This window comes from Oncorhynchus clarkii, chromosome 9 (genome assembly GCF_045791955.1).
Source record: "Oncorhynchus clarkii lewisi isolate Uvic-CL-2024 chromosome 9, UVic_Ocla_1.0, whole genome shotgun sequence".
In the NCBI taxonomy this organism is placed as follows: domain Eukaryota; kingdom Metazoa; phylum Chordata; class Actinopteri; order Salmoniformes; family Salmonidae; genus Oncorhynchus; species Oncorhynchus clarkii.
In genome coordinates, this window is record NC_092155.1 from 47,052,116 (window position 1) to 47,107,106 (window position 54,991).

General features: G+C 41.5%; 1 protein-coding gene across 1 annotated transcript; it reads left to right on the forward strand.

The window, feature by feature from the left end:
• The first annotated feature begins 16,780 nt into the window (after positions 1 to 16,780).
• Positions 16,781 to 31,087, forward strand: LOC139417259 (cholinergic receptor, nicotinic, alpha 4b). Its single transcript, XM_071166517.1, has 6 exons — positions 16,781 to 16,841; positions 20,205 to 20,377; positions 24,831 to 24,875; positions 25,196 to 25,305; positions 26,717 to 28,214; positions 30,962 to 31,087. Exons 1-6 carry the CDS (start codon positions 16,781 to 16,783, stop codon positions 31,085 to 31,087), a joined length of 2,013 nt encoding a protein of 670 aa, XP_071022618.1.
• Positions 31,088 to 54,991: the final 23,904 nt, after the last annotated feature.

Sequence of the window (54,991 nt, forward strand, 5' to 3'; positions counted from 1 at the left end):
CTAGGATTTTGCCTGTGCTTAGCTCCATTCTCTATCTTTTTTTTTTATCCTGAAAAACTCCTGTCCTTTTTGTTAAGGGGTAGATCAGCTTAATATTGTGGAAAGATTGTTGCTTCCATCAATGTAATTGTCTGCATCATTTCCAATCCCCCATATATTTTTGGGGTAAATATATATGCCTACATATACACATATATACATACACATACCTATATAGACATACATACCTTTTTTTAAGTTTAAAGGATACTTTTTGGATACAAAAAGATTTCCCAAGCTTTAAACATCCCAAGGAGTACTGTGCAAGCGATAATATTGAAATGGAAGGAGTATCAGACCACTGCAAATCTACCAAGACCTGGCCGTCCCTCTAAACTTTCAGCTCATACAAGGAGAAGACTGATCAGAGATGCAGCCAAGAGGCCCATGATCACTCTGGATGAACTGCAGAGATCTACAGCTGAGGTGGGAGACTCTGTCCATAGGACAACAATCAGTCGAATATTGCACAAATCTGGCCTTTATGGAAGAGTGGCAAGAAGAAAGCCATTTCTTAAAGATATCCATAAAAAGGTTCGTTTAAAGTTTGCCACAAGCCACCTGGGAGACACACCAAACATGTGGAAGAAGGTGCTCTGGTCAGATGAAACCAAAATTGAACTTTTTGGCAACAATGCAAAACGTTATGTTTGGCGTAAAAGCAACACAGCTCATCACCCTGAACACACCATCCCCACTGTCAAACTTGGTGGTGGCAGCATCATGGTTTGGGCCTGTTTTTCTTCAGCAGGGACAGGGAAGATGGTTAAAATTGATGGGAAGATGGATGGAGCCAAATACAGGACCATTCTGGAAGAAAACCTGATGGAGTCTGCAAAAGACCTGAGACTGGGACGGAGATTTGTCTTCCAACAAGACAATGATCCAAAACATAAAGCAAAATCTACAATGGAATGGTTCCACATATCCAGGTGTTAGAATGGCCAAGTCAAAGTCCAGACCTGAATCCAATCGAGAATCTGTGGAAAGAACTGAAAACTGCTGTTCACAAATGCTCTCCATCCAACCTCACTGAGCTCGAGCTGTTTTGCAAGGAGGAATGGGAAAAAATGTCAGTCTCTCGATGTGCAAAACTGATAGAGACATACCCCAAGCGACTTACAGCTGTAATCGCAGCAGAAGGTGGCGCTACAAAGTATTAACTTAAGGGGGCTGAATAATTTTGCACGCCCAATTTTTCAGTTTTTGATTTGTTAAAAAAGTTTGAAATATCCAATAAATGTTGTTCCACTTCATGATTGTGTCCCACTTGTTGTTGATTCTTCACAAAAAAATACAGTTTTATATCTTTATGTTTGAAGCCTGAAATGTGGCAAAAGGTCTCAAAGTTCAAGGGGGCCGAATACTTTCGCAAGGCATATGGACAATAGCAATACAAATAATCTAATGACTCTGCTTCCTCACAGCAAAATCTGCAGACCTGGGAAGATTGTATCCTTCATATATACAAAATTATATTGGTTGCAATAATTTTGTATAGTAATTTAAATTGAAAAATTCTAAGTTTTGAATCTGCCGTTGTTTTGCGTATCAATTCATAAACCATGTGCCATGGAATGGGTACATCGAAAATCTCTTCCCAACTATTTTGCTATTTATATGGCACAGCTGTCAGTTTTTTGGTCCTTAAATTAAATTGGTATATGTTTTTATTTATCACACTTTTCTTTAACCATTTATGTTCTTTAATACAGGGCCGACATACAAGTTCCTTACTTTTTTCCCCTTCTACTTGCCTCTTCCATTTTTGTGGTAATGCTGCAATTAATTGGTTGTAATTTTGGGTAGAGCAGACATTTCCATGTCTGTGTTAGCTGCATGTGTGACATAACTCCACCAGTCCTATTTATAATATCATTCACTAAAATGATACATTTTTTTTAAATCTATTTGATTTTTTTTTTTTTAATTTATCAATTAGTATATTTGAGTTTAACTACAATATTTGTTGTATTATTTGTTCTGTCTTTTCAGGTGGATTAAACTGAAATTGCAACCAACTTTCTAAGGCTTGTTCAAAAAATAACTATATTTTTGAGATTATTTCCTTTTCAAACAACCGAAAGTGAGCAGGTGTAATCTGAATAAAGGGAAAAAGGCCATTCTTGAACATAGGATGAGACATTCCTACCAATTTACTAGATAACCCTTTTGGATTTAAGTATAACTTTTGTATGACTGATGCCTTTAGTCTAATGCTTTAATATTTAATCATTTCTGCCCTCAGAATTCATATTCGTTATAGAAATGGGCCCTTTTCATTTTGTCTGGCTTGCCATTCCAAATAAAATTGAATATTTTTGTTCACATAATTTAAAAAGCATAAGTAAATAGGTAAACTGTGATATGACTAAAGAGTTAATCAGGGTGATTTTTCCACAAATAGACAGGTATTTTCCTTTCCATGGTAGCAAGATCATATCTATTTTTGCTAACTTTCTATAAAAATGTATTGGAGTGAGATAATTTCTTTCTTTTGGGATTTGTATACCGAGTATTTCCACATCTCCGTCAGACCATTTAACTGGTAAACTACACAGTAATGTAAAATTTTCATTTTTTAGTGATCCAATACGTAATACACTTATCATAATTTGGTTTTAGTCCAGAGAGGATAGCAAAAGTATCTAGATCTATGAGGCCGTGGAGTGATTCTAATTGTGGTTTTAAAAGAAAACATGAATCATCAGCGTACAATGACACCTTAGTTTTTAAACCACGGATTTCTAATCCCTTAATATTATTGTTTGATCTCATTTTAACAGCTAACACAGATACGCCGATAGTGGACAACCTTGTTTTACTCCTCTAGATAGTTTAAAACTTTCTGAGATATAGCCATTATTTACTATTTTACAGCTAGGATTACAATACATATCTTTAACCCATTTTAAAAGATTCCCCAAAATTGAAATATTCTAGGCATTTATATATAAACTCCAGTCGTACTTTATCAAAAGCCTTTTCAAAATCAGCTATGAAAATCAGGCCTGCTGTCCCCGATATTTCATAGTATTCTATTGTTTCCCGTATTTGTCTTATATTATCTCCAATGTATAGTCCATGTAAAAACCTGTCTGATTAGGATGAATAATTATCAGACAATACTTTTTAAAATCTATGCGCCAAGCATTTTGCTTGGATTTTTGCATCACAACACTGAAGTGTAAGAGGTCTCCAATTTTTTTTATGGACTGGATCTTTATATATACCACATGGGTCCTGTTTCAGTAATCCTGATATCAGACCTTCTTGTTGCGTGTCTGATAATCTACCATTTAAATAGGAGTGGTTAAAACATGCTAATAATGGTCCTCTGAGTATATAAAAAAAAGTTTGGTATACTTCCACTGGAATGCCATCCATCCCTGGAGTTATCCCATCCTTAAAGGCCCCAATTGCATCAAGAAGTTCCTCCTCTGTAATTTGGCCTTCACATGAGTCTTTCTGTACAGATGTTTATTTGACATTATTATTAGGAAAAAATCCATACAATTAGTTTCAGTTAGGGGAGATGGAGGAGACTGAAACGGAAACATATTCTTAAAGTACTTTACTTCCTCTTTCAAAATATAATTTGGTGAATCATGCGTGACTCCATCATTAGTAACAAGTTTCAATACATTTTTTTGGTAGCATTTCTATATTGAAGATTGAGAAAGAATTTGGTGCATTTTCCCCCATATTCCATCCAGTTTGCTTTATTTTTATAATATATTACACTGGATCCTTCTTGAATTAAGTTCCTCCATTTCTTTTTGTTTTTCCTCTAACTTATTCTGTGCCTCTATGGTACAGTTTTTATTGCTATCTAACTGTACTGTTAGTTCTTCAATTTCCTTTGTTAATATGGACTCTTGATCTAAATTGCTTTTGTTTTATTGATGAGTACTGAATTGCATGGCCTCTAAAGGCACATTTAAAAGTGTCCCATATAATAAGGGGATCTGCTGTACCTATGTTATGTTGGAAAAAGTCAGTTATAAATTATTCTGTCCTCGTTATAAACAATTTATCATCTAGTAGGCTTTGATTACATTTCCAATATCCTCGCCCACGTGGAAATTCTGTAAGAGTAATGTATATGCCAATTATGTGATGATCCGACCACATTCTGTCCCCTATCAACACTTTTTAAACTTTTGGTGCCAGAGAGAATGACATAAGAAAGTAGTCAAGACGACTAGCTTGATTAAGTCTCCGCCATGTATATCTCACTAGGTCAGGGTCTCCATATATCCACTAATTCCAATATATCCATGACATTCATGATTTCCTTAAGTGCCTGATGGTGATAGTTTGTAGTGCGATTTCCTTTCCAGTTCATAGAGGTATTTAAGACCATATTAAAATCTCCCACCATAATAATAGTGTTATTAATAGTTAAGAGTTGCTTGTAGATTTGATAAATTCTTATATATATTTTCAAAGAAAATCCTCAGTCCTTAATGATTACAAGCATACTCATAACATGAAGCAGCCACCTTGACAATATGGAGAGTGGTACTCAGTAATGTGTTGTATTGAATTTGCCGCAAACATAACACTTTGTATTAAGGACAAAAAGTGAATTGCTTTGCCACCTTTTTTTTGCAGTATTACTTTAGTCCCTTGTTGGAAACAGGATGAATGTTTTGGAATTTTTCACTCTTTCAATTAGGTTAGTATTGTGGAGAAACTACAATGTTGTTGATCCATCCTCAGTTTGTTGAAATCCCTAAGTGGTTTCCATCCTCTCCAGCATCTGAGTTAGGAAGGACGCATGTACAGTATCTTTGTTGTGACTGGGTGTATTGATACAGTACACCATCCAAAGTGTAATGAATAACTTTACCATGCTCAAAGGGATATTCAATATCTGCTTTTTTATTTTTAACCATCTACCAATAGGTGCCCTTCTTTGCGAGACATTGGAATAACTTCCTGGTCTTTGTGGTTATATCTGTGTTTGTAATTCACTGTTTGACTGAGGGACCTTACAGATAATTGTATGTGTGGGGTACAGAGATGAGGTAGTCACTATTATTGTCTCAGGATGGTAAGTTGGTGGTTGAAGATATCCCTCTAGTGGTGTGGGGGCTGTGCTTTGGCAAAGTGGGTGGGGTTATATCCTTCCTGTTTGGCCCTGTCCGGGGTGTCCTCGGATGGGGCCACAGTGTCTCCTGACCCCTCCTGTCTCAGCCTCCAGTATTTATGCTGCAGTAGTTTATGTGTCGAGGGGCTAGGGTGGGTTTGTTATATCTGGAGTACTTCTCCTGTCCTATTCGGTGTCCTGTGTGAATTTAAGTGTGCTCTCTCTAATTCTCTCTTTCTCTCTTTCTTTCTCTTTCTCGGAGGACCTGAGCCCTAGGACCATGCCTCAGGACTACCTGACATGATGACTCCTTGCTGTCCCCTGTCCACCTGGCCGTGCTGCTGCTCCAGTTTCAACTGTTCTGCCTTATTATTATTGGACCATGCTGGTAATTTATGAACATTTGAACATCTTGGCCATGTTCTGTTACTATCTCCACCCGGCACAGCCAGAAGAGGACTGGCCACCCCACATAGCCTGGTTCCTCTTTAGGTTTCTTCCTAGGTTTTGGCCTTTCTAGAGAGTTTTTCCTAGCCACCGTGCTTCTACACCTGCATTGCTTGCTGTTTGGGGTTTTAGGCTGGGTTTCTGTACAGCACTTTGAGATTTCAGCTGATGTACTATATAAATAAATTTGATTTGATGATATTATGAGGTAGTGACTATTATTGCAAACAGAGTGAGTTTATGCAACTTATTGTGACTTGTTAAGCACATTTTTACTCCTGAACTTATTTAGGCTTGCCGTAACAAAGGGGTTGAAAACTTCAGCTTTAAAAAAAACGTATTTGTAAGAATTGAACAAAAACATTTCCACTTTGACATTATGGGGTATTGTGTGTAGGCCAGTGACTATTTTTCCCCCAATTTAATCAATTTTAAATTCAGGCTGTAACACAATTTTGGGGAAAAAGTCAAGGGGTGTGAATACTTTCTGAAGGCACTGTACCTTGTAAAGTACACAGATATATTTGAAAACACCATCTGCTTTCAATTTCTTAGGCTGTGTTTACACATTCTGATATTTTGCCCAATTAATGGCAAAAGAGCTAATCTGATTGGTCAAAAGACCAATTAGTGGAAAAATAAGAAAGTGAATTAATTATTAACTGTTGAGCTATTGATTTTTAAGTTAATTTCTGTTCAGTAACTATTGATTAACGTTCATGAAGAAACCATACCAATACCTATAACCATTGCTGTTTTCTTAATCAGTAGTTCCACTTGAGAGATGATATCTATTAAGGATACGCCCCTTTTTTTAAATTTCGCCTGAAATGACATAGCCAAATCTAACTCCCTGAACATCAGGCCCTGAAGCAAGGGAATGCATATTCTTGTTATCATTTGAAAGGAAACACTTTGAACTTGTTGTGGAAATTTGAAAGGAATGTAGGAGAATATAACAGAATATATCTGGTAAAAGATAATACAAAGAAAAAAACTACCGTTCTTTTGTATTTTTTTTGTACCATCTTTGAAATGCAAGAGAAAGGCCATAATGTATTATTCCAGCCAAGTGGCAATTTAGATAGATTTTGTCCACTAGATGGCAGCAGTGTATGTGCAATGTTTTAGACTGATCCAATGAACCATTGCATTTCTTTAAAAAATGTTGAATCAAGACTTCCCAAATGTGCCTAATATGTATATTAATAGCTTTTCATGTTCAAAACAACATCTCCACCCCGCTGATCCTCAACACTGGGGCCCCACAAGGATGCGTTCTGAGCCCTCTCCTGTACTCCCTGTTCACCCACGACTGCGTGGCCATGCACGCCTCCAACTCAATCATCAAGTTTGCGGACGACACTACAGTGGTAGGCTTGATTACCAACAACGACGAGACGGCCTACAGGGAGGAGGTGAGGGCCCTCGGAGTGTGGTGTCAGGAAAATAACCTCACACTCAACGTCAACAAAACTAAGGAGATGATTGTGGACTTCAGGAAACAGCAGAGGGAGCACCCCCCTATCCACATCGATGGGACAGTAATGGAGAGGGTAGTAAGTTTTAAGTTCCTTGGCGTACACAGACAAACTGAATTGTTCCACCCACACAGACAGCATCGTGAAGAAGGCGCAGCAGCGCCTCTTCAACCTCAGGAGGCTGAAGAAATTTGGCTTGTCACCAAAAGCACTCACAAACTTCTACAGATGCACAATCGAGAGCATCCTGCCGGGCTGTATCACCGCCTGGTACGGCAACTGCTCCGCCCACAACCGTAGTGAGGTCTGCACAACGCATCACCGGGGGGAAACTACCTGCCCTCCAGGACACCAACACCACCCGATGTCACAGGAAGGCCATAAAGATCATCAAGGACAACAACCACCGGAGCCACTGCCTGTTCACCCCGCTATCATCCAGAAGGCGAGGTCAGTACAGGTGCATCAAAGCAGGGACCGAGAGACTGAAAAACAGCTTCTATCTCAAGGCAATCAGACTGTTAAACAGCCACCACTAACATTGAGTGGCTGCTGCCAACACACTGACTCAACTCCAGCCACTTTAAAAATGGGAATTGATGGAAATTGATGTAAAATATATCACTAGCCACTTTAAACAATGCTACTTAATATAATGTTTACATACCCTACATTGTTCATCTCATATGTATATGTATATACTGTACTCTATATCATCTACTGCATCTTTATGTAATACATGTATCACTAGCCATTTTAAACTATGCCACTTTGTTTACATACCCTACATTACTTATCTCATATGTATATACTGTACTCGATACCATCTACTGCATCTTGCCTATGCCGTTCTGTAACATCACTCATTCATATATCTTTATGTACAGTATATATTCTTTATCCATTTACACTTGTGTGTATAAGGTAGTAGTTTTGGAATTGTTAGGTTAGATTACTCGTTGGTTATTACTGCATTGTCGGAACTAGAAGCGCAAGCATTTCGCTACACTTGCATTAACATCTGCTAACCATGTGTATGTGACAAATAAATTTGATTTGATTTGAAATTGTGCACTCTCCTCAAACAATGGCATGGTATTCTTTCACTGTAATAGCTACTGTAAATTGGACAGTGCAATTAGATTAACAAGAATGTAAGCTTTCTGCCAATATCAGATAGGTCTATGTCCTGGGAAATGTTCTTGTTACTTACAACCTCATGCTAATTGCATTAGCCTACGTTAGCTCAACCGTCCCGTGGAAGGGACACCAATCCTGAAGAAGTTTTAATGGTCCTGGTAAAGTTATTTTTTTCTGTTGATCAGTGACACTGACTGATCAACACACTAAGCTGGATTCAAAAGGTATCGCGGAAGTATCGCTGAAGATCCGTTCAAAAATGTACAGACTTATTTAAAAGTGGTCTCCAAGAAACTTCCACATGCAAATAGCCTCTGTACTGTGTATGTGTGTCAAGCATTTCAGGATAGTGGTGATTTAGGAGCAGTTTTGCCTTTCATATCACAGTGAGATCAGCATTCCTACTCTGAATTGCTTGATAGGCCTACATGTAATATATAGTGTTGTGAAACTATTATGTATTTTGTGGACAATGCATTATTTAATGGAATTACATCTCTTCATATTGATATTCTCTGTCATCAGTGGTATAGATCTCGCACATCAGTTGTAATATGTTGTCAGTGAAACTTATTGGACGGGCAGTAGGCCTATAGCATCTTGTTTTCAAACTTTCGTAGTCAATGTCTCAATGTGGTCTCAATTCAATGTTTAATCCATTTATCTCGCAGATTGTCATCTAGTGATTTACAAAATGACATTTCTGGTGCATAGACAATGTATGAATTCTCATCACTCCATGACAATGGATATTGGATTACATTCTCTACTGCTTGTGTGGAAAATAATCACATTTAAATGTATTTCTTTTAACATCAACACATACAGAACGTTTACATTTTCCTGGTTCAGTCATTGACTTTTGTTCCGTGTAGTCAACAGATCGCACACACCATGCAGATGCCCTGACCTGGCACCTTTTTACCACCCGTCTTCAACCACCTCTTGGGCTGGTACAGGTGTGTTTGGGGTTGGCATCGAAGCATGTCAATATTTCCCTTTGCCCAAGAGTTTCAAATTTGGCTTCAACCTCGGTAGACTGAGGGAGCTAGTTCAACTTAGTGTGACCATGGTCAGCTATGCTAATCTTGTAATAAATGTGATATACGGTTGCAGAACCAATGGCATGTTGTTTAAATCGTAAAGGGATGGAGTGTAATCTAATTACACCTGAATACCTATGCATAGTCTAGTCTAAAGCAAGATAACAAATGATCTTTTAAAGGGGCAATCCACTTCCCAGGAATCAAAGCGTATCTTTGACTGCTGGTCTTATCTCATGTGTTTATACATGCGTGGCGTGAGCATATGTTGTATGTCTATGTGCGCACCTGTGTGTGTGAAGTGGTAAAGTGTGTGACGAACACAGATGGTCTGTGACGCGCTCAGGCAAAACATATGGTACCAGTCAAAAGTTTGGACACTCCTACTCATTCCAGGGTTTTCCTTAATTTTTACTATTTTCTACATTGTAGAATAATAGTGATGGCATCAAAACTATGAAATAACACATATGGAATCATGTAGTAACCAAAAAAGTGTTAAACAAATCAAATTATATTTGAGATTCTTCAAAGTAGCCACCATTTGCCTTGATGACAGCTTTGTACACTCTTGGCATTCTCTCAACCAGCTTCATGAGGTAGTCACCTGGAATGCATTTCAGTTAACAGTTGTGCCTTGTTAAAAGTTCATTTGTGGTGTTTCTTTCCTTGTTAATGTGCCAATCAGTTGTGTTGTGACAAGGTAGGGGTGGTATTGAGAAGATAGCCCTATTTTGTAAAAGTCCATATTATGGCAAGAACAGCTCAAATAAGCAAAGAAAAATGAAAGTCCATCAATACTTTAAGACACGAAGGTCAGTCAAATTTAAAGTGCATTCGCAAAAACTATCAAGCGCTATGATGAAACATCTCAACATCAACTGTTCAGAGGAGACTGCGTGAATCAGACCTTCATGGTCAAATTGCTGCAAAGAAACCACTACTAAAGGACACAAATAATAAGAAGAGACTTGCTTGGGCCAAGAAACACGAGCAATATACATTAGACCAGTAGAAATCTGTCCTTTAGTCTGATGAGTCCAAATTTGAGATTTTGGTTCCAACTGCCGTGTCTTTGTGAGACGCAGAGTAGGTGAACGGATGATCTCTGCATGTGTGGTTCCCACCGTGTAGCATGGAGGAGGAGGTGTGATGGGTGCTTTGCTGGTGACACTGTCTGTGATTTATTTAGAATTCAAGGCACACTTAGCCAGCATGGCTACCACAGCATTCTGCAGCGATACGCCCTCCCATCTGGTTTGCTCTTAATGGGACTGTCATTTCTTTTTCAACAGGACAATGACCCAAAACACACCTCCAGGCTGTGTAAGAGCTATTTCCCAAGGAGAGTGATGGACTGCTGCAACAGATGACCTGGCCTCCGCAATGCAATCACCCCGATTTTCCAAGATGGCGTAGCAGTCAGACGTCCTTTGTCCTCGTCTTGTCCCGTGTATAAATATTTGATATCTTTTTATCTTTTTCTTCGCATATCTTTTTCTATATTTTTTTCTAAAAACTCAACTTCAAAACACTCTCACCAAATATGGTGCGGATCTCTTTTTTTTTCAGAAGTATTATTCACCACTTATCTGAAATCCACAACAGAAGCTATCCAGAAGTCAGCCAGCTCACTAGCTAACGTTAGTATTCAGCTAACCACGGCTAGTGGTCATCAGCTATCCTTTAGCTCGGAAAGCTATCACCAGTTTTGTACAACGCGACTCAGACCAGAGCATACCTGACCTATTTTCTCTCCATATCCCCGGATCTCCCCATATCTACTGCATCCGTAATGGGTCAGCGGTCAAACGACCTCCACTCATCACTATCAAACGCTTCCTGAAACACTTCAGCGAGCAGGTCTTTCTAATCGACCTGGCCCAGATATCCTGGAAGGATATTGACCTCATCCCGTCAGTAGAGGATGCCTGGTTATTCTTTAAAAATGTCTTCCTCACCATCTTAAAAAAGCATGCCCCATTCAAGAAATTTAGAACCAGGAACAGATATAGCCCTTGGTTCTCTCCAGACCTGACTGCCCTTAACCAACACAAAAACATCCTGTGGCGTTCTGCATTAGTACCGAACAGCCCCCTTTAAATGCAACTTTTCAGGGAAGTTAGAAACCATTATACACAGGCAGTTAGAAATGCCAAGGCTAGCTTTTTCAAGCAGAAATTTGCTTCCTGCAACACAAACTCAAAAACGTTCTGGAACATTGTAAAGTCCATGGAGAATAAGAGCACCTCCTCCCAGCTGCCTACTGCACTGAGGATAGGAACCGACAAATCCACTATAATTGAGAATTTCAATAAGCATTTTTCTACGGCTGGCCATGCTTTCCACCTGGCTACCCCTAACCCGGTCAACAACACTGCACCCCCCACAGCAACTCGCCCAAGCCTTCCCCATTTCTCCTTCTCCCAAATCCAGTCAGCTGATGTTCTGAAAAAGCTGCAAAATCTGGACACCTACAAATCAGCCGGGCTAGACAATCTGGACCCTTTCTTTCTAAAATTATCTGCCGAAATTGTAGCAACCCCTATTACTAGCCTGTTCAACCTTTCTCGTGTCATCTGAGATTCCCAAAGATTGGAAAGCAGCTGCAGTCATCCCCCTCTTCAAAGGGGGGGGGGGGGGGGACACTCTTGACCCAAACTGCTACAGACCTATATCTATCCTACCCTGCCTTTCTAAGGTCTTCGAAAACAAAGTTAACAAACAGATCACCGACCATTTTGAATCCCACCGTACCTTCTCCACTATGCAATCTGGTTTCAGAGCTGGTCATGGGTGCACCTCAGCCACGCTCAAGGTCCTAAACAATACCTTAACCGCCATCGATAAGAAACAATATGGTGCAGCCATGTTCATTGACCTGGCCAAGGCTTTCGACTCAGTCAATCACCACATCCTCATCAGCAGACTCAACAGCCTTGGTTTCTCAAATGATTGCCTCGCCTGGTTCACCAACTACTCCTCCGACAGAGTTCAGTGTGTCAAATCGGAGGGCCTGTTGTCCGGGCCTCTGGCAGTATCTATGGGGGTGCCACAGGGTTCAATTCTTGGGCTGACTGCCTTCTCTGTATACATCAATGATGTCGCTCTTTCTGCTGGTGAGTCTCTGATCCACTTCTACGCAGACGACACCATTCTGTATACTTCTGGCCCATTCTGTATACTTCTTTGGACACTGTGTTAACAACCCTCGACACGAGCTTCAATGCCATACAACTCTCCTTCCGTGGCCTCCAACTGCTCTTAAATACAAGTAAAATTAAATGCATGCTCTTCATCCAATCGATGCCTGCACCTGCCCGCCCGTCCAGCATCACTACTCTGGACGGTTCTGACTTAGAATATGTGGACAACTACAAATACCTAGGTGTCTGGATAGACTGTAAACTCTCCTTCCAGACTCACATAAAACATCTCCAATCCAAAGTTAAATCTAGAATTGGCTTCCTATTTTGCAACAAAGCATCCTTCCCCCATGCTGCCAAACATACCCTCATAAAACTGACCATCTTACCGATCCTCGACTTCGGTGATGCCATTTACAAAATAGCCTCCAACACCCTACTCAACAAATTGGATGCAGTCTATCACAGTGCCACCCGTTTTGTCACCAAAGCCCCATATACTACCCACCACTGCGACCTGTACGCTCTCGTTGGCTGACCTTTGCTTCATACTCGTCGGCAAACCCACTTGCTCCAGGTCATCTACAAGACCCTGCTAGGTAAAGTCCCGCCTTATCTCTGCTCGCTGGTCACCATAGAAGCACCCACCCATAGCACGCATTCCAGCAGGTATATCTCACTTGTCACCCCCAAAGCCAATTCCTCCTTTGGCCGCCTCTCCTTCCAGTTCTCTGCTGCCATTGACTGGAACGAACTACAAAAATCTCTGAAACTGAGGGCCTCCCGGGTGGCGCAGAGACTCTGGGTTCGAGGCCAGGCTCTGTCGCAGCCGGCCGCGACCGGGAGGTCCATGAGGCGACGCAAAATTGGCCTAGAGTCGTCCGGGTTAGGGAGGGTTTGGCCGGTAGGGATATCCTTGTCTCATTGCCACTAGCACCTCCTGTGGCGGGCCGGGCGCAGTGCATGCTGACCAGGTCGCTAGGGGCACAGTGTTTCCTCCGACACATTGGAGCGGCTGGCTTCTGGGTTGGATGCGCGCTGTGTTAAGAAGCAGTGCGGCTTGGTTGGGTTATGTTTCGGAGGACGCATGACTCTCGACCTTCGTCTCTCCCGAGCCCGTACAGGAGTTGTAGCGATGAGACAAGATAGTAACTACTAAAAAAAAATATATATATCGGATACTACGAAATTGGGGCGAAAAAAGGGGGTAAAATTCAACAAACAAAAACAAAAATCTCTGAAACTGGAAACACTTATCTCCCTCACTAGCTTGAAGCACCAGCTATCAGAGCAGCTCACAGATCACTGAACCTGTACATAGCCCATCTATAAATAGCCCATACAACTCCCTCTTCCCCTACTGTATTTATTTATTTGTTTATCATGCTCCTTTGCACCCCAGTATTTCTACTTTGCACACTCATCCACTGTCAAATCTACCATTCCAGTGTTTTAATTGCTTTAATGTATTTACTTCGCCACCATGGCCTATTTATTGCCTTTACCTCCCTTAGCTCACCTAATTTGCTCACAAGGTATATAGACTTATTTTTCTACTGTATTATTGACTGTATGTTTGTTTTACTCCATGTGTAACTCTGTGTTGTTGTATGTGTCTAACTGCTTTGCTTTATCTTGGCCAGGTCGCAGTTGTAAATGAGAACTTGTTCTCAACTTGCCTACCTGGTTAAATAAAGGTGAAATATTATTTATTTTTAATTCACCCAACCTCAATTGAGATGGTTTGGGATGAGTTGGACCGCAGTGTGAAGGAAAAGCAGCCGGCAAGTGCTCAGCATTTGTGGGAACTCCTTCAAGACTGTTGGAAAAGCATTCCAGGTGAAGCTGGTTGATAGAATGCCAAGAGTGTGCACAGCTGTCATCAAGGCAATTGGTGGCTACTTTGAAGAATCTAAAATCTATTTTGTTTAACACTTTTTTGGTAACTACATGATTCCAAATGTGTTATTCCATAGTTGTGATGTCTTCACTGTTATTCTACAATGTAGAAAAAAACCTTGAATGAGTAGGTGTGTCCAAACTTTTGACTGGTGCTGTAGCTCTCTGAGTGCAACTACGTGGCTACGCGCGCACACACACACACACACACACACACACACACACACACACACACACACACACACACACACACACACACACACACACACACGCGCACACACGCACACACGCACACACACGCACACACACACACACACATATCAAGGGAGCTCTGTGTGTTTTGATCTATACCTTGAGATGCTTCAGTGGTTTTGGGACCCATCAATAATGGAACTATTTTGGTAGCGAGGGATTCCCTCGCGACTACGGACAGTTATTTGATTAACATGAAATATATAAATGTTAATCTATAATCTATCTATATATCCTCCCAATCATTGTTGTCTTTCTCTTTAGATACACCTGATCTACAGTTTAGATCGTTGTTAGTCTGGTGGGTTGTTTCAATGCTGCTCTGGAATAGATGGTGCTATTCTACTGTGGATACTCTACAATGGAGGAATCTCGAATATCCTAACATCTCCATCGCTATAGCCAGGCTCACACTATCTAGCATGTTCTTATTACCTATTGTGAACACCCCCCCCCCCCCCACCCCCCGTGTCACACCACCTCGGCACTTCCTTCGCTGAATTATTAAGGAGGCCAGTGCCAAAAGTGAATCCCACCCCTCATTTCTCTCCTCACCAGGTTTAATGAAACAGCTTCTTTTTTTCTTTCCTTTTCTCCACCTCCCACCCCCCAGCAACAAGCCAAAAGCACAGATGATCTGCCTCATCATTGAAGGTTGTTTGTTTGTGTCAACAAAACCCAACCTTAATTGGTCTTTATGTACTTCCTGTCTTTCCCACAAAATATGTCCTGAATTAATCCGCTGAAGTAATTCATTATCGAGTCTGAGCAAACAGTCACTGATCAAGTATTTTCTCTCGCCAACACAGATGAACAGAATGGACAGAACACTCACCCCACACATCTGCCCCGTGTTTGCTGTGTAGCGAAAGAAGGAGAGAAATCTATCTATTCATCTGTCAAGTCCGTGTTAGTCATCGCTTGTTGGAGAGAGTGTCTTTGATTTGGAAAATCAATACATATATTGTGGAGGCTTCGCTCTGTGGGCGCTCTGTGCGTTGAAAAGGAACTCAGTATCCGACAAGTAAATGCCTCTTAGTCATCATGCCACTCCTATTTCCTAACTACATTGTTCAATAGTTTTCAATGCAGTGTTTTCGCTTAAGCAGACCGTGTAAGGTAAATGGGTAAACGCTTGATTGAAGCTTCTTTTAAAACCATTTTCTTCTGTTTGAGCACCCTTCTCAGCTATTCAATGCCAATACCCAAGTCTTTTTTTGATCATCCTTGAGTACATCAAAAAGTGAAAAGCTGTATGGTTCATGCTCACCTCTTGACTATGAAAGGCCTCATATACAGTATGCCAGTACATGGAATGTGTAGAATGGAGTGATAGGAGAGCATTTGGTCCAAAAAATATGAGGCTTTATCTGTCTAAGGGGGAGTTGAGATGCTGCATAGAGACAGCTAGGGCTAGAGGGGGGGGGGGACCATGTCAAGTGAGAAAGGGGGAGGAAGATGAAGATATATCATTCAGGATGAAAGGTAAGAGAGGATAAAGAGGTGAAAACAAACGGCTGGACTGTGGACAGAATTTGGACTTCAGAACTCAAGGGTAACATGCTGACTACACCAGACACGCGAATGCGTGCACCATCGTCCACATGTTTATTTTGTCTATCCCACCAGACGCGATCATGACACACAGGTTAAAAAAACAAAATCAACTGAGCGAGAGTGAGTGTGAGCAGAGAGGGAAAGAGAGTGTGAGCAGAGAGAGAGAGAGAGAGAGAGGAGAGAAAGGAGAGAGAGGAGAGAGAGATATTAGAGGCGGCGGGGAGGAGGAGGATAGAGAGAAAGGTAATGAAAGAGAGAGTGGGGAGCCACACTTGGCTTGAGGATTCCATGGGAACGAGGAGAGACTTTGAGATGGTGAGTTAAGGGACAGAACAGAAGGGCTTGTGGTCATTCATATTCATGTATACTAGCCAGCTGGTCACTGAGAGGAGAAACATGCAGATGGAGAAGCAGTATGTCCTTCACGAAGACTCCAAGACTGATTTGAGCTCTATTTTGTCTCCAACCAAAGACTGTAGGAGATCTTAACCATCTATCTACTACCTTTCTGTTTTGTTGGCGACTTGACGGGTTGGACAAGCCATCCCACATCCAGCTGGTAGAACATTTATGCAAGTTGATTAGGGGGATTAAGGGGATTTGACACCCTTTAAAAAGACTGAAGCGCACCGAATATAGGAGAGAGTTGACTACTGGAAACTGCCCATTGGCGTATGCAATATGAATCTTTCCAGGTGCTTACGCGTGTTGAGCGCACTTTTCTTCGTGCATCCTTCTCAAGGTAAAGTCTTGTGAAATTCGACTGTCTTTAATTGATGTTGTCTCTGTGTTTCAGTTTATAGGCTGATCATTGACATGCTTGTTGGACTTGACTTTACAGTTTCCTATAGATCATAAATTGTTTAGATTATGTAATGATAGAACATGAATTGTATGTTACAGATGTGTATATTTGCAATGCGATCAATAACAAATGTAATATCAAATATTCTCAAATATATACACCCCACACAATATCAGTTGTTTACCACAATGATTTGCAATGACACATTTTGATTATGGATCACATTTGATTTGAAGCCTGCTTTTGAGAGACGGATTCCCCGTTGTGCTTGTTGTTTGGATTCAGTTGTTGCGAGGGAGTTGGAATATGGTGTGCATCACAGGAGGTTGGTGGCACCTTAATTGGGGAGGATGGGCTTATGGTAACGGCTGGTTTCCATGTCCGCCGTTCCAGACATTATTATGAGCCGTCCTCCCCCCAGCAGCCTCCTGTGCCGTGCATACACTATTGACCAAGGAAAACATACTCATCATAAGGAGGACAGATTTAGGTACACTCAATATTCATACAAGCCAAAGGAAACCACTGATTTTATGTCACTGGAGAGCACACATGTATTTTACAGGAGAGACCCACACCAGCCTTTACCAGTCACATTCAGATACACAGAAGCTTTTCATCTAGTTGTGTCAGTTAAAAGAAGTCATTGTTTTACAGTAAACAGATTTCATTCACAATTACACAGTGAGGATGATGATCATCGTTTAAGAGAACTGGGTGGTTCAAGCCCTGAATGGTGATTGGCTGACAGACGTGGTATATCAGACCGTATACCACAGGTTTGACAAAACGTTTATTTTTACTGCTCTAATTAAGTTGGTAACCAGTTTATAATAGAAATAAGGCACCTCGGGGGTTTGTGATACATGGCCAATCTACCAAGGCTAAGGGATATTCTTATGACCTTATTGCTTAAATGTTGCCTTTGCCAGTAAGGAGTGGCTAAGAAATAGATAGAGACCATTGTAAAGAACAGTCAATCAAGAGCCAAAATAAGACTGATATAGACACCTACCCTCAGTGTTGAAAATGAACTTGTATCTATCGAGAAGCCATGCAGGGTGCATATCTCTTGTTTTGTCTGCGACAAAGCTTGTAAGTCAAAATGCAATGATAGGGTCAAACATACCTGTCCCTCCCAGCAGTTATTGGAACGAAAGGTTTCCCTGGCTCGTCTCAAGGTTGGCCGGTGTCTGGACATGTCAAACAGATCCAGGTGTAAACGGAGAGAAGAAAAAATAAGTATATCCATTTAATACGTTATTGATCCTGAGCCTTTAAAAATAGAAGAGGATGCCAGATTTCAGACAACTGAAGGACAGCCCATCAGCTTTGATTGAGTGGAGATGAGGACCTGAGTGTAAGGGCAGCATACTAAGATGCACGGTGTCACCGACTCGCCATTGTTCATGTTCATACTTAGGTATCTTTTGCAGGAGTCTGTTTGACTTGGCAATTAACATCATATAGGGCTGTGTATGTACAGTACTCAATACATGTGCAATGGCAGAGAAATAATGAATAAATAAAAGACTGGGCTTAAATATCCCCCAGACTTTGCTCTCACTCCTCTCCTAATTGTTCTCAGACATTGTTAGGTCATCCTCCCTGCTATGTGAGCCGATTCTAAAAAGGAGGGATGTAATTGAGTTCCCTCATCTGAGCCGAATGGGAGGGAGAGGAGGAGGGACGGAGAAAGAGAGAGGGGGGAAAGAGAGAGAGGAAGATATGGTGAGAGAGAGTGACTGAGACGAGAGAGAGCGAGAGAGAGAGAGGGGAAGAAAGAAAAGAGAGAGAGAGAGAGGGGAAGAAAGAAAAGAGAGAGAAAGCGAGGGATGAGAGGTTTTTCATCTGATCACGCCATCAGCATGTATAAGCGTGAGAGAAACAACGTACTCCAACTGCCTTCAGCCTTCATTCCTCTTTTTGATCCTCTTCTGCTTCCTTCTCGATCTGATACTGTCTTATGTTACCATATGCCAACACTCAGCAGAGGTCCCTCTCTTTCAGATTACACCTCCTATCCAAATGCAAAGAGCCGTTTTTACGATGGCTGTCTGCTTGAGAGAAACTCATTATAAGATATTAGTTTTTGGTGGGGGAGGGGTGGGGTCTACACTTTGTATGCAGTGTTGCATATGTGTGACCTCTCAATTTCTGTGTCTAATAGATCTCTCATTTTAGATGACACACAGGATTATACTCTGTCTTTAAATGTAGGGGAGTTAAAGGTCCAATGCAAAAGTATGTGTAAAGGTTAAAAGAATCCAATAATCTAAAAAGGAGAATAGACATGGGAATGAGCTATCCATAAGTAGTTAATGATGGGAATGAGCTCTCCAGAAGTAGTTAATGATGGGAATGAGCTCTCCAGAAGGACTTAATGATCGGAATGAGCTCTCCAGAAGGAGTTAATGATGAGAATGAGCTCTCCAGAAGGAGTTAATGATGGGAATGAGCTCTCCAGAAGTAGTTAATGATGGGAATGAGCTCTTCAGAAGGAGTTAATGATGGGAATGAGCTCTCCAGGAGGAGTTAATGATGGGAATGAGCTCTCCAGAAGGACTTAATGATGGGAATGAGCTCTTCAGAAGGAGTTAATGATGGGAATGAGCTCTCCAGAAGGAGTTAATGATGGGAATGAGCTCTCCAGAAGGAGTTAATGGTGGGAATGAGCTCTCCAGAAGGAGTTACTGGTGGGAATGAGCTCTACAGAAGTAGTTAATGATGGGAATGAGCTCTCCAGAAGTAGTTAATGATGGGAATGAGCTCTCCAGAAGGAATTAATGATGGGAATGAGCTCTACAGAAGTAGTTAATGATGGGAATGAGCTCTCCAGAAGTAGTTACTGATGGAAATGAGCTCTACAGAAGGAGTTAATGATGGTAATGTCAAATCAAAGTAGCCGAATAGTTGGTAGGTACTAGCCAAGCATCAGGAGTGAGATACTAGACGATTGTTGTCTGACTTGTATGAAAAGACCACGATTTACTTCCTGATTGCACATGGGTGTATGTTTTTCATTACATAATATTAATACCCTGAAACAAAAAATACCAATAGAAAAGTGACGATGGTAGGTTATTGAGTTAATGATAAATGAATATCACAGAGGGTATTTCACAGAGGGTCAGCCTTAACATTCACTTGTCCACTGTATGTAGCCCAAGTAAGCAGTGGCCTAAGATCTATTTTCAAACACTTTCATTTGATACTGTACCAAAATGCAGTAGCTTGTTGTTCTCCGAAGCTGTGTGTGGAACTGGACACCCTGACGATTGTCTTTCTTCCTCCCCCCAGTTTGTCCTCTTGGTGGACCCCGGGTCCATGCTTTCCGTGCTGCCCATGCCGCTGAGGAGAGGCTTCTCAAGAACCTGTTTGCCCGCTACAACAAGCTGTCCCGGCCTGTGGCCAACACCTCCGATGTGGTGCTGGTCCACTTTGGCCTCTCCATCGCCCAGCTCATCGACGTGGTTAGCAAACTCAAACAACTCCTTTAGTTATTCACATCATTTTGTTGTAAATGACAGATGCACGCACTGGGGTTAAATCTTTAACTTAAACTTCAGTCAAATTTCCACATGTCAAAAGGAAACTAGTGATTTAGGTAGAAGTTAGGATTCACTGAGTTTGGACACACTGTAGTGCAATATACATTTTTCAAACATGACTTGATCTGTTTTTAGTCTTATTGATAGGCTGAAACACGGTTGAAGACAGGTTGTGTCTCAGGGGCAAGACCTATGCCAGGACCATTCATTTCAAGAATTTAAAGCGCTTGCACCCCCCCCCCCCCCCCCCCCCCCCCAAGAAACTATGAGAAAGTTATTGACTCGAGAGACTGTAATAAACCTATACAGCGGGTTGGATTTTAAAAGGCAAATACAATCATTGGTCTTCACAGCCTTTAACTCATTAACTAAAAGCTTTAGATTAAACTTGTGTACCATGTTTCCTAGGGGGACGGTCCTCACAATGTTGACACACAATTAAAAGGCTTACTCTCTACACTTGCCTGCTTTGCTGCCTCTAAAAGAGTAATTTCTGGCTAGAATTACCGGCCAAATATTACCCAAGGGCATCCTCATAGTCCAGTCTCAGTCCTCTCAGGCAGCAGGGTGGTATATGGGGACAGTGAATTGGGAAAAAGAAACCTGTGAGAAGAAGTGACAGCTCAGCTCTGTGTGTGGCACTTGTGAGCAGAGAACACAGGCAGATTTTTTTTCTCCAAAAGGAATGTTACGTTGTGTTGTATTCACACATTTGTCTAATGTTTATTTTGTAACTTAGTCATGAAGCATATGGCTTTCTTGGGACAAATAGGACATAGGCGTTTAGGGACCAAAAAGCTGCTCATTAGAAATTCAACAAGTACTTGTGGGTAGCATATTGTTTGGGTTTTCAAAATGCTTTACAGGACTGTATTATCATACATTATTCACCACTTGGCATACTTTAACCCAAATGTTCATCTTGGAACATCTTGATAAGAATTTTGAAAGGAGGGAAAGGGGATACCTTGTCAGTTGCACAACTGAATGCATTCAACCGAAATGTGTCTTCCGCATTTAAAGGTTCAACATGCAGAAATCGCTCCACCATTTCCTGGTTGCAAAAATTCTAATAGTTTGCCTAATTTCAGTTTATCATTGTACCATCTAAACTGCTGTGAAGTATCTTTTCAATACCCACAATATTGTGTTTTCAGCTCATTTGAAGGTGATGTACAAAAACCTAAAGTATAAGACGCAAAAGTTAAACTTAAGAACGGCAAGAATTGAAATAGCGCACATAGAACTGATCTACCGCTTCTTAGACTTGCTTTCAATAAAAATAACAGATCTATAATGCAGATTTCAATATGAATTTGGTTGGGACGCCCACTAAATTACATATTGCAGTTTAAACACAAAGAGAGGTGCAGGGGGCTGCCTTAATCAAGGTCCACATCATTGACTCCCAGGGAGCAGTTGTTGTGGGGACTAACTGCCTTGCTCAAGGGCAGAACAGCAGATTTTTCCAACTTTTGGTTACTGTCCCAACACTCTAACCGCTAGGCTACCTCCCACACCAAAGTTGACATTAGTAGGTAATTTGAGGCAAAGCAGCGCAATCTCCCTGAATATTTGTGTGACCTTATGTGTCTATAGATTAAGAATGTTTTTGGAAGAAAAAAAATTATATAGCCCACTCCTCCATACAGACCTTCTCCAGATCCTTCAGGTTTTGGGGCTGTCACTGGGCAATACGGACTTTCAGCTCCCTCCAAAGATTTTCTATTGGGTTCAGGTCTGGAGACTGGCTAGGCCACTCCAGGACCTTGAGATGCTTCTTGCGGAGCCACTCCTTAGTTGCCCTGGCTGTGTGTTTCGGGTCGTTGTCATGCTGGAAGACCCAGCCACGACCCATCTTCAATGCTCTTACTGAGGGAAGGAGGTTGTTGGCCAAGATCTTGCGATACATGGCCCCATCCATCCCCCCCTCAATACGGTGCAGTCGTCCTGTCCCCTTTGCAGAAACGCATCCCCAAACAATGATGTTTCCACCTCCATGCTTCACGGTTGGGATGGTGTTCTTGGGCTTGTACTCATCCTTCTTCTTCCTCCAAACACGGTGAGCAGAGTTTAGACCTAAAAGCTCTATTTTTGTCTCATCAGACCACATGACCTCCCATTCCTCCTCTGGATCATCCAGATGGTCATTGGCAAACTTCAGACGGGCCTGGACATGTGCTGGCTTGAGCAGGGGGACCTTGCATGCGCTGCAGGATTTTAATCCATGACGGCGTAGTGTGTTACTAATGGTTTTCTTTGAGACTGTGATCCCAGCTCTCTTCAGGTCATTGACCAGGTCCTGCCATGTAGTTTTGGGCTGATCCCTCACCTTCCTCATGATCATTGATGCCCCACGAGGTGAGATCTTGCATGGAGCCCCAGACCGAGGGTGATTGACCGTCATCTTGAACTTCTTCCATTTTCTAATAATTGCGCCAACAGTTGTTGCCTTCTCACCAAGCTGCTTGCCTATTGTCCTGTAGCCCATCCCAGCCTTGTGCAGGTCTACAATTTTATCCCTGATGTCCTTACACAGCTCTCTGGCCTTGGCCATTGTGGAGAGGTTAGAGTTTGTTTGATTGAGTGTGTGGACAGGTGCAGTTAATACAGGTAATGAGTGGAGAACAGGAGGGCTTCTTAAAGAAAAACTAACAGGTCTGTGAGAGCCGGAATTCTTATTGGTTGGTAGCTGATCAAATACTTATGTCATGCAATAAAATGCTAATTAATTACTTAAAAAATCATACAATGGGATTTTCTGGATTTTTGTTTTAGATTCCGTCTCTCACAGTTAAAGTGTACCTATGATAAGAATTACAGACCTCTACATGCTTTGTAAGTAGGAAACACTGCCGATTTTTGCAGGTTATCAAATACTTGTTCTCCCCACTGTATATACATATACACACCCTTGGTAAAGTATTCAGACCTCTTGACTTTTTCCACATTTTGTGACGTTAGACTTATTATAAAATTGATTCAATCATTTCTTTTTCCTCATCAATGTACACACAATATCCCTAATATGACAAAGCAACAACAGGTTTTTAGACATTTTTGGCAATTTATAAAAAAATAAATAAAAAATATCACATTTACGTAAGTATTCAGACCTTTTACTCAGTACTTTCTTGAAGCACCTTTGGCAGCGATTACAGTATTGAGTCTTCATAGGTATGATGCTACAAGCTTGGCACACCTGTATTTTGGGAGTTTCTCCCATTCCTCTCTACAGTTCCTCTCAAGCTCTGTCAGGTTGGATGGGGAGCATTGCTGCACAGCTATTTTCAAGTCTCTCCAGAGATGTTTGATCGGGTTCATGTCAGGGCTCTGGCTGGGCCACTCAAGGACATTCAGAGACTTGTCCCGAAGACACTCCTGCTTTGTCTTGGCTGTGTGCTTAGGGTCGTTGTCCTGTTGGAAGGTGAACCTTCCACCCAGTCTGAGGTCCTGATCACTCTGGAGCAGAGTTTCATCAAGGATCTCTCTGTACTTTGCTCCGTTCATCTTTGCCTCGATCCTGACTAATCCTTACTGCTGAAAAACATCCTCACACATGATGCTGCCACCACCATGCTTCACCGTAGGGATGGTGCCAGGTTTCCTCCAGACGTGACGCTTGGCATTCAGGCCATGGGGTTCAATCTTGGTTTCATCAGACCAAAGAATCTTGTTTCTCAGCTCTGTCAGTGTTATCATAGGGTTTTTGGTCACCTCCCTGAACAAGGCCCTTTCTCCCGATTGCTCAGTTTGGCTGGGCAGCCAGCTCTTGGAAGAGTCTTGGTGGTTCCAAACTTCTTCCATTTAAGAATAATGGAGGCCACTGTGTTCTTGGGGACCTTTAATGCTGCAGAAATGTTTTGGTGCCCTTCCCCAGATCTGTGCCTCGGCACAATCCTGTCTCGGAGCTCTACGCACAATTCCTTCATGGCTTGATTTTTGCTCTGATATGCACTGTCGACTGTGGGACCTTATATAGACAGGTGTGTGCCTTTCCAAATCATGTCCAATCAAAACAATTTTATCACAGGTGGACTCCAATCAAGTTGTAGAAACATCTCAAGGATGATCAATGGAAACAGGATGCACCTGAGCTCAATTTAGTCTAATAGCAAAGGGTCTGATTACTAATGTAAATGGGAATTTTAGTTTTAATAAATGTGCAACATTTCTAAAAACCTGTTTCTGCTTTGTCATTATGGGGGTATTGTGTGTAGATTCCTGAGGATTTATTTTTTACTTAATCCATTTTAGAATAAGGCTGTAGTGTAACAAAAGTCAAGGGGTCTGAATACCTTCCGAAGGCACAGTATATATATATTTATTTTTTACGGTACACCCTTCAACTCCATTCTTTTTTTTGTGCAAACAGGATGAGAAGAACCAGATGATGACGACCAACGTCTGGGTGAAACAAGTACGTTCGAATCAAATGCAGAGCTCCATTTTACATTAACTGGACCATAGAATTCAATAGAACACACATAGAATAGAATATAATTGATCTCTATGAACTATAATTAAAAAATAATTATAATTAGGTGGGTGCTTATCTAAGTGTGTATTATATGCATGTGTGAAATGATAATGTATTTTCTACATATCCCAACACACCCTCGGAGAGTGCGGTCACGGCAAGAGCAATTGGCATGATAGTATTGCACATTTACCTTTGACATATTATTTGTAATGTAACGTGCCTGCATGAATAGAACATTTCATCTTTATTCCCCGCAGGAGTGGAATGATTATAAACTCCGCTGGAACCCAGAGGAGTACGAGAATGTCACCTCCATCCGCATCCCGTCGGAAATCATCTGGAGGCCTGATATTGTGCTTTATAACAAGTAAAGTACTTGTTTTTAGGCAATCCTTCACTTCAAACAAGTTGCCTAAGGTGTACCGAAACTAACAGTGTAATAGTTTGACAGCTGGACAACAAGTCGTTATGAAAGACTTCAATATTGACTGATGCATATTCCGATTTTCGATTTTCGATTCCGAATTCCGACTCGAAATTCCAATTCTCCTTTTTTGCTTAGTCTGTCCCTCAGTTCCACTCTGGGGAATCCCCATTGGGACCTGCATGAGTCAGCTTCCCCATCTCAAGGGTCCTTCCAATAGTGAACATATGGGGGGGGATTTAGTAGTTATGCCCTCAGCCCCTCGCTTTTGCCCCCTCAAGTGTTCTCCAGAGTAGACTGATCATTAACGTTTGTCACCGTTATGGAGTGGAACCGAATGCGTGGACTGAACGAAAAAGGAAAACCAGAACCGGCTTATGTATATCGTCTTATATAGACCACTGTGTTGATGAGTAACGATTGCGGTTGGGGAAATCCCTTCACAACAAATGGGATGAGTTTAAGAACAGCTGGAAGCATTTAAGCATCGAGCCAAATCTTTCGTCCTTTGTCATTACTTCAATTTGGCTAAAATAGATCCGAGAGAAGTCAGTCAAAATGGGCCTGGTCATAAACAAAACATATTTGATTTATTACATTGCACAATGCAATACACTAGGAGGGGAATAGGGGACAAAATGTGATTGGATGTGCTTTGGGAGGTCAAAGACAACATGTATCCCTTTGACGGGTACCCACTGGTGGACACATTTTACATCCTGTAAAAGGACAGTAAGCTGATAAGGATAGCTAGATTGGATTTCTAACCTGCAGCTGGGTTTTTATAACTGGGCTGGTGGCTAGGTAAACCATACAGACATTTGTGAATGATTGGATATCACAAAGAAACATCATCACCTTTCGCAGTTCATTGCATCCAGACTTTTAGTTTCATGAAATCAACAAATTAACATGTGTGGTCTAATGTGAAAATAGCCCAAGCAAACATGGAAGCATGAGTTCAAAGCTCAGTCAATTATTAGTAGTACACATATTACATTTATTGTTGGCAGCAGGCAGGCACAATGCATTGGGGAATTTTGCAAATGCATGAGTACATGCATTTTGTAGTTAAATGGCAGTTGTTGCTCAAAAATTGTGTTTGTTGGTGTGTTCCTTATTGTACTCGAACATGCAGTCAGTGATAATGTAATGTTATATTGTGTAAAATTGTTCATGAATAACACTGGGTTTTGATCTGTTAAATTCCTCACAAATGCTTAGTGCTAATATAAGTCTGGAAACCAATGCTGACTTAAGAAATCCTTAAAGTAACTGCCATGTTTCCAATGATGATATTGCATGAATAACACATTCAAGAGGTTGCTACTTCTCTAATGTATTTCCTCTGTAGCGCTGATGGTGACTTCGCGGTGACCCACCTGACCAAGGCCCACCTGTTCTACGACGGACGCATCAAGTGGATGCCGCCGGCCATCTACAAGTCCTCCTGCAGCATTGACGTCACCTTCTTCCCCTTCGACCAGCAGAACTGCAAGATGAAGTTTGGTTCGTGGACTTACGACCGTGCCAAGATCGACTTGATCAGCATAGCCAGTGATGTGGACCAGATGGACTACTGGGAGAGCGGCGAGTGGGTGATCATCAACGCTGTGGGCAAGTACAACACCAAGAAGTACGAGTGCTGCACCGAGATCTACCCCGACATCACCTATTACTTCATCATCCGCAGGCTGCCGCTCTTCTACACTATCAACCTGATTATACCATGTCTGTTGATCTCCTGTCTGACTGTCTTGGTCTTCTATCTGCCCTCCCAGTGTGGCGAGAAGATCACCCTGTGTATCTCTGTGTTGCTGTCTCTCACCGTCTTCCTCTTGCTCATTACCGAGATCATCCCGTCCACCTCGCTGGTCATCCCGCTCATCGGCGAGTACCTCCTCTTCACAATGATCTTTGTCACCCTATCTATCATCATCACCGTCTTTGTGCTCAACGTCCACCACCGCTCGCCGCGCACCCACGGCATGCCGCACTGGGTGCGCCGGGTCTTCCTGGACCTGGTGCCTCGTGTGCTTTTCATGAAGCGGCCACCGGCCACCGCCAAGCAGAACTGCCTGAAGCTGATTGAGATGATGCACCGGACCAGCTCCTCGACAGCAGCCAGTCAGTCGCAGTCTTTCTGGGCCGGGGTGGAAACGGGGCTAGGACAGCTTGGACAGCTGGGACACACAATGCCTGCCACCCCCTCTGACAGCTCCAACATCCTGGCCCTTTCCCCTTCACCATCTCCCTCTCCTACCCAGGGCCTGCCCTTGGAGGAGCACCCCATCAAGGCCCCCCAGCTCTTCTGCCGCTCCCCTTCCAGCCAGTACTCCATCCTCCTTGAGGAGCCTGGCAAGCTCGGGAACACCGCCTCCCCTTTGTCCTGCTCAACCCACTCCTCCACTCCATGCTCTTCCCCCCCGTCTCTGCCGCTGGGTCCCCTGGGTCCAGTCCACTCTCTTCCCCGGGACGAGCCACAAATACTGTCCCCCAACGGGCGGAGCCACAGTGTAGAGCATGTGTTTGACCACCAGAGGGAGTCTAACTGGGAGCCCCCCCAAAGGGTCGGGCACCGCTGCCGCTCCCACAGCTTCCAGTACTGCTGCCTGCACGAGGAAGGGGGTGGGGTTGCTGGTGGTGGCAAGGGCCGAGAGGCTGTAGGTGAAGGAAGGCTAAAGAGACAGGTCCTGCTAGACCAACTAGCTAGAGCCTCCTCCACAGAGCCCACTGTTGACCTAGTGATCCGGGAAACCATGGTCCACAGAATATCCCCGTCGATGAGAAGGGCCATAGAGGGTGTGCAGTACATCGCTGACCACCTCAGGGCAGAGGACGCCGACTTCTCAGTGAGTTTGTTGACATTACCTTTTCTGTCAGAGGTCCTTAATTTCCTTATGAACCATAAATGTTTTTTATAACATTCTCTCAATGTTGAAAGTAGCATTGTCTTCTACGAAGATCTTGTCACAAGGTAGCCCTATGACTTGATATACTGCAGGGGTCTCCAACAGGTCGATCGCAAGCTACTAGTACTGTACCTTGCAGCCCACATATGAGTAGCTCGCCAAACAATTCTGAAAATACATGCAAACTTTCCATTGCAAACTGTCATAAACAAATCTCACAAGTATCAGACACTGCAAGCTCCCAGCTACTATCAAATCAACAAAACATTCTCCCACCCCTGGTTTGCCACTATTGGCTTAAAAAGCCAAACCTAACACAGTATCAGCCAATACATTTTCAGCAATATTGTGGTGCGTGCATTTGTCTATCACTACGTGTGTAGTTGATTTGATAACTGCCTTGTGGGTTGTCAGGCATACTTTCCACAAAACCATCTCAATTAAATGTAAACTCCAAAGTGCACTTGCCTGGCAGAAGTATTTCATTAGTAAGGACGTCATTTGTATCTATTATTTGTTATTTGCAAACTTTGCCATGAAATGAGCAGCAGCAGTACACAACCATTGCTAGACCGGCACATTCCTCACACACTTGATCAATCAATCAAATTTATTTATGAAGCCCTTCTTACATCAGCTGATATCACAAAATGCTGTACAGAAACCCAGCCTAAAACCAGCAGGGTCAAATAATAATAATCACAGTGGTTGTCGAGGGTGCAACAGGTCAGCACCTCAGGAGTAAATGTCAGTTGGCTTTTCATAGCCAATCATTCAGAGTATCTCTACTGTTCCTGCTGTCTCTAGAGAGGTGAAAACAGCAGGTCTGGGACAAGTAGCACGTCCGGTGAACAGGTCAGGGTTCCATAGCCGCAGGCAGAACAGTTGAATCTGGAGCAGCAGCATGACCAGGTGGACTGGGTACAGCAAGTAGTCATCAGGCCAGGTAGTCCTGAGGCATGGTCCTAGGGCTCAGGTCCTCCGAGAGAGAGGAGAGGAAAGAAAGAAAGAAAGAAAGAAAGAAAGAAAGAAAGAAAGAAAGAGAAAAGAAAGAAAGAAAAGAAAAAAAGAAAGAAAGAAAAGAAAGAAAGAAAAGAAAGAAAGAAAGAAAGGAGAAAAATATAAAAAGAGAGAGAATTAGAGGGAGCATACTTAAATTCACACAGGACATCGTATATGACAGGAGAAATACTCCAGATATAACAGACTGACCCTAGCCCCCCGACACATAAATTACTGCAGCGTAAATACTAGAGGCTGAGACAGGATGGGTCGGGAGACACTGTGGCCCCGTCTGACGATACCCCCCGGACAGGGCCAAACAGGCAGGATATAAACCCACCCACTTTGCCAAAGCACAGCCCCCACACCACTAGAGGGATATCTTCAACCACTAACTTACCATCCTGAGACAAGGCCGAGTATAGCCCACGAAGATCTCCTCCATGGCACAACCCAAGGGGTGCGCCAATCCGGACAGGAATATCACGTCAGTGACTCAACCCACCCCTAGGGACGGCATGGAAGAGCCCAAGTAAGCCAGTGACTCAGCCCCTGTAATAGGGTTAGATGCACAATTTAAGGGAAATTACACTAAAAAATCTATTTGTTAGTTTTCAAAAGAAATTGTCTTATGTGATTTAAGCATTGAGAAGGACTCAGAACATCAAATTTCGTTGTTTCTCTAGGAACAATTGTAATTTTGAGAGTAAAAATAATAATAATTCAATCAAGGGCAGAAATTTGGGAAAATATAAAACAGAGTTTATGGGGCCCCCCTTAGAGTTGTTTATTAACCATTATTTTACAAGGTATAGAACACAGTGCACTACTTTATCTTGTACACTATAGACCCGGGGAAGAGTTGCAGGGGAGAAGAGAAGAATGTACCTATTTGAAAACTAGCAAAAAACAAGTAGCTCGCAACACGTTTCATTTTTTTAAAGTGATGCTAGAAAAGGTTGGAGACCCCTGATATACTGTATATTGTAGTCATGATCCACATGAAAAGGCTTTCGGTAAAAGTAAGGTTTAGCTCTGGGGTATTCAGAAAAAAAATGACATTTGAGACTTTTCTCACTACCTTGCCAAATCCATTCCTTCATATTTAGTGGATGGCCGCTCCCCTAAATTTGACAATACATGTCTTTCCAGGTGTCCTTGAGATAAAGTTCCTGTGTTTTCTTTTGAAGCACACCAAGGTTGTGGTATTGCAAGCAGAAAACCAATAGGCAGCAAACCACTTTGAAGTCCTTGGTAAAGATATATCGATAGATGAGAGTCATAGGCAAACAGGTGTGACACAGACAAGCTTTGATTAGCAATTGAGGATTGTTTCTACTGTGAAGAGAAGCTGCTGAATAAACAGGCCAGGTCAATTCCCAGGCAAAGATTGGTGGTCTCTGCAAAAGATAGTAGCACAATGTAGCTAAAGTATATGGCCAGGAGCTCTAGCCAGTGTATACTTCTCTTTGAAACAAATAAGGCTTTACAATGTTGTCCTGAATATTTCATAAGCAAGCTGGGAATGACTGACATTGAAGGGATAGCTTCCACTTGTACTGAAAAAAATCATCCATTCGCGAGAAATCAATCAAGGGCAGAAATTGACAGCCTGTAAAATGTATGTGTGGTGTGGTGTGGATATTTGAAATGACCATCTCATCTCTTTTCTTCTTCTCCATCAGGTAAAGGAGGACTGGAAGTATGTGGCCATGGTCATTGACAGGATATTTCTGTGGATGTTTGTACTAGTGTGTATACTGGGAACACTGGGACTATTCCTTCCTCCTTGGCTGGCTGGAATGATCTAGAAACCTAGATTCCAGACACAGTGAAACTGTGTGGAAGTCCGATTCCGAGAAAGATTAAAGACAAGCGACACAGAGTTACAATGCAAAGTTACCTGTGAGTCTCTCTAGACCAATATATTTCTAGGTTTTCTAATAGTGGTTGATTTGTGGTATTTTATGCATTTTTTGTTGATTTTTAGATTGAACGTGTAAGCCACTGTCTTTATTTGTGGATGCCATTGCGCACAGGTTATCATGAGGTTATTCACTAAGACATGGAGGGGGTGTGTCTTTCATTGACTCCACAGAGCATATGAATTCTTTATGAGGCCAAAAGGCTGACAGTGAAAACATCCTTCAAAATTCCATTTTGACATTGAGCTGCGTAGCCCAAGTCCTCACCAATGTATTACGAATTACTGCACACACACACACACACACACACACACACACACACACACACACACACACACACACACACACACACACACACACACACACACACACACACACACACACACACACACACACACACACACACACACACACACACACACACACCTCAGTGTCAGAGGTGACATGGAAGGTTTCTGATTCATTAGCTTGAAATGCTGAGACTTAAATTAATCAGTTTCAATTAAATTGAGGGTAATGTAAAAAAAAAAGGAATTTGTGGTTCATCAGGAAAAATCACACCCTATCACAGTTTGTTTATCTGATATTTAGTTTTGCCTGATGACAGTATGTGGACACCCTTTCAAATTAGTAGATTCAGCTACTCCAGTTGCTGACAGGTGTATACAATTGAGCACACAGCCATGCAATCTCCATTGACAAACACTGGCAGTAGAATGGCCTTACTGAAGAGCTCAGTGACTTTCAACGTGGCATCATCATAGGATGCCACCTTTCCAACAAGTCAGTTCGGCAAGTTTCTGCCCTGCTAGAGCTGCCTCGCTCAACTGTAAGTGCTGTTATCATGAAGTGGAAACTGCTGAAGCACATAAATATCATCTGTCCTCAGTTGCAACACTCACTACTGAGTTCCAAACTGCCTCTGGAAGAAATGGGATCTTCATGAAATGGGTTTCCATGGCCGAGCAGCCTCACTCAAACCTAAGATCACCATGCGCAATGCCAAGCTTTGGCTGGAGTGGTGTGTCGTGACTTTACTCTCATTAATCTGATGACTGTTATTTATCTAATCAACTAACTATGTTTAATTGTTACCCTATTAAATGAATCACGTAACAATTTACTCATTAGGAATTTGGGGCACCACGAGAGCGGTTGTTGAAAGACTTACCATCTCCCAATTTAAACTTTACCTATCACATCCATAAAACAGTCAACGTATTAATCATAACCTTGTATCATATCATCATTCTGAACAGTCGTAACCTCCTGCATCTGCAAAAAACCCAGCCTTACTTATGATTCAGTACTGCACAAATTGGTTTAATTATGTATTTACTAGCTAACTAAATGATAACACAGGATAAACATACACACTTAATACATTAGGAAAAGGTCCCTAGCAGACTGACACAACATATGGCTGCTTCTTACACAACAACATGGAGAGGGAGAGAAAGAGACACTTATCGTTGATACATTTTAGGAACTACTCTAACCATATACTTTGCACATAATCCGCCAGCAGTTTGGAGTAAGAAATCATGAATGCATTTACTTTTATATGCCTTCGTATGCTGTGGATCTCTGTCGGAACCAGCCCTCCTTAGGAAGGGTGTTGGGCCTTTCAGCGGGACGCTTGTAAGGCTCTGATTGTCCAAAAGGGGTCTCCCCTCCCCTGTCTTCTACTGTTGTTCACTCTGGAAGATGCTCCTTGGAAGATGGGCTAGCCAGCCATGTCGACGGTTCGCCTTGGTGATGATTAGTAGAATAAGGTGATTTGAAAAGAGTAGTAGAATAGGATGGTTTGAAGAGTAGTAGTATGGTCCCACTTAAAGGAGCTTTTCTAGATACTTTCTTAGGACAGCTATTCAGCTGTACCAGTGATTGTCTGAGGGGAGTTTTCTTCTCCACCTTGTGTTGGTATTCAGGGTTCAAACCACTTTACAGCTGCAGCCTGGCGATGTTCTGGTTCATCCCTTTTATACACTCTGGTCCAAAGGGACGGTTCCATCAGGCTGACACGCTCTCTGACCTCACTCGGGGTGTGGCTACTTACTGTGCAAAAATTATAGGAGACAAATTATTGCATGGCTCCTAAATTCACATTCCTATATTAACAAAAATGTGTTCAGCATTTTTCATAGTTCATATACGCAAAGGATGGAGACTTCGTACATGTAGTGTATATACTTTTAAAGTTACAAAAATCCTTTATAACACTTAATGACATCACAAAATAACAAACCATGTGAAACTTTTATTCTTTAGCTCACCTCTAGACCTCTCCCCATGTTAGGAATATTTTTCCAGTATTCGCTTTAGAACATGTTAGAGTTTCAGGGGGAAAAATCTCTGGAGACAAAGGTGTTAATTTGGAGAGGGATGTTCACTGGATCTCCTCTCCTTTAATTTATGACATCTGTCAACCCCCCACCAGCCCCCTCATCCCTTATGTGGGTGAGAGAGGGTCTGGATACTGTCATCCATTGCCAAGCTGATCTGATCTGACCCATTCGGATCTTCACAGGACAGTAATACTCACCGTCATTGGACTCTGGAGCAGTGGAAATGCGCTCTCCGGAGTGATGAATCACGCTTCACCAGCTGGCAGTCCAATGGACGAATCTGGGTTTGGCAGATGCCAGAAGAACACTCCCTGCCCGAATGTATAGTGCCAACTGTAAAATTTGGTGGAGGAAGAATAATGGTCTGGGGCTCTTTTCCATGGTTTGGACTCGGCCCCTTAGTTCAAGTGAAGGGAAATCTTAATGCTACAGCATACAATGAATGACATTTTAGACAATTCTGTGCTTACAACTTTTTGGCAACAATTTGGGGAATGACCTTTCCTGTTTCAGCATGACAATGCCTCCGTGCATGAAGCGAGTTCCATACAGAAATGGTTTGTTGAGATCGGTGTGGAAGAACTTGACTGGCCTGAACAGAGCCCTGACCTCAACCAACATCGAAAACGTTTGGGATGAATTGGAATGCCAACGGCGAGCCAGGCCTAATCGCCTAACATCAGTGCCCGACCTCACTAATGCTGCTGTGGCTGAATGGAAGCAATTTCCCGCAGCAATGTTCCAACATCTAGTGGAAAGCCTTCCCAGAAAAGTGGAGGCTTTTATAGCAGCAAAGGGGGGACCAACTCCATATTAATGCCCATGATTATGGAATGAAATGTTTGACGAGCAGGTGTCCACGTACACTACATTACCAAAAGTGTGTTCACCATCCTAAGACAATTATAATAATCAGCAATAGGGACTCACAGATCATAAAAAGTTCACAAATGTATTTTACAACCTGATGAATCAACACAATGTTGATTACCTGTGTTTGGGTGATGAGTGAAATTGATTCTCAATTTGTTTCAGGAGCACAATTTTAATTAACCATATTTGCAGTCTCAGCTGTTAGATATTGATTTTGATGATGGAACAAAGGTAACTTGTCAATGAAAAGAGCACAAAGTCTATTTTTTTATTAAACATGGACAATAGTTTTATCGTTCAAATCTTGGTTAAATGTTGTTCACTGTATGATTTTGTATTTCTCTTGTAACACTGCTATTCAAATGTATCTCTATTGAATAACTTCTGAGTTGTTACATTCGGATTTGAAACCACTATGGATTTGATGAACACATTACTGGTTACCAGTAGCCTCATCAAAGACTGTGGGTCCATAGTTTCCTGTCAAACAAAAGACAGTGATAGAAGAACTATATGATGTTGAAACACACAAGTCAATGTAATACAGTGTGCCAGTGCAGTGACTGCATCTGTTCATGTAATATAGATGGTGTGAAATTTAAGACGTATGCAAAAGAGTTCATTTTGGAGTTCAAGTGTTAATCCACAAAACAACAAATTGCATAACTGGAGAGGATTTAGATTTGTATTCATCCATATGCTTGTTTGGTGTTTTCATTGATGGCTGATATGTCACATGATATTGTCTTCCTTATCATTCCAGAATGTAGTTTCTATTCAACCCTTAACCAGCGGGATTTATTAGACTTCTATTTCATAAAAATAAAGTATTTGTTTGAACGTTGCCAATGTGTGTTTATTTCAGTCCAAGCAGTCCATAGACAGCACCAGTCAAAAGTTTAAGAACACCTACTCATTCAAGGGGTTTTCTTAATTTGACTATTTTTCTACATTGTGGAATAATAGTGAAGACATCAAAACAATGAAATAACACATGTGAAATCATGTAAACTCAGCAAAAAAAAGAAACTGTCCTGGCTAAAAGCGGAGCCTTGTCTGGCAGCGAAACAGTTCATTCAGACTCATTTACTGACTTTTTAAAAACATACTCAGCAAAAAAAAGAAATGTCCTGTTTTCAGGACCCTGTCTTTCAAAGATAATTCGTAAAAATCCAAATAATTTCACAGATATTCATTGTAAAGGTTTTAAACACTGTTTCCCATGCTTGTTCAATGAACCATAAACAATTATTGAACACAAACCTGTGGAACGGTAGTTAAGACACTTACAGCTTACAGATGGTAGGCAATTAAGGTCACAGTTATGAAAACTAAGGACACTAAAGAGGCCTTTCTACTGACTCTGAAAAAGGTGAAAAGAAAGATGCCCAGGGTCCCTGCTCATCTGCGTGAACATGCTTTGGACATACTGCAAGGAGGCATGAGGACTGCAGATGTGGCCAGGGCAAGAAATTGCAATGTCCGTACTGTGAGACGTCTAAGACAGCGCTACAGGGAGACGGGACGGACAGCTGATCATCCTCGCAGTGGCAGACCACGTGTAACAACACCTGCACAGGATCGGTACATCCAAACATCACACCTGCGAGGCAGGCACAGGATGGCAACAGCAAATGCCCGAGTTACACTACGAAAGCACAATCCCTCCATCAGTGCTCAGACTGTCCGCAATAGGCTGAGAGAGGCTGGATTGAGGGATTGTAGGCCTGTTGTAAGGCAGGTCCTCACCAGATATCACCGGCAACAATGTCGCCTATGGCACAAACCCACCGTCGCTGGACCAGACAGGACTGGCAAAAAGTGCTCTTCCCTGATGAGTCGAGGTTTTGTCTCACCAGGGGTGATGATTGGATTTGGGTTTTTCGTCAAAGGAATGTGCGTTACACTGAGGCTTGTACTCTGGAGCGGGATCGTTTTGGAGGTGGAGGGTCTGTCATGGTCTGGGGCGGTGTGTCACAGCATCATCGGACTGAGCTTGTTGTCATTGCAGGCAATCTCAACGCTGTGCGTTACAGGGAAGACATCCTCCTCATTCATGTGGTACCCTTCCTGCAGGCTCATCCTGACATGACCCTCCAGCATGACAATGCCACCAGCTATACTGCTCGTTCTGTGCGTGATTTCCTGCAAGACAGGAATGTCAGTGTTCTACCATGGCCAGCGAAGAGCTCAAATCTCAATCCCATTGAGCGCGTCTTGGACCAGTTGGATCAGAGGGTGAGGGCTAGGGCCATTCTCCCCAGAAATGTCTGGGAACTTGCAGGTCCCTTGGTGGAAGAGTCGGGTAACATCTCACAGCAAGAACTGGAAAATCTGGTGCAGTCCATGAGGATGAGATGCACTGCAGTACTTAATGCAGCTGGTGGCCACACCAGATACTGACTGTTACTTTTGATTTTGAACCCCAGCTTTGTTCAGGGACACATTATTCCATTTATGTTAGTCACATGTCTGTGGAACTTGTTAAGTTTATGTCTCAGTTGTTAAATCTTGTTATGTTCATAAAAATATTTACACATGTTAAGTTTGCTGAAAATAAACACAGTTGACAGTGAGAGGACGTTTTTTTTTTGTCGAGTTTAGTAACCAAAAAAGTGTTAAACAAATCAAAATATATATTACATTTGAGATTCTTCAAATAGCCACCCTTTGCTTTGATGATAGCTTTGCACACGCTTGGCATTCTCTCAACCAGCTTCATGAGGTAGTTACCTGGAATGCATTTCAATTAACAGGTGTGCCTTGTTAAAAGGGAATTTGTGGAATGTCTTACCTTCTTAATGCGTTTGAGCCAATCAGTTGTGTTGTGACAAGGTAGGGGTGGTATGCAGAAGATGGTCTTTTACCAAATAGGGCTAAGTCCATATTATGGCAAGAACAGCTCAAATAAACAAAGAGAAACAGCAGTCCATCATTACTGTAAGACATGAAGTTCAGTCAATCCGGAAAATTTCAAGAACTTTGAAAGTTTCAAGTGCAGTCGCAAAAACCTCAAGCGCTATGATGAAACTGGCTCTCATGAGGACCGTCACAGGAAAGGAAGACCCAGAGTTACCTCTGCTGCAGAGGATAAGTTCATTAGAGTTACCAGCCTCAGATTGCAGCCCAAATAAATGCTTTACAGAGTTCAAGTAACAGACACATCCCAACATCAACTGTTCAGAGGAGAATCAGGCCTTCATGATCAAATTGCTGCAAAGAAACCACTACTAAAGGACACCAATAAGATGAAGAGACTTGCTTGGGCCAAGAAACACGAGCAATGGACATTAGACCAGTGGATATCTGTCCTTTGGTCTGATGAGTCCAAGTGTGAGATTTTGGTTCCAAACGCTGTGTCTTTGTGAGACACAGAGTAGGTGATCAGATGATATCCACATGTGTGGTTCCCACTGTGAAGTATGGAGGAGGTGTGATGGTGTGGGGGTGCTTTGCTAGTGACACTGTCAGTGATTTATTAAGAATTCAAGGCACACTTAACCAGAATGACTACCACAGCATTCTGCAGCTAAACTCCATCCCATCTGGTTTGCGCTCAGTGGGACTATCATTTGTTAGTCCACAGGACAATGACCCAACACTCCTCCAGGCTTTGTAAGGCCTATTTGACCAAGAAGGAGTGATGGAGTGCTGCATCAGATGACCTGGCCTCCACAATCACCACCGGCCTCAACTCAATTGAGATGGTTTGGGATGAGTTGGACTGCAGAGTGAAGGAAAAGCAGCCAACAAGTGCTCAGCATATGTGGTAAATCATTCAAGACTGCTGGAAAAGCATTCCAGGTGAAGCTGGTTGAGAAAATGCAAAGAGTGTGCAAAGCTGTCATCAAGTCAAGGCAAAGGGTGGCTACTTTGAAGAATCTAAAATATAACATATATTTGGGTTAGTTTAACACTTTTTTGGTTTCTACATGATTCTATGTGTTATTTCATAGTCTGGATGTCTTCACTATTATTATACAATGTAGAAAATAGTAAAAAATAAAGAAACACTTTTGACTGGTACTGTACATCAGTAAGAAAAAACTTCCAGAAACATATGAAAAACTTAATTGAAACTTTCAGAATCTTGACTTTTGGATAAACCCCTCTTCCATTCCTAACCTTTGCTCACTGATCACCTCTTAAATACTGAAATTAATCTTGAGACACAATGGCAAATAAGTTATATTTTATTTTTCTTCGGTCTCACAGCTCAATGCACACTGCTGTTTAGCCTCAATGAAAGTATCTAATGTTTCACCTGAAGGCTCAGACAGATGTCCTCAGTCCTGACCTCAAGTCCGATGATTGTATTTCCACTGCCTCAGCACAGGAACTAGCATTGATCTGTGTATAGAAAAACAAAGACAGAAAAAAATTGCCATTAGGCACGATATGGAAGCACAGCACTTTTAAAAAGGTGAAATACTTGCAGTGTTCACTGACTTCAGCAAATGCAAAATAAAAGTTAACTTGGATTGTATTCATTCGAAAGTATGCCCTTTACGTTACACTCTAGAATAAGTCGAGAACATCACATTGTCCGAATCTTTCAGGGTACTTGTGCTCAATGAAATAATCAAATCAAAATGGAAATTAAGAAAACAAAAACAACATTTTAGTTTTCCATTGATACACAATAGTGGGTAGAAAATTACATTTCTTGATGGAATAATGCTGGTCTGGATAAGACACAAGACTTTGAGTAAGACTATGGTCTGCATTATTGCAATGGCAAATGGACATACTGTACAAACTCAAGTAGTTAATGACATATTGTAGTATACTAATATCAATCTTCTCTTTGTTGGTTTGCACCATTTTCAATATTTAAATAGTTGGAGACAAAAGGCCATGGAACTAAATTAACTTAATAATTAGCACAAAATATCAGGTTATTCAATTAATCTTTGAAAAAAAGGACCTTTAATTATCTTTGTGATTTTTTTTCCAGCTTGATTTTCAAACGCTTTGATAACCGATTAAAAATGGAGAATATCAGCATAGTTTGAGTTTAATGAGTCAAATCTGATTAGGCAAACAGATACTGCAAATAGACACTGAGTACAAGAGCGAAACCAGTGCAACAGTCAACCTTCAAATATCTGAAAAATATCCATTGCGCTATGTGGCAGTCAATGATCTGCTTGGTTTCTTACAGCCCTGTTCCCATGCATCACCTTCAACCTATTAAATCCAGTCAAATATATTGTCACCAGATTCATATATAGACAATCTCTATATAGGGCTATGGCCGGAAGGGATGAGGAAGATAGGGTGAGAATGAAGAGATATGGTATGAGAAAGGACAGATCGATGGAAGGAATGAGGATAGACAGAAGAGATGAGGAAGAACATTTATAGGAAGGGATGAGTAGGGACAGAAAGAAGGGCTGAGGAAGGACCAACAGAAGAAAGTGACAAGTAAGGACGGAAAGAAGGAAGTGATGAGCAAGGACAGCAAGAAGGAAGGGATGAGGAAGGACAGAAAGGAGGAAGGAAAGAAGGAAGGATACATTTTCCCTGTCTTTCAAAAGGTCCACCTAAAATGATAATGCAGTGCAGTGGGATATGAAAGTCATTGGTTTCTGATACCCATTTTCCAATTGATTAGCCAATAAATCTTTGTAATGCCTATAGTTTAAAGGTTAATGGAATTGGTGGATAATCAATTCCGTAAGAAAGTATTTATCGGATCCCTAAAATAAAATGCTGCAACAATTAATGGCCAAAATTGGCATGGGATATTATTGTGTATGAATCAGAAGTAACAGATACACAAGGGGACAAGGAAGATACAATACGTTCTAGAGTTCAGATGAGCACCGCAGCGAGTGCGCAGAGGCTCAGTCATTCCAATTAGCTTGTAGCCTGGCTGTCCTGTTGGTAGTGGAAAGGTTATATGCAATCCCTATGTAAAACATCTGTCAAAGAACCACCCAATCAATTCTCCAATCACATCTCCTTAATCACAAAAGCCTAGCTGGGATGAGTGCCATTTAGCAGGGAAGACCTCTTAAAAGGCCAATCAGTCTAAATGCATCAGGCGAACAACATTGGAAACCCAACAGCTAATGAATCTAGAGCATGAGGCCCAAGAAATATGTGTGAAACACATACACAGTCACGCATGCTCACATACACGCACAAACACATTCTCTCTCTGGGTCACTGATGGACGAGCTGAGTATCTTGATGTGTGTACAAAATACAATTCATGTACAGTATAAATAAAATGACACTTAGGCCCTAATGCACACAGTAGAAACAGAAAAGGGTTAAGTTACAGAGTAGGCTACGAATGGCGCATCTCCGAACGGCGCAACGCATTTATCCAAATAGTCTCTGGACAGGGTTGATTTTTACGATGTTACATACATTGTCTTTATAGTATTGTAATCTTTGAATAATTTGACTTCGATGTTGAAGTTGTCTCCACCTCTATTTTAACGCCACACTAGCATGTGTCTTTGTGAGACCCCCTGAAAAATCTGAAGAAAAGAATATCTATATATTTATTTATTGAATCTTTATTTAACTAGGCAAGTCAGTTAAGAACAAATTCTTATTTACAATGACGACCCAGGGATGTGTGTGCTTTGGGTACCTTTAACAGAATGTGACTGGCAGAACGGGTGTTGCATGTGGAGGATGAGGGCTGCAGTAGATATCTCAGATAGGGGGGAGTGAGGCCTAAGAGGGTTTTATAAATAAGCATCGACCAGTGGGTCTTGCGACGGGTATACAGAGATGATATAGAGATGATATACCCGTATATATATATATATATATATATATATATAATATCCTTTCACAAAGTAGCGCACTGGGACTTTAATATTCCTATATTAGTGGACCATTGCAGCTGTCTGCGGCACAGCGCAGACTTGTCCAGCCCCCCACCCATTATTATTCGAAACATTAGCATCCATTTTTATTCATAGGTCACCTTCAAATAGAAAGTGTTCATAGATGATAACAAAAGCATCTGTACCAAAGCAGCCATGAGTACACTACTTTCTCAAAAGCGTGAAGTCACCTTATATTCTGAATCACGATTTCAACCTTTTAATAAAATAATTGAAAGACCAAGAGTGAGATTGCTAAAAAATGTCCGTCTGGATCAGTAGATTCAATCACCACACCCCCATCACACGGCTGCTTCAGACAATGTCTGTGTAAGCGGAGAAGAACTCATTCTCCAATTTCATTATTTAATAAAAAGAGACAATAGCAGTAGCTTCAAAGAGGCTGAGTATGAGGAAGGCGGGAGGCGGGGTGAAGGGAAGGGCTTCACTTCAAAACTCCCAAAAGGTCTCTGAACTCCCAAGGTTTCAATCCCCAAGTGAATAAAAATCACATTTGAGGTGGGCGAGAGCCCATCAAAGCTGGCAGCCACATCTGGTCAAAACTATTCCAATTTCTTCTGTCAAAATCTGTCAAAGTTTTCGTAAGAAAAACAAATATGAAAACAAAGACTTTCTTGAGCAAAAAAAAATATTTCCAGTACACTTCAATTTTTGTTGTGCATGAGGTTTATATTTACAAAGAATTAAAAATGTACAATCATTTTTGAAAACATTGCAAAATATACAGTATCAGTCAAAAGTTTGGACACACTTACTCATTCAAGAGATTCTTAATTTTTTACTATTTTATACATCAAATGTACGTCAACTGTGAAATAACACATATGGAATCATGTAGAAAGCAAAAAAAGTATTAAACAAATCAAAATATATTCTATATTTTAGATTCTTCAGAGTAGCCACCCTTTGCCTTGATTTGTGCTTTGCACAATCTTGGCATTCTCTCAATCAGCTTCACCTGAAATGCTTTTGCAAAAGTCTTGAAGCAGTGCCCACACATGCTTTCCCTTCACTCTGCGGTCCAACTCATCCCAAACCATCTCAATTGGGTTGAGGTCGGGTGATTGTGGAGGACAGGTCATCTGATGCAGCACTCCATCACTCTCCTTCTTGGTCAAATAGCCCTTACACAGTCTGGAGGTGTGTTGGGTCATTGTCCTGTTGAAGAACTAATTATCGTCCCACTGAGCGCAAACCAGATGGGATAGCGTATCGCTGCAGAATGCTGTGGTAGTCATGCTGGTTAAGTGCGCCTTGAATTCTAAATAAATCACTGACAGTGTCACGAGCAAAGCATCCCCACACCATCACACCTCCTCCTCCATACTTCACAGTGGGAACCACACGTGGATATCATCCGTTCATCTACTCTGCGTCTCACAAAGACATGGCAGATGGATCCAAAAACTCACATTTGGACTCATCAGACCAATGGACCGATTTTCCACGGGTCTAATGTCCATTGCTTGTGTTTCTTGGCCCAAGCAAGTCTCTTCTTTTTATTGGTGTCCTTTAGTAGTGGTTTCTTTCCAGCAATTCGACCATGAAGGCCTGATTCACGCAGTCTCCTAAGAAACAGTTGATGTTGAGATGTGTTTGTTACTTGAACTCTGTAATGCATTTATTTGGGCTGCAATCTGAGGCTGGTAACTCTAATGAACTTATCCTCTGCAGCAGAGGTAACTCTGGGTCTTCATTTCCTGTGGTGGTCCTCATGAGAGTTTCATCATAGCGCTTCATGGTTTTTGCGACTGCACTAGAAGAAACTTGAAGAACTTCATGTGTTACAGTAATGTTGGACTGCAGTTTCTCTTTGCTTATTTGAGCTGTTCTTGTCATAATATGGACTTGGTCTTTAGCCAAATCTTCTGTATACCAACCTTCCCTTGTCACACCACAACTGATTGGCTCAAACGCATTAAGGAAAAAAATTACACAAATCCACTTTTAACAAGGCACACCTGTTAAGTGAAATGCATTTCAGGTGACTACCTAATGAAGCAGGTTGAGAGAATGTCAAGAGTGACCAGTCCACTCCAAACACAGAAGGAAATGGTTAGTTGTATTGTTGGAAATTGAAAAAAACGACAGAAGACAATTATGGACCTGAAACCTAAATCTGTCATATCGTCTTAGCTGTCTCTTCAGCTATCGTGTAGCTGTCTCTTCCATGACCAAGAGTTAATTGCTCAACCTGTTGATAAGAGAGGATCATTACCAACTGACCCACACTTAAAATCCCCAGTGCTGCAACCCATGTCTCCATTTCATAAACAGAAATGGACCGATATTAACAGAAAGCACTCATGCAGGTAGCCAGTTGACTGCACCTTAAAAAAGGCAAAAAAAAGTCTTAAGTCAGCCAAAGTCTTTTGAGTCCATTAGATTAAATAGGCTTAAAGACATACTTCAGGATTTTGACAATTAATACCTTTATCTACTTTCCCAGTCAGATTAATTCATGGATATCATTGGTATGTACTGTATCTGCATCCAGTATGAAGGAAGTTAGAGGTAGTTTTGTGAGCCAATGCCAACTAGCGTTGGCGCAATGACTGGAAGTCTATGGTATCTCCTAACATGCTAACACTAGTTAGAAATTGCGCATTTGTATCCTTAGGTTCATTGCCAAAATCCCAAAGTATCACTTTAACAGGTGACTAAAACATTTTGTTCATTCTGACCATGGGAGGACCGTGTGGTCTAAACTCAGTAATTTTCTTGTGAGTATCAGCCTTCCTGTTCTTCCTCTGGGCTGAGAGCTCATGGGCCTTCTGCTGTACTAGCAGGCTGCAGACAGCTTCTCCTCCAGGTGTGTCACCATGGCTGAATCTCTGAGGGGAGACACAAAGGAAACAGTGGTTTAATTAGGAACTACTAAGACATGGGAAGGAGTTGCTTTAGAGAGACTTACACTATAGAAGTACATCTACCAAAGAGTTTCTATAGAGGAAGACAGCTGGAGGAGATTTTATCGAGGTCTAAGAGAGGGTGGACCTGCATTGGGTTAATGGGGACATGCTGTACAGTGTTCAGAAATTATTCACACCTGTCACGCTCATCATAATGAGTGGACCAAGATGCAGAGTGGTTTGGTTCCATCCTCTTTAATTTGAAGTGAAACTCAAAGAAAATAATAAATGCACAAAGCTGCTATAGTGATCACAGGCAACTATACAAAGTCAAGATCCCACAAAACACAAAGGGGAAATGGCTGCCTAAATATGATGCCCAATCAGAGACTATGATAAACAGATGCCTCTGATTGGGAACCATACCAGGCCAACATAGAAATATAAATCACCTAGATGACCCACCCTATTCACACCCCGACCTAACCAACATAGAGAATAAAAAGCTCTCTATGGTCAGGGCGTGACAACACCCCTTAACTTTTTCCACATTTTGTAGTGTTACAGCCTGAATTGAAAATGTATTAATTTTAGATGTTCTGTCGCTGGACTACGCACAATCTCTGAATGTCAAAGTGGAATTGGGTTAAGACATTTTTACAAATTAATAAAAAATTAAAAGCTGACATGTCTTGAGTCAATAAGTATTCAACCCCTCTGTTATGGCAAGCCTAAATAAGTTTCAGAGTTAAAATGTGCTTAACAAGTCACATAATAAGTTGTATGGACTCACTCTGTGTGCAATAACAGTGTTTAATATAATTTTTCAAGTTATTAATTACACATTGGATGGTGTATTAATACCCCCAGTCACTATAAATTTGCAGGCGTCTTTCCCAACTCAGTTGCCGAATAGGAAGGAAACTGCTCAGGGATTTCACCATGAGGCCAATGGTGCCTTTAAAACAGTTTTTTTAAATGCTGTGATAGGAGAAAACTGATGGACATCGTAGTTATTACACAATACTAACCTAATTGACAGAGGGAAAAGGAAGCCTGTACAGAATACAAATATTCCAAAACATGCATCCTGTTAGTAACAAGGCAATACAGTAATACTGCAGAAAATGTGGGAAAGCGATTAACTTTTTGTTCTGAATACAAAGTGTTAAGTTTAGGGAAATCCAATACATTATGGAGTACCTTTCTATATTTACAAGCATAGTGGTTGCTGCATCTTGTTATGGGTATGCTTGTAATCGTTAAGGACAAGGTAGTTTTTCAGTATAAATTTTTTTATGTAATAAAGCTAAACAGGCAAAATCCTATATTAAAACCTGCTTCAGTCTGCTTTCTACCAGACACTGGGGAGTGAATTCACCTTTCAGCAGGACAATAACCTAAAACACACGGCCAAATCTACACTGGAGTTGCTTAACAAGAAGACAGTGAATGTTCCTGAGTGACCAAGTTCCAGTTTTGACTTAAATCTACTTGAAAGTCAATGGCAAGACCTGAAAATGGTTGTCTAGCAATGATCATCAACCAATTTGACAGAGCTTGAATAATTTTGAAAATAATAAAAATGGGCAAATATTGGATAATCCAGGTGTGGAACACTCTTAGAGATTTACCCCAAAAGAGACTCACAGCTGTTATTGCTGCAAAGTTGCATCTACAAAGTATTGACTCAAAGGTGTAAATACTTATGTAAATTAGATATTTCTGTTTTCAGTTATGTCATTATGGGATATTGTGTGTAGATGGGTGAGAAAAAAAATATTTTTAATACATTTTGAATTCAGGCTGAAACAAAATGTGGAATAAGTCAAGGGGTATGAATACTTTCTGAAGGCAATGTATGTGACATGCTGCAAGTTCTAAACCCATCTCAGACCAGCAAAGATCCATCTAGCATTGACATAAGTGTAGGCTAAATTGTTTAGAAACAATACCGTCATTCAAATATGATTGCTGGTAAAGTGCTTCAGTATGGGTGTTGGGCATCCATCTTAAGACATGACGTCAGCGAGGCGAGTGCCACAGTATCTCTCCCTTCCTTAACTCCTAGTCCATCGGCTCAGGGACTCAGTTAGCCTCTGGATCTCCAACGCCTGGAACAGCTTCACGCTTAGGCTCCTCTTGGTGCTCCTCCCTCCTTGTAAGCCACCAGTACCCCCTGCCTTAGGGTTGACTTCCCCACTCCCCAGTTTGCGGTTCAGAAAGTCAAAGACATTGTGCCACCCCCAGGGTTGCATGATTGGGCCTTTCTGGTTCTTTTCTTGTGGCACGACTGCTGCCCATCTTTGTTTTTTGGCCACTTTGCTCTGGGTCTTCCTCCCGGTGAGCTTGGCACACTGGTCCAGGGATTTACCTTTGGGCAGAACCACCACCAGCACTGGCTCCACCCGACCCTCAGATGTTTTTCCCAGATCTGTTGGGCACAAACGCATCTATGAGCTTGCTGAGAACCGCAAATTGTAGCTTGTATCTTGAAAAACAGTTAAACTGAAAGCCTACAACAATGGCCATTTTTGGAATCAAATCAAATCAAATCTGATTTGATTTATGCAATGTGTTACTGTGGGCTTCAGGGTGACATAACTTTACATTACCACAGTAAAATTGCTTTATACTCAGTGTAGGAGTCATATGGGAGATGTCCTTAATGAATCTGTGATTGTGTTACCATTGATTTTGGTGTATCCTAACTTTAATTTTTCATTCGATTGTATAACAGGAATAGACTGACGAGTTTCAGAAAAAAAATGTCTTTGTTTCTGGCCATTTTGAGCCTGTAATCGAACCCACAAACGCTGATGCTCCAGATATTGCACGAGTCTAAAGAAAGCCAGTTTGATTGCTTCTTTAATCAGAACAACCGTTTTCAGCTGTGCTAACATAATTGCAAAAGGGTTTTCTAATGATCAATTAGCCTTTTAAAATGATAAACTTGGATTAATTAACATAACATGCCATTGGAACACAGGAGGGATGTTTGCTGATAATGGGCCTCTGTACGCCTATGTTGTCACTTTCTTTGAAATGAGCGGACCAAGGCGCAGCTTGCATAGACTTCCACATGTTTATTAAAATGAAACTCACCAACAAAAACAATAAACAGCAAACGAGACGTAACGACTGGAGTGCTCACAGGAACTACATGAAAACAAGATCCCACAAACTAAAGGTGGAAAAAAGGCTGCCTAAGTATGATCCCCAATCAGAGACAACGATAGACAGCTGCCTCTGATTGGGAACCATACCCGGCCAACAAAGAAATAGAAAAACTAGAATGCCCACCCAAATCACACCCCGACCTAACCAAATAGAGAAATAAAAAGGCTCTCTATGTCACGTCCTGACCTTAGTTCCTTTTTTATGTTTCTATTTTAGTTTGGTCAGGGCGTGAGTTGGGGTGGGCATTCTATGTGTTGTTCTATGTTTTTGTATTTCTGTGTTTGGCCTGGTGTGGTTCCCAATCAGAGGCAGCTGTTTATCGTTGTCTCTGATTGAGAACCATACTTAGGCAGCCTGTTTTCCCACTATGATTAGTGGGTAGTTGTTTTCTGTCTTTATATTAGTTACCAGACGGAACTGTTTCGGTTGTTCTTTTTGTTAACTTTGTATTGTGGTGTTCAGTTCAGGTTAATAAAATGACGAACACTTACCACGCTGCATATTGGTCCGATCCTTCTTACTCCTCCTCAGAAGAGGAGGAAAACCGTTACACTCTAAGGCCAGGGCGTGACATATGTAGATATTCCACAAAAAAATCTGTCGTTTCCAGCTACAGTAGTCATTTACAACATTAACAATATCTACACTGTATTTCTGATCAATTTGATGGTATTTTAAATGGACAAAAAAAATTGCTTTTCTTTCAAAAACAAGGACATTTCTAAGTGACCCCAAACTTTTGAACGGTAGTGTATGTGAGAGTGGATTTTCAGCCTTCACTAGAACACTACATACAAGCACAGACTGTGTGTGGAAAATGATTTAAGACAAAGACTCTCTCCAATACAACACAACATTGCAGAGTTATGTGCATCCTTTCAAGCACACCCTTCTCATTAACCTGTGGTGAGTTATTCACAATTTTCGATTAATAAATAAGGTTTTATATGTAAGATGGTTAAATAAAGAGCAGAATTATTGATTATCATTATATTATTATTTGTGCCCTGGTCCTATAAGAGCTCTTTGTCACTTTCCACGAGTTGGGTTGTAACAAAAACTCACTCATTCTTATGTATAAGAAATGTATTGTATAGTGTGTGTGTGTGTGGCAGGCTTACACTGATGGCAAAAAACAACATTTGAGAGTGCGCTGACCCTGGTGCTAGAGGGGGTATGCAGCTGGAGGTTGAATGTTTGAAGGGGTACGGGACTATAAAAAGTTTGGGAACCACTGCACTATACAATCCCTTTGCAATTCAGGAGGACTTTTTCATGAGGGCTCCCATATGCTGACCTCTGTTGTCACCTATTAAGGAAATTACCTCGATAACCACATTTTCGGCAGTTGTATGCAACTACAAACATAGTTTTTTTAAAGTAATCTGTTAATGTTTTTTTTTCAACACTATAATTGGTTTACAAGCTTGATAGCCATTTTTGACCATTAGCCAATTGGGCGTTTCTCAATGAGTTCAAAGCATGTGAAGGCATCCAACTGGTATTTGCGACTTCACAACTGGTAACGTTTCCCACTAGTAATTACCAGTTAGAGGGCCGTTCAAATAGATTTTTCCCAGTCATGTGTGGTAAACAGAGAGAATAAAGCTATAATCTTTACTGTATATATGTGAACGCACGGGCAGTGCCATTGAGGCCATCTACATTTTGAAGTAGTCAATTATCTTTTTCTACAAGTTCTATGAGTTAGCAAACAAACTGAAAGGATACATACTGCCATCTAGAGTGTGTTGTTTGAACAGGTATAAAGTAAAGGATGGCAATACTGCCACCTTCAGTTATGGAATGCTTGCTTACTGGACAGTTATACATGTATTCTTTTTAGATATTTTTAAAATTATTTTATTTTATTGAGGTGGGGCAGTAAAGAGGAGAACGGAAGGGTAGGGGAGTTTGTGAGTCAGAATGGCATGGGTCTGATTCAAAACCATGCCGACTCCGGTAGCCTAGGCTGTACATGTGTGCCGGGGTCCAAAGCACTAAGAATACATGAATTTCTTACATCCATTTTCATGAAGATGAAGGCTGTATGTTAAACAGTCTTGACCTCTTCCAACATAATGAAAAAGTGTAACTAATGTGTGTGATCATCAACCATGAGAAAATGGTTTACTGTAAGAAAAAGGACTCAAAAGTTAGTGCATTAGACTGTGTGATGCTTTGTTTGTCTGCCTAGATGGAGACATGGAGTAGCGTTTCTATGATTTGTCTGATTAATAAATGGTTCAGTCAGAGATTGGCTTTCCAACTGTCACTCACGTGAGGGGGGGGTATATTTCACCAACTCCAACTCAGGTCTAAATGCTTAATATAGTCACACATGTTGGACATTACTGTTATTTATCATATCTATATTTAATATACGTTTTCTTGTATGAAACAAGAAAATGCACCATTGTTAAAGGGAATGTCTATAGAATGGCTGCATAGATATCTCTAGCTCCCTGTCTGTGTCTGCCCTCTAGTGTCAAGATGATGTTTTACCATTACACAGAAACAAATGACATTCTTTATCATGTCAAATAAAAATAATTTCAGTTTTGGCCTTCATGAAAACATTAGGAAAGGAGTCTTCGCCAAAGGTAACCTACTACTTAGCTGTCATTAATTAATAGTCTCAAGGTTTTCCCCCCGTGCAGGATATTTTTGCCTATGGAATTAGAAGGGACATTTGTCAATGTCTGTCCACAATAAAATACATGATAAAGAAGTTGACATTCCCTATCCCTAGAATGACTTGACATTCCCTATCCCTAGAATGACTTGACATTCCCTATCCCTATGATAGGCAATGGCATTGCGAGAGAGATGGGGTTGTTTGGGAGGGAGTTTAGCTCATCTGTGGTTCTTCCTACTATCCCACCTTGGTTTCTTTCTCAGCCAGTGATTGAGCTAGGGTTGCCTGAGAGGGTAAGAGATGTTGAGAAAGGAGTAGATTCAGTTGTGGAAGGAGTAGATTCAGTTGAAAGTGAACATTTAAGAACACAACACGAATTTGTATATTGAAACAATGTTGCAAATGTCAGAGAGGCAGACAGGCAAGGTTTATACAAATCTCCACTGTTGAAAACTAAATGTTAGTCTAAAAGAAATGTGAGATAATGTCTAATTGATTTTTATAGTGGAGATCAAGTTCATAAATTGCCTGGCTGGGCTGATTAGACAGTTAGATGGAACAGAGTAAATAGGCATTTCAACATCAAAGCTTTAGCCAATGGTAACTTATGGAATAGACACCGAATGGAATGTGGTTTTAACCAATCAGCATTCAGGACTAGACCCGCCTATTGTATAAATCAGCATAGATAACTGTATAAAGATTATATACGGGTTGGTTGTTTAGCAACAACACTGACGTTTGCGCAACTACAGTTGAACTCGGAAGTTTACATACACTTAGGTTGGAGTCATTAAAACTCGTTTTTCAACCACTCACAAATTCCTTGTTAACAAACTATAGTTTTGGCAAGTTGGTTGGGACTTTCTACATGACACAACAATTGTTTACAGACAGATTAATTCACAATTACAGTAGGTCAGAAGTTTACATACACTAAGTTGACTGTGCCATTAAACCGCTTGGAAAATTCCAGAAAATTATGTCATGGCTTTAGAAGCTTCTGATAGGCTAAATGACATAATTTGAGTCAATTGGATGTGTACCTGTTGATGTATTTCAAAGCCTACCTTCAAACTCAGTGCCTCTTTGTTTGACATCATGGGAAAATCAAAAGAAATTAGCCAAGACCTCAGAAAAAAATGTGTAGACCTCCACAAGTCTGGTTCATCCTGAAGGTACCACGTTCATCTGTACAAACAATAGTACGCAAGTATAAACACCATGGGACCACGCAGCCATCATACCGCTCAGGAAGGAGACGCGTTCTGTCTCCTAGAGATGAACGCACTTTGGTGAGAAAGTGCAAATCAATCCTAGAACAACAGCAAAGGACCTTATGAAGATGCTGGAGGAAACAGGTACAAAAGTATCTATATCCACAGTAAAAGGAGTCCTAAATCGACATAACCTGAAAGGCCGCTCAGAAAGGAAGAAACCACTGCTCCAAAACTGCCATAAAAAAGCAAGACTACGGTTTGAAACTGCACATGGGGACAACGACCGTACTTTTTGGAGAAATGTCCTCTGGTCTGATGAAACAAAAAGATAACTATTTGGCCAGAATGACCAACGTTATGTTTGGAGGTAAAGTGGGGAGGCTCGCAAGCCAAAGAACACCATCCCAACTGTGAAGCACGGGGGTGGCAGCATCATGTTGTGGGGGTGCTTTGCTGCAGGAGGGACTGTTGCACTTCACAAAACAGATGGCATCATGAGGTAGGGAAATTATGTGGATATATTGAAGCAACATCTCAAGACATCAGTCAAGAAAAAAGCTTGGTCACAAATGGGTCTTCCAAATGGACAATGACCCCAAGCATACTTCCAAAGTTGTGGCAAAATGGCTTAAGGACAACAAAATCAAGGTATTGGAGTGGCCATCACAAAGCCATGACCACAATCCTATAGGAATTTGTGGGCAGAACTGAAAGTGTGTGCGAGCAAGGAGGCACACAAACCTGACTCAGTTACACCAGCTCTGTCGGGAGGAATGGGACAAAATTCACCCAACTTATTGTGGAAAATTTGTGGAAAGCTATCCGAAAGGTTTGACCCAAGTTATACAATTTAAAGGCAATGCTACCAAATACTAATTGAGTGCATGTAAACTTCTGACACTGGGAATGTAATGAAATAAATAAAAGCTGAAATAAATCATTCTGACATTTCACATTCTTAAAATAAAGTGGTGATCCTAACCGACCTAAGACAGGGAATTTTTACTAGGATTAAATGTCAGGAATTGTGAAAAACTGAGTTCAAATGTATTTGGCTAAGGTGTATGTAAACTTCCGGCTTCAACTGTATGGGGCTAAACGGTTGGGGTTGGCTTAGATCGTTGACAACATGTAAACTTTATTTAGTCTCCGATGTTTATTGAAAATGAGCTCTTGTTGTCTCTCAAATATATATTGCTACTGTCGGTTAATTAGCTATCGAATTTGCGCCATGTTAGCATAGACGCCTCAAAACAAGACATGATATCAAGAACAATGATTTTCCACATGGTAGCTTCTTGTCATTGTTGCTAGCGATATGGCCATCCAAAATCACAGCAACACACAGCCTTCTGCCCCACTGAAGTATGCGTATTGTTTTCATACGGTTGTCAGCTAACCCATCTATGTGCATTATGTATTTTTGGCTTAAAATTAGATGAGAGTAGGCCTCCCGAGTGGTGCAGTGGTCTAAGGCACTGCATTGCAGTGCTAGCTGTGCCACTAGAGATCCTGGTTCGAGTCCAGGCTCTGTTGCAGTCGGCCGCAACAGGGTAAGGGGAGGGTTTGGCCGGCAGGGATGCTCTTGTCCCATTGAGCACTAGTGACTCGTGTGGTGGGCCGGGCGCAATGCACGCTAACACGGTCTCCAGGTGTACGGTGTTTTCTCCGACACATTGGTGCGGCTGGCTTAAGCAGGCAGTGTGGCTTGGCTGGGTTGTGTTTCAGAGGACGCACGGCTCTCGACCTTCGCCTCTCCCGAGTCTGTAAGGGATTCTCAGCGATTGGACAAGACGGTAACTACCAATTGGATACCACAGCATTAGGGAGAAAAAGGGTCCAATTCCATTCAATAGTAGTACAATAAGCCTTCTTATAAGCCATTAAAAAGGCATTGCAATTTGTACAGTATTTGTATTTATTAAGGATCCCCATTAGCTGCTGAAGTCCTTATGTAAAGAAAGCACAAGCATTTGTTTTCATAACTTTGCTCTTTGAGAACCAAAACTGTGACTAACAGTGAAACAAATCAACATAACCTCAGCAAAAAAAGAAACGTCCCTTTTCAGGACCCTGTCTTTCAAAGATAATTCATAAAAATCTAAAAAAATTCAGATCTTTATTGTAAAGAGTTTAAACACTGTTTCTTTCCCGTGCTTGATCAAAGAACCATAAACAATTAATGAACATTACAGGCAGTAGGCAATTAAGGTCACAGTTATGAAAACTTAGGACACTAAAGAGGCCTTTCTACAGACTCTGAAAAACACCAAAAGAAAGATGCCATGCATCCCTGCTCATTGTAGTATCTGGGATCTACATCTGTTTATAATAGTTACTGTGCTGTTACTAAGCAGTAATGCATTACGGCAGTGTTACGTTACTACACCTAATAGGAAATGCACATGCGCACTGGAATGCCGCGAACTGTAGAGCACGAGGGGTTTTGACAAAACGTAAACTAACTGTACTCCCGTCTCCTGCCTGGTCATTTCTCCACAACACAAATATTACACTCATCTGCGTAAACATGCCTTAGGCATGCTGCAAGGAGGCATGAGGACTGCAGATGTGGCCAGGGCAAGAAATGACAATGTCCGTACTGTGAGACGCCTAAGACAGCGTTACAGGGAGACAGGGAGACAGGTCAGACAGCTGATCGTCCTCGCAGTGGCAGACCACGTGTAACAACACCTGCACAGGATCGGTACATGCGAACATCACACCTGCAGGACAGATACAGGAAGGCAACAACAACTGCTAGAGTTACACCAGGAATGCACAATCCCTCCATCAGTGCTCACACTGTCCGCAATAGGCTGAGAGAGGCTGGACTGAGGGCTTGTGGGCCTGTTGTTAGGCAGGTCCTCATCAGACATCACCGGCAACAACGTGTCCTATGGGCACAAACCCACCGTCGCTGGACCAGAAAGGACTGGCAAAATGTGCTCTTCACTGACAAGTCGCGGTTTTGTCTCACCAGGGGTGATGGTCGGATTCATGTTAAAAACCTCTCTGGGATAGGGGGGGCGCTTGCGTCCCACTTGGCCAATAGCCAGAGAAAATGTAGAGTGCCAAATTCAAATAAAATACTATACAAATCAAACTTTCATTAAATCACACATGTAAGATACCAAATTAAAGCTACACTCGTTGTGAATCCAGCCAACATGTCGGATTTCAAAAAGGCTTTTCGGCGAAAGCATAGGATGCTATTATCTGATGATAGCACAACAGTAAACAAAGAGAGAAAGCATATTTCAACCTTGCAGGCGCTACACTAAACTTAGAAATAAAATATAAATCATGCCTTACCTTTGACAAGCTTCTTTTGTTGGCACTCCAATATGTCCCATAAACATCACAAATGGTCCTGTTGTTCAATTAATTCCGTCGATATATATCCAAAATGTCCATTTATTTGGCACGTTTGATCCAGAAAAACACAGCTTCCAACTTGTGCAACGTCACTACAACATATCTCAAAAGTTACCTGTACACTTTGCCAAAACATTTCAAACTACTTTTGTAATACAACTTTAGGTATTTATAAACATTAATACTCGCTCAAATTGAATACAGGACAATCTGTGCTCAATACAGGAAGACAACAAACTCACACTACTTTTCAAGTCATGATCGTCTCTCGAAAAGTAGATTTCAAATGACACTCATTCAAGATGGCCGTACTTCTTCTTACACAAAGGAATAACCTCAACCAATTTCTAAAGACTGGTGGCATCCAGTGGAAGCAGTAGGAACTGCAAACAAGTCCCTGAGAAATCTAGTTTCCCAATGAAAGGTCAT

Coding starts and splice junctions, on each gene's coding strand:
- LOC139417259 (XM_071166517.1), top strand. CDS start 16,781: ATGAATCTTTCCAGGTGCTTACGCGTGTTGAGCGCACTTTTCTTCGTG. Junction 24,876..25,195: donor CCAACGTCTGGGTGAAACAA/GTACGTTCGAAT, acceptor TATTCCCCGCAG/GAGTGGAATGATTATAAACT. Junction 28,215..30,961: donor CAGAGGACGCCGACTTCTCA/GTGAGTTTGTTG, acceptor CTTCTCCATCAG/GTAAAGGAGGACTGGAAGTA.